General features: G+C 40.7%; 2 protein-coding genes across 2 annotated transcripts; both read left to right on the top strand.

The window, feature by feature from the left end:
- Positions 1–2293: 2293 nt before the first annotated feature.
- Positions 2294–3121, top strand: LOC147420258 (uncharacterized). Its single transcript, XM_086504134.1, has one exon. It carries the CDS (start codon positions 2363–2365, stop codon positions 2822–2824), a length of 462 nt encoding a protein of 153 aa, XP_086360260.1. The 5' UTR covers positions 2294–2362; the 3' UTR covers positions 2825–3121.
- Positions 3122–48801: 45680 nt separating this feature from the next.
- Positions 48802–53179, top strand: LOC147420257 (pentatricopeptide repeat-containing protein At4g13650-like). The gene is made up of 2 exons (XM_086504133.1): positions 48802–49340; positions 49497–53179. Exons 1-2 carry the CDS (start codon positions 49290–49292, stop codon positions 51567–51569), a joined length of 2124 nt encoding a protein of 707 aa, XP_086360259.1. The 5' UTR covers positions 48802–49289; the 3' UTR covers positions 51570–53179.
- The last annotated feature ends 18910 nt before the right edge of the window (positions 53180–72089 follow it).

The raw sequence follows: 72089 nt of genomic DNA, 5'->3' as shown, positions 1-72089 counted from the left end.
ACTGCAGCACATAAGCCTGCACGGGCATGTGATAAACAGGTTGCAACACAAGGTCACCATAGCTATGCCCCATGAGAGCTCCCATCTCCTCTGCAGTACTTATTCCCCACCAACTACAGCAAGTGTGGGATCTTCAAAAGGCCATGTAGCTAACCCACTTTCACCCTCGGCACACAACCCTCACATCAATTCAAAAACCAACAATTGATTATTTAGGCTTGGCCTCAATTGCTTTGGCTTCCAAGTTCTGCCCAGACATCCTCAATGCTTGCCCATTGAGAAATTCCCACAACAACTGAGTCATTGACTTCCATAAGACATACCTTCTGATCGAATTTGACACCCTTGAGGCTTCAAAATATTTATCTTGTGCTCCAAACATAGCATTGTGACTTCCAAAGAGAGTGCCAACCCTCAGGTCCATCCACAAAAGAAAACAAAGTAGTGGATTTAGCGGCAAGAATATAGTCTTGCTAGAGAAAATCAAAATAAATAAGGCCAAGCCCTTGTCGAAAATTGACTCTTTAATAGTCGAGGGTCATTTAACGAATCAGTTAGTTTACTTAAGTAGTTGCACAGTAAGCAGGTGATTACCACTATCCCCGAGCAGAACCCCAACTGTACAAAATGCTCCTACTAAGTCACATGGCTTGTTCTTTTAGACCTGTCAAGGGTTGCGCCTCTTGATCACTCCCTCCTCACATGGCCCCAAGATTTCTGCATACAACATTCAGAACATCATCTTATTAGCCAAGACGTTTAGTGCTTTTGCGCCATCCTTGTTAACTTTGTGGCCTGACAGGCCGAGACAATGGCGCAGCCTCAGGCCCGGGCAATGTTTGAAAAAAATGTGTCTTAGCGTAATATCATGTTGTTTTCAATTCCAAAAATGCCTATTGAGGGCGAGGGCGGACACTCAACATGGAGAGAGAGAGAGAGAGAGAGAGAGAGAGAGAGAGAGAGAGAGAGAGAGAGAGAGAGAGAGAGAGAGAGAGAGAGAGAGAGAGAGAGAGAGAGAGAGAGATTATATTTAGGTTTGGGATTCATGAGGAGAGCACAGGACGGGGGTGATAGTGGAGCAGTTGCTACGATCGCAAACGACATTGTGGTGTCATCCTCATTAGTGGAGCAGAGCTTGGCCAGCAAGACAATGAGCAGGCACCAACTCCCAACACACACAAGGAATATAATAAGTATATGTGTGTGTAGAGAGAGAGAGAGTTGAGAGAGCCCTTGAGAGGAGAGCCTCACTTTTCTTGATCTGCTTTTATGAGATTTGTGATCAAGAGTAAAGGGCTTGAGGGTAAGAGGGGCCATGCCGCAGCCGAAGCGGCGCCATTTTACTAGTTTGTACTAAAACTTGTAGAATTCTTTTGGTTGCCTTCACGATATTTTACAATTTCAGCTAGCTAAAAATACATTAAACTCAGTTTTTATCTGAATAGTGCTTTTGTAGGGCAAAAAAACTCAAATATTGTCAGTTTTATACCTATATGTTTTCAAGATTCACACAGAGGGCCTTGGCACTAAGTGACACTTAATGGGATCAATGATCAAGGCTGAGGGGTGGGATCTCGAGGCATAAAAAACCTGGCCAACGGGAAAAACAAGGCGTGCCCCCAAAAAAGCGAGGCGTATTAAACATGGCTAGGAGGAAAAACGAGGCACGGCAGGACGATTTGAACCCGAGAACCTGGCCGTTCGAGTTTAGGGTCACATAGACTAACCACCTCACCCGCACATGCATTGTGTACCCACAACCGCTTTTAAAACACTATATTATAAGTTAAATGCCTTACCCAAGCTGTCTAGGTTTAGTACGTATCCAAATTTAGTTTTTGATTTGATTTTTGCGGCTGCGATTTTCTTGACTTTCGCGCGTGAGCTTCTGCGCCTTTAATCCCATTGCCTCCAGGCTCCCTAGTCCCCCTCTTAAATATGGATGTTACTTAGTGCTAAGGGACAAAGGGAGAAGAAAACTCGATGTGATTGATTTGACTTCAATGGTCTCACACACACGCGCCACCCCAAATCAGCGACTGGTCCAGTCGCTCAGGGGAGGGTAACCCTTAGTTGTACTTTAAGCGTAGAAATTTATAGTGCTTACGTGCTTGAAAAAGGGAGGCTAAAATATAAAAATGCAGCAAAAGTCAAGAACTTTCACGCGCGATTATGACATGCTCTATTTGATAAAAAAAACTTGTCGACGAAAGCGTGCCGAAAGACAAATTAAAGGAGCACTGTTAAGGAATCGAGGATGTCAACAAGAACCCAGTTCTTCATATTCTGATCTCTCTCTCTTTCTCTCTCTCTCTCTCTCTCGCTCGCTCTCGTGCACAGCAAGCACGTATGAGCGCCCTTCATGATTGTAGTAAAGGACGTGAAGAGCTCACATGCAGGTGGGCAACTGCAGGATGCATCTACAGAAGAGAAGAAGAAGCTGAGCTTTCGCATAACCCGCGCGGGAACGCAGCTACTTTCTCACTTCGGAATTAGAAAGCACTGCAGCAGGTGGTTCTCGCGATTTTGGGCAGGTGGACATCGTCATCCAGATCAGTCCAAGCAGCAGCCGGCGTCTGGGACGAGATCATGTCCGGACAAGACGACCTCGAAGAGGTCCAGCAACGTCATGAAGCCTCTCCTATCGCCGCCCAATAATACCAGCTACCCATACTCATCCAGCCCCTGCTCCCCCGACCTCATCGTTGAGTGTATTGAGTTCCTTAAGAAATCAAACTCTCTTGAGGGTCAGCCCCAGCTTGCCTCCTACTCTTCTCACCAGCCTTCAACTTCATGCACCCACCCACACACGCGCATTAGTTAGGTAAGACAATCCCGAAAAGGAGGTAATCACTCTCTGTGGGTGTGTGTATATATACATATAAGGCCTGGACGCTTGCAAGAGAAACTTTGAACTCTTACTCTTGTTCCCCTAATAAATTCTAGATAGTTTCTACTGCCTTAAAAACTCTCTCTCTCTCTCTCTCTCTCTCTCTCTCTCTCTCTCGCGTGTGGTCTAACGCTTAGAAGGAGTCTAACGCTTAGCTAGACCGCTCAAACCCAGCAAACTAATTCTTTTGAGCAAGTATAAGCCTTACCCTTGTACTTCTAGTCAAATAATTATTGCTTATATGAGGAAGTGCAGCAAGTCTTTGTTTTGGATTGCCTCATGAGTAGTCTTCAATTCTTTCAAAAAAACACAATTTATAGTCTAGGGCACAAACGTGCATCACATCTGCAATGGAAATTAAAAGTTTGGGGTGCTTGACTAGGTGGAACCATGAGCTCCAAACCTCCCATTCTAGAGGATGGCTAGTTCAATCTTTGAGGACTCTACTTAAGCAACTAAGGGATGGAAAGCTTGTGTCCTTTTAGCTCTCCAGAGATTTTCTACTATAGTATTTCAATGATATGTCTATTATTGCTACTCAAGCTCGTGGAATTACAATCATGAACAAAGATTTCAAAATACTCAAAAGAGTTTGATGGAGGTGTGACGACTTATTGATCCCAAATGAGTTTACTGATACTAGAATGAGAGATATCTTGTTGCTTACCTTTGTAAGTGCTCAGAAAGAAGTAAATATTTTAGAGATCACACATGATGTTAGCACTCAAGCAAAAGTAGAACAAGAGGCTCGTTGCAATACAAAAGCATAATTGTAGAAATAAAGAATAAGTAGAAGCCTAGTACTTTGTTGAGACAAGTGGAAATCTCTTACCACTTAAATAAACACAAATGAAGGAGATTCAATGAAAGAAGCTAGAAATTTTAGTTTCCATGATGCAAGGTATGTATAGTTTCATAGTGTTCGATGATGGTTAAAGCCAGTTAGCCCTAGATGGTGTTGACTATGACTATCTCAAGAATCTATAAGTGCAAATAAGTGATTCTATTGTATATGTTTTCTTGAAGCTAGTAAATCTCTTCGTTAAAGCGTGTTATTATCCTATACTTCTTACCTTTCCGTGAGTTTTAGAATACAACATAATTAAGAGAGAGTTACATAAGAAAAGCCATCAAGATCGAGGTATTTATCTTCAACTCACAAACTACAGTGTAGCAGAGAGATAGAGGTACACATCACTCAGCTCTAGAAAAGTGGTTTGTGCACTACTTACTATGTGCTAGAGGTAACCATATTTTGGTGCCATATAAAAACTAGAACCCCTATAGTTTGATTTGTAAGGCGTCAAATATTGATCTTGACAAACCGGTTGTGTGGACCATGAACTCCATTTGTGGCACCCAAGTAAAACTAAAACTATAAGTGCTCTATCTTGCAACAGGAGGGGTTTTATATTTTTGAACATTTAAGAAATTTAGCAGAGATACATTAACAAGAGGGGTTTCTAAAATCCATTCCAAAGAAAACTCATTAATACATAAAAAAGGAGGGGTCAATCTATTCATGTCAACATTTTAACGTAGGTCACCCTACGAACAAGTTGTGTAGATCATGAACTCCATCTATGGCACCCATGCAAAACTAAAATGATAAGTGCTAAAACTTGCAATCCATGATGCTAAGAACATGGTAATCAAATGATGGTAAAAATATTTTGTAAATGCATCAAGGGATTGATATGCACTATTGGCACTATAAATGGTGAGAATGAGTTGTAAAGAGAAGAAATCAAAGAGGTTGTTGTTCTTCAATAACAAGATTTTTTTTCATGTGGTTTGCAAAGTGTAGGAGCGATAGGTTACACTCGTGCCCAGGGTACTAACAAGACATCCCACCATGCACAATGACATCAGTGTGGGTGGACACAGGTTGCAACAAGACCTCTTTAGTAGTTTGTTTATCCATCTCCATCTTGGACTCCACAACTCTTATTTTCCAAGGGATTTGAAAGAGATTTTTTTGACCCAATTGCACTTTCTTCTTAATTTTGGGTTGTATGAGGTCGCATCTTCCCTTGGATATTACAAATCTCTTACCATTTGTTCTCAAGATGGAGGACAATTGATATGAAAATAGAGCCTATGGTAGTACTTGGTCTTCTTGGTGAAGGCATAGTAGAGGAGCTTATAGTGATTGCATAGCACCTCTTAGACATTTGTGTGTAGAAATTAGAAGAAGACATAGTAATAAGTTGTGTGAGCTTTGAAAGAGGTTTTAATGGAAGTAAGAAAATTCATATAGATGGTTCCTTCTTATAGTGGATTTAAAGAGGGTTTCATAGAAAAGGTACTGGAGGGAATTTCCCTCTATACATCAAAAGTTCCCCCACAATGAAGAGATCCATGATTTGAAAAGAGAGATAACTATTTACAAAAGTCTCCTTTTGAGATCAACTATATCCAATTCAAGCTATTTTTACAGTTTCAAAAAAATATATATGTAACATAACATCTTTGTTCATTAGATGAACCTCTTTTTCTCTCTCTCGCTCTAAAAAGACCTCCAAAATGTCCCTAGCTAACTAAAGCAATAGAAAGAAAGGTAGATAGACAATAGAATATATAGAGAGAAAGAAATAAATTATAGAGATAATAGAGAGTTAAAGAGATAGAGATAAAGGTAGAAGGGACAAGGAAAGAGTAAGAAGAGGAAGATGGGAAAGAGGTAGAAATGTAGAGAGATAGGGGAAGCAAGGTACAGAAAGGTGGATATGTCAAAAGGGAGAGAGGCAGAGGAGAGGTAGACCACTCACAGCAACCTCCTACTAGAAATAGGAGTAAATAGAGAGAAATTAGAATGAGAAGCAAATAAATAGATAGACAAACAGAGATAGACAGACTCAAGGTGAGACGGACACAAAAAGAGACCAAGAAGGGAAGAATCTAGATGCTTAGACCTTTTGTAGTCAATGAGTAAAATTTGATTAGTATTGGGAAAAACTACCACTCATTGCCACACAAGTGACAACAACATAAGAAAAGAAAGAAGAGAAAATGCAAAGGAGATTGAAGGAAAGAAAGAGAAAAGAGTTACTAATCATCATTATATAAATTCATCTTTTCTATCTAGCAATAATTTCATGCAAGTATCCACATGATAAATTATATGTACTTTTGTTTTAAGCACTAAATCCCTTAGGCAGAGACAAACGACAAAGCATATACACCAAGCACACAATGAGATACAACAAATTCATCACTTACTAATACTTGCCTTCTTTTATTTGTAGCACATTTTTGGGCATCTAAGTCCTCATTTTTCAAATCAATTCTCACTCACATGAGAGATTGGAAATGTTTGTGTAAGTAGTCTAGATTGTCCTCTATCATGGCAAGAAAATTGTAAACAACTCCACACGTTGTAAATGTTGAGTCTCAAGCTGTAAATCTAATGCTCAAACACAAATCTCTTTCAGTGTAATACTTCCTCATGGGATTATGCTTTGTGTTGTGCCGGTGAATTTGGTTTTTCCTTTTTGTGAATGTTATATCAACAATATGCTAAATTATATATATTTTCCTAGAATTTAAGAATAAGGATACCATTTTGGGTTGTCCAACTTGTGGGCCATCCAAATGGGCATCCTTTTTTTTTTATAAAGAATATGCATAAAACTATGTACATGACTATTCAGCTCAAATGTTGTAATGTGTGTGTGTGTCTGTGTGTGTGTATATATATGTGTGATATATATATATATATATATATATATATATATATATATATATATATATATATATATATATATATATATATACACACACACACACATAATATATATATGTGTGTGTGTGTGTGTGAGTGTGTGTGTGTGTGTGTGTGTGTGTGTGTGTGTGTGTGTGTGTGTGTTTAAGTATGAAAATTCCCCTCATAATTGAACCATACTTAGACAATTGAGTTAGATAATATATTAAATAACAATATTTTAAAACAAGATGTCATAAATCATTTCATATACACCAATATCTAATGGATAATACAATCATTTAGATCAAAAATTTGGTCACTACAATATAATATATGTATCGTATGTGCCCATCCTTTGGGATGAGCTTCCACTACATCTACATGTAGAAGGATCCAACTGGTACATTTGTTGGTACATTGGACGATCTTCCGTTACTGCTGCAGTTTTTGTTGTAATCCCAAGGAAAGAATCTCTTACCTGCCACCATCCAAGAAACACAAGCCTGTCAGAACTAGCATTACTTGGGAAGACAGGTTGCAACGACTCCCTCTCCTTGTTATTGGTGTCAAAAATTACAACACTAACTACCACCATAACACAGATCTAATATCAAGTTTGAGTCATTTATTTATGCTAATGTTTACATATTTTAATTCTAGAAAAAATTGGAGAGCATCTCCTTTGTAAATTGGATCACTTTTCAAAAGTCCAGTCTACTGCCATCTCTTACGAGACCCCCACTTGAGGATTAAGGCTCTTTTAATTTGAACGAATTTCAAAGTAAAACATTTGTGTTAAAAATTATGTACTTATCAAGAGCATCAAAAAGTACTTTGTAATTGTGAAGTCGCCACTATATACTTACCTTCATCAGAAGTGATTTTCCTGCATACAAAGATAGAAGTACATATCTATAAGGGCATTTTGCTAGGTGGATGTTTAAGTGGGACAGCATATTATTTACATACAGATTGTATTTCAAAAGTTCCAGTCATTACCACTTCCTCGAAGATCTTTACCAGAGGCATAAGCATATTTATATAATTTGATTGAGCTCGAAAGATCGATAATATCTTAAGCTATTAAGTAAAACTCCAAAAATAACCTAATTTGTGTAAACTAGATTTGAGTGTCGAGCTACAATCCATGGAGGTAGCCCAATGGAAGTTGTATGCAACATATACGGCTGATGTTTAATTTCTTCTGTAAAGTCAGCCTATAAAGTCTACAATCATTATTAAAATAGAAGAGGTAGCATCACTCCAGCTTGTGGTAGTAAAGAACTTTAACAGAAAAAATTCGGCAACATCTCCTTTGTAAAACGAACAATATTTCAAGTTTCCAATCAATGCCATCTCTGTTGAGACCCTCACATGAGGTTTAAGGCTCTAGCAACCAATACGTATGTGTTATTTTCAAGTCAAAAAATCTATCATGCAACATTGTCATGCTTTTTGCTAATGTATGTTGTAATTAGCATATTCTCTAGCACTTGATTAACACATTCATCCAATCTGATTGCTTTTTGCTAATGTATGTTGTAAGCATATTCTCTAGCACTTGATTAACACATTCACTCTGACCATACTTTTTAGATTGATCTGCATTACTAATGTTGAGTTGTTTACACAATCGTTTAAATACCACCCTCCAAAAACGTTGATCATGATCACTCACAATATTGTTGGGGAATCCATACAACCTATACAAATAATCAACAAACAACTTAGCTAACTCTAGAGTTTTAATTGTGGACTTGGTTGGAGTAAACTTGCAAACCCTAGTCAACAATCTACATCCACCCATACCAAGTCATGACCTCGTACAGTGGTTGGTAAACCCACAATAAAATCCATAGAGATACTTTCTCATTTACCATTAGGAATCTCCAATGGATGCAAAATACCTCCTGCTTTCAGGGGCTTCGCTTTATTCACTTGATATGTTTGGCAATGCAAGACATATTCTTGAACATACCCATGTAAACATGGCCAGTAAAAATATCATTGTACCAGTGCATAAGTTTTCTTTATGCCTTGGTGCTCTGCACTAGGTCTGTCATGACATGCATAAATAATTTTGCGCCGAATGTTTGTTTATGACTGATGCGGTTTATTCAAGCTGCAGTCTTTGGGTCCAGGAATGAAGAGCTTGAAGTGCTAAAGGAGTAGGTCCAAACGGCTCATCATACCGAGCTAGCGGGAAGTTGTTGCTCGTCAATCAAAGACCCAGACAGAGAGTTATTGCAGGTTAAAGTTGATGACAAAAGGCGGCAGTGTAGTGCCGAGTAGTTTGTTGCACAGTTTCCATCCCACTCGGAGCGCAATGCTCGTCGTCCCTACTTGTGAGAACATACCTATAGCATACGTACCTGGAGTGGACGCAAAGACCATTAAATACAATGATGCAATGATGCATGATATAGACAAAAATGGACAAAAAGCCACGTGAATACAATATACATTATAAAACAGAGCTAGATTGTTCAAATACAATATTTATGGCTTTAAGAGGTCTCTCTCATCCTTGCAAAGCTCAACATAACTTCCAATATCTATATAGAGCTCTCCATTTAAACAGATGTCCTCCGTTTCATTTTGTAGATCCTCTGCATGGACCCCATAGAGAGTAGCAGCTTGATGCTCGTCTGGCACCACCTCAGCGGCTTCTGACTGAGCATCTTCTCCAATCTCCTCCATTGATGCCGTTGTCATTGGCACATGGTAGCCTTCATACGTCCGTGCACTACAAGGGGCTACCTCTATGACGTACCACCAGTTTGATGCAGACTTTGTAAGAATGAAATATCACCTGCCAGAGCCACATAACTTACATGAGAGCTTCCTAGCACATAACTTCTAAAATTGGATATTAACTATTTACATACTTACTTGTTCACAATGCTCGGGTAGTACGAAAGTGTCTCTTAGGTCAGTCCATTTCTTAGTTGAATCCACCTCAAGAAAACCAGACTCTCCTCTATGCACAGTAGCGTTGCAACCCTCCATGATTATCTTGAACCATTGCACGTCGAACAAGTCAACAAAAAATCCTCTATAATCGATCCTCAAAATCTCTTATAGCGTGCCAAAGTAAGTGAGTTCTACCACCATAGGATCTGTATCGAAGGACCGTCGTTGACTAGACTATTCAAATTTTGCCATGATTCCACAATCTTGAGTAAAACACTTTTTGTCAATCCGTTCCACCCTAAAATGTTGACCTTTACACCATGCTGCTGTGTATGACTTATACTACAACCAAAAATATTATGAGTGGCCGTTCAAAGTAAACTAATTGTAAACTAGTTAAAGTAAACTTATTGTAATAGATCACCTAAAAAGCGCTGTGATGCTAGTGTCACTACATCCAACTTTGTCTGCATGTTGAGAAGAGCCAAGAGCACCTTCAATCTAGACACACGTGCTCCATCATACAATGGCGTATCGGCTTCACTTTTCATATCATCATAGATAAGCCTTTCTGAATCCATTATCGTCTCAATCATTTCATCACTCTTGGGCTCAAACATTGCCTCGTTGGGAATGTGGTCTCCATGATCATCCCCCGAGCTGTCAGAGGCTACATCTTGTGGCCTCACATATGCTACTTGACCAAAGCGCCTGCGAACACGTCTATTGGGTTGCAAGATTGCTGCTTGTTGGCCAGCGTTAGAGTCCGACGAGTTATAATTGGAAACAACTCGATCTATAATAGATGGATCGAACTCGCCAAATTCGCAAACGTGCTGCAAAGAAACGCGTCTTGTCCGTCGCACAGCATGCTTGCATTGATTACAAGGACATAAGATCCTCGTTGAGAGATAGGTGTTTTGGTTGGACGGCCCCACATCCTCGTCACTACTCATAATGAGGGTAAAAATCTGATAACCTAGACAACAAATTTAACCTTCTATTGGCATTCTTCATCTTTTATCTCTCTCTCTCTCTCTCTCTCTCTCTCTCTCTCTCTCTCTCTCTCTCTCTCTCTCTCTCTCTCTCTCTCTCTCTCTCTCTCTCTCTTTGTTCACACTGTAAACTACCTCACATTCTCTAGTCATGTCCAATCCCCACACACCTCGGTCTAGAGGTGCACGCAGATCAGAACCACCAGGTTATAATCTCGTCTTTATTGGTCAATGCCTATATTTGTGGGTAAAAGAAATCTACACACCCACGTCTACATGATAGTGCATGTAGTGGAAAAAACCCCTTTGCCTCTTCTCTAGCTATAGCATTTCATAGCATCTTAACATCTTTTCACAGTAGATCTTTTCACCGTTCGTCTAACTCTAATTTTTTTACTGTAATCTCGAAGGTAGACTCTAATATAAAAACTCAATCCAAAATCTAATCTTAAATCTAACCTAATTGAACATGTGGTGATTCGCTCCATTCAAGGGTAAAAGACATACCAATGGGGCTACTAGTTGCGTAGATGTGAATGGGCCTCACATATACAAATACTTCAATGCAAGAGTTTAATAATCTCACCTCTCCAGCCCGTCGATCCATGACCCGCTCCTCTCTTTCCAAGCCAGTCAGGTCTGGTATTTGTGTATTTGACCTCCGATGCCTCATGTAGTCGCGCATGCGTCTCCTCATCCAAGCATCGTCAAATGTATTCTCCAAAGAGGGAACTGGAAACTCCTGATGCAGCGTAGCAATAAGATAATCCTTGGAGGTTTTATCCTGAGCCCTCCAAGAGACCATGATAGACTACAGTGTGTCAAAAAACCTGTCTACACAACTGTCGTATGCGGCCCATCACCTGCTTCCCCCAGGGGTCATAATGATCTCATCAGACATACGATTGATGAGGTAGGTGTATCCCTTTAGCATGTCCCTCCCGTGAACTATAGCAACCCTATCCAGTGAATGCTCATCGTCTAGGCCTCTACGCGACCCCGATGTGTTCGTGTCACTCCTCAACATCTCCGACGCATGCAGTGGCCAGGACACCACTCTCAAATGCGTAGGCAGTATAATCCTTCGGTGTAGTATGAGCAGTCTCACAAGCAGGGACACTCCTCCGTGTGTCCTCGGGACTCTGCAACACATGATCTCTAGAAACGACGTGCTCCTTGTCACAACAACCACCACTGCTAGACTGTCGTGGAATTGCTGGTCTGCATGGTCCATCGAACATAAATCTAGATCTAATTTAATCTTAAACTCAAAATAAACCTAAATTTAATCTAATCTAACGTAAATCTAAATCTAACGCACGCAAATAAACCTAAACTAATCTAATGTAAATCTAACTCAAAATAAACCTAAATCTAATCTAATCTAACTTAAATAAACCTAAATCTAATCTAACGTAAATCTAAATCTAACCTAATCTTAAACGATAAAAAGAGGAAAGTGGTATAACCTTTCTATCACCCAAGTGTGGTAGATTGGTTATGCCATTTCCCTCTTGAATAATAGGTCTTGAGTTCAACTCCTCGTGAGCTAGATCTTTAAGGTCTCTTGGGATAGTTTCCTACGACATTAAAACTTTCTTCTTCTCGGGTGTGTGTGTGTGGGTGTGTGTGTGTGTGCCAATAAAAAGAGGAAAATGGTATAACGTTTCTATCACCCAAGTGTGGTAGATTGGTTATGCCATTTCCCTCTTGAATAACAGGTCTTGAGTTCAACTCCTCGTCGGCTAGATCTTTAAGGTCTCTTGGGATAGTTTCCTACGACGTTAAAACTCTCTTCTTCTCGGGTGTGTGTGTGTGGGTGTGTGTGCGCGCCAATAAAAAGAGGAAAATGGTATAACCTTTCTATCACCCAAGTGTGGTAGATTGGTTATGCCATTTCCCTCTTGAATAACAGGTCTTGAGTTCAACTCCTCGTCGACTAGATCTTTAAGGTCTCTTGGGATAGTTCCTACGATGTTAAAACTCTCTTCTTCTTCTTTTTCTTCTTCTCTCTCTCTCTCTCTCTCTTCCTCTCTCAATGTGTGTGTGTATGTATTCTTTGTTTATGCATGTGTGTGTGTGTGTTTTGTTTATGCATGTGCTCTCTCTCTCTCTCTCTCTCTCTCTCTCTCTCTCTCTCTCTCTCTCTCTCTCTCACACACACACACACACACACACACACACACACACACACACACACAAAAACACAATGTGTGTGTGTGAGAGAGAGAGAGAGGGAGAGAGAGAGAGAGAAAGAGGGGAAGGGAACATGAGAGAGAGGAGAGGGAAGGAGCATACCTGGCTCTCCTTCCTCTCCTCATGTGTATGTGTGTGTGTGTGTGTGTGTGTGTGTGTGTGTGTGTGTGTGTGTAGAAGAAAGAGAAAGAGAGAGGGAAAGCGTGGGTTACCTTTGCTTGCTTGAGCGCCGAAAACTCAGATCTGAGATCTGAATTTTGGGACGCTCTTGGTTTTTTTTTTACCCCTGTTGGCATCGCTATAGGCGTCGCTATGAGCGTCGCTAGTTTGCTTGTAACTTAGCGACGACCATAGCGAGGCCGTGGGTTTTCACTTTTGAGCATCGCACTGCGAGCGTCGCTAATATGAAGCACCTCTTGTAGTGGATGTTTCCTTAGAGTGACTCATTCTATAGGGTGGTTTGATTGCAAGTTTACTACCTATAACCATGTCTATGCCATGTTGCACAACATGCATCAGCGCAGTAACCCTGGTGGAAAATCATCTGAGAGCACATCTTTGCATTCCATTAATAAATATTTTAATGCATTAGCAAAATTTTCTTGTTCTAGGGAGAGAGAAACAGCCATAGTTGGAAGAGAAGATAGAAAATCATGTGGCATTAAGGAATTGTCATTTAGAGCATTATCAATATTTGAGAAAAAATGACACAATGAGTGCCGCAAAAAGAGTTCTTCTATTTCATCTTGAGAAGAGAATTTCATAAGATCAATTGTACCAAAATAATGTGCGAATAGCTACATTTTAATGATGACCTAAACCATATAACCACTCTCGACTAAGGACAACATCTTCCCAATCCATGTTCATGACTTAAAATTCAAGGATGTGTGATATCCTAGAATCGTCAGCAATACATCACTGCATGAAAATCACAAAAAACTATGTATTTATTTTGTACATAGATATAATTCTAACACATTTGGATCTTGAAAATAAAGAGAGGTAGGAACAAACCCTATGAAAAAAAAAAAAATCACTGGATATTGATTCTACCCAACGGTCACTACTTGACGGTTATGCATTATGAAGTTTGAGTCACCAAAATATTATCAAATGTAAGCATAATTCACTTGTGGACACAAGGCTTGCACTTGGAGTGAAGAGGGACCACCTGGAAGACTTTTCAAAGGGAAAAGAAAGACACATATTCTCTTGCAATGAATAGCTCCAACGGTTTTCCTAGACAACTTAAGGACCGCTCTTCTTAAGCAAGAAAAGAGAAACCTATAGCTCTGATACCAATGTAACAAAATTTAGCTAATAACCTTGGATATAGCTAAAAATAATTGAACATATAGAGAATTAACTAGTGAAGATAGAGAGAGACTAGAGTGCTTGGTTGGAGATATCAATAGTTTACAAATTCCTAATTAACATGGCATGAACAATAACTTGTAAAAGAGAGAGAAATAGAGAAATTGATAACAGTTGAGGACCAGATTTACTTGGAGCCGGTCCCCCCCTTCTAAAGGAATTTGTCTCATAGGTTCTCCCATAAAGAGAGACTTGGTACAATACAATCTCTGTGTTCCTAGGGATCTCACTTGAGTATCCCACACCTTGATGCCATCGCCGCTAATCATATCTACCTTGTAATGGTGGGAATTTAGAGTCACATGACAAATTGAGCCTTTTCACTAGCTTATAGAAAATAAAATTGTGCAGATCACCATCATCTGCCAAGATTTTCACCTTGTGGCCTTGGATAAATCCATGCATATGCACTAATTGATGTGGACCAAAGGTATGTTGCCACATTGAGGCTATGATACAACCCTCGTGCACCATTTTGGTGTGTTTACTTCCACATTGGAAAAATGAGAGGAGGACTCGAGAGATAGCAATTGCACCATGTACACCGCTTTCTCTTTACTTCGGGTAGCATATTTTTCCTTGGGACAATAATTTTTTGCCATGTTCACTCCCTAAACATGTAAAATATAATTTTTTCTTCTTAGCCTTCTCAATCTCTTCACTAGACAGATGGCCCCTAGGCCCCTTGGGCTTTTTGGATGCATTAGATTCAATGCTTTTTCATCGGGATCGTCATGTATATGTGCTTGCACTATAGCCTCCTCAAGCCTCGATCTCTTGGGGTCTTGGGTTTTAACATTCTTCTTAAACTCTTGTGTTAACCCACGGATGAACCCACACACTTACTGTGAAAGGTATCTAGACCCTCCGACTTGAGAATCAAATAACGATAGTGTGAGATATACTCCAACAATGTCATATGTTCATGCATAGAGCACTTGTCCCATACCAACCAATTTTGGTCCTCTTCATTTGTGGGAACAAATCCCTTTCTAAACGTATTAACGACCATGATGCCATCATGTGGGATACTCAAGTGAAACATGTACCGCTAGAGTCTCAAATGTATCATACATCCTTGAATGTTCAAGTCATGAATATGGAGCGGGAAGATGTGGTCCTTAGTTGGGAGTGGTTACGTAGTCTAGGATCATCACTTTAACATAGCTATGAGCACAGTAGTTTGATGTTCAATCTAGTGGCATGCTCTTGCTATTGTTGGAGGAGAAAGATTTTCCTTCCTTGCCACTCATTTGTACATTTGAATTTATGAATCTTGCTAAGTATGGAGCTTGAATCACCCCCTTGTAATTTTTTTTACTAAAAAACACACATTTGCAATGCCCTCTTTATGAGGAGAATCCATCGTGCATGAGAAAAATCGCTCTCCAAAAAACAAAAACTCATGCCCCTTTGCCAAAATATTCATTTTTGATGAAATATTATGTGGCCAAACGACAGCCAAAAAGTGACCAAAAAATGGCCGATTTGGTGGTCGCTTTGTCGGTGGCCGGTTGGCCAATGGATGAGTTTCAGGCAGAATTTTCTAACGCACACATGGGTGCATGGATGAATTTTAGGCAGACATTTCTACCTAAGGATGGCCACACATGGGTGCATGGGAGAGTTCTACTCGAACTTATCTACACATGGGTGTCTCTCATGAGAGAGGGCAGCCCTTTTGGCCTATGCAAGGAGGTTTCTTCTACACACAAAACAGATTGAAGTGGTGAAGATAATAAGGTGAGGTGAAGATGCATGAGTCGGTGGTGTGAAGTGGACATAGCCCACATATGGGAGAACCATGTTTCTCTCTCTCTCTCTCTCTCTCTCTCTCTCTCTCTCTCTCTCTCTCTCTCATGTGTGTGTGAAAATTATCTCTCTCCATTAAGTAAACCACTCTAATCTCTATTTAGCTATGCCTTTATTCCTAACCACTGGTGTTAGAGTGGGGTTTGCTCATAGCTAAAATATCTTAAGGAAATGATTCCTTGAATTGAGTGCGAGTGATGGCGAAGGAAGGTAAGCTCAAGGTCAATAAATTCAATGACAAAAACTACCAGCATTAGAAGATGTAGATTGAAGACTATCTCTACCACGAGGATCTTTATTTGTGACTAGGTGGTCTTGCAAAGAATCCTGTGCACAAAAAAGGCAGATAAATCTTGAAATTTCCTTGACCAAAAGACGTTGGGAAAAATTTGTCTATGCTTGGAATCAATGGTAGCCTTCGAGGTTTTAGAGATAAAGACCGCGGAGGACTTGATGAAGACGATTGACGGCCTCTACGAGAAACCATCAACATCCAATAAGGTATTTCTCATGAGATGATTGTTCAATCTAAAAATGACAGAGAGTGGTTCGGATTCAAAACACCTAAATGACTTCAACACCAACATAATTCAACTTTGATTGATGAAGGTCGGCTTCAATCATGAAGTGCAAGCTCTCCTAATACTATCATCTTTGTTGGATAGTTGGAACAACCTTCTGATGGCTATAAGTAACTCTGTCTTTGGTAAAAATAATCTCATGTTAGATGATGTTGTGGGTGTTATCTTTAGCAAGGAGATGCAAAGGAAAAGAACACGTGAATCATCAAGTGTTTCACTATCAATGGAAACAAGAGGAACACCGAAGGAGAGGTTTAAAAACCAAAGAAGTTGTGATCTCTTTAGGCGGAGCAAGTCACACACAAAGTCAATTCTTGAGTGTTGGAAGTGTGGCAAGAAGGGCCACGTCAAGAATGATTTTTGGTCCAAGAATAAAAAGGAGTCACAGTCTTAAGACAACAAGCCAACATCGGAGGCCAATGTTGCATGTTAAGTAGACCAAGATGCTCTAATTCTATCATTAGACAATGTGTCTCATTCTTGGATATTAGACTTCAATATTCCATGCTACACCCCACAAGCAGGATTTCCAAGATTACACCAAAGGTGATTTTGAATATGTATACTTGGGAGATGATGAAGCTCGTGAAATTGTTAGCAAAGGTAGAGTTTGTGTCAAAACGGGAAATGGAAATGAATGGAAGCTTAAAGATGATGGGCATGTTTTCTCTCTTGATCTCTATAGGTCAATTGGATGATGAAGACCACAATATTGCATTTGAAAGCAAACGTTGCAAATCTCAAAAGGATCTTTGGTGGTTACAAAAGGAGAAAATATGGGTACACTCTACTTGTGCACGGTGAGTGCACAGTCTTCAATTTGTTCAATAGCTACAGAAGTTGACGATGTGGTATGGAACTATCGACTTGGGCATATGAGTGCCAAAGAATTCCAAATCCTTTAGTCAAAGAAGCTTCTACCAGGTTTGAAAGAAATGGACTTAGAATTTTGTGAAGATTGTGTTTACAACGGTAAACAAAAGAGGGTGAAACTTCTTAAACTAGGGAATGAAAGAAAAAGCTAAAAACTTGAATTAGTTCATCTTGATGTATGAGCTGTTGCGAGTACATCCCTTGGTGGTTCATTGTACTATGTAACATTCATAGACGATGCAACTAGGAAAACATGGGTTTATGTGATGAAAAATAAATCTAATGTGTTTTTTATATTTCAAAGGTAAAAAGCCTTTGCGGGAAATGAAGCAGGTACCAAGCCTAAATGCCTTAGATCTGACAATGGAGGCTAGTATTGCAGCCAAGGTTTTGAAAGCTTTTGTGCTAGCAATGGCATTTGGAGGCAAAACACAACCCCAAGGAAACCTCAACAAAATGGAGTTTCATAAAGGATGAACATGAGAATCATGAAGCGATCACGAAGCATGAGCCTACATGTGGGCCTCCGCTTGAGCTTTGGGTGAAAGCAACAAGTACATTGTGTACTTGATTATCCAATCACCCTCAACGGCACTAGATGGAGGAATTCCAGAAGAGGCATGGACAAATAAACCTGTGAATTATGCATTTCTCAAAGTGTTTGGATGCGAGGCTTTTATGCGCATATATAGAAGTCTAAGGTCAAAGCTAGATGCAAAGTCCAAAAAACAATTCTTCATTGGCTATAGAGAAGCGGACTTTGGGTATCGCCTATGGGATCCTGGAGATGGTAAAATCGTTAGGATTAGGGATGTAATTTTCAGAAAAAAACTATGTTAAAAAAATTACTTGGAAAGAAAACAAACAAAAAGTATAGGTGGAGTACATGGAGCTTGATGACAATAAAGATGCAAGGAGTGTAAGTGGTAACAACTTACAACAACATCAACCAGATGATGAACCTCAACTTATGCCCCAAAGATCTACGAGAGTAGGTAGACCTCTAGAAAGGTTGGTTCCTTTCTTCAATCGTCTCTTGGTCTCAAATTCTAGAGAGCTAGAGTTTTACGTAGAATCCATGCAACATGAATCCAAAGAAGAATGATCGAAGAGCATTCAAGCAGAGATGGACACATTACATCAAAACCAAACATGGGAGTTGGTTGATTTACCTAAAGGTAAGCAGGCACTGCAAAGCAAATGGGTGTACAAGTTGAAGGAAGAAGAAGGCGGGAAGAAGAGGTACGTCAAGGCTTGTGGTATCTACGCATTGATGTAAAGAAAGAAATTTCCAAAGTTATGGAAGACGTTCCATAGTAGCATTCAGCACTCGCAAGGGTTCTTCTTCCTCAACAAGGTCCACAACCATTGTAGAAAATGATCCAAAATCTCCAAAGTGTGAAGATGGAAACAGAACCACTCAACCAACGACATCGGAATCCATGATCATGGTATGTTTAGTATACTAGCAAGAGACTGTAAACAAATAGGGTGAAGACTTATGGGCACTTGAAATGGAGAATGGCACTCTAAGGTTTCTTGTGGTTGAGAAAAAGAATCTCAAGAGGACACTTGAGATGCAAACAGCATGTTTGATGAAACTTGAAGAGGAAGTCAAGGAATGTAAACGCTCTCTTGTGGACTTGAATGCTTTAAAGGAGTGCATGAGCAAAGTAGAGCATGACCATGTATTGAAAGAGAAAAAATTTGACACCATGAGCCAGGATGTATGTGACATGAAAAATGTATTCACAAACAAGTCTTGGGCTGATGTATGTGGTAAAAATGCCGTTCCTAATTCCTCCCTCATGCAAGCTATAGCTCAAACAAATAATGTTGAGAATGTGGATGTGGAGGAGTTGAAGGAATGAGAGCGATGTTCCAAGAACATTATTATTCATGGAATTCCCAAAGAGAAGTTAGAGGCGGCTCCTTCTCTTGCCATTGTTATCGAAGATTTCTTCAAAACTCACATTGGCATGTCCGAAGTTATGGTCTATGGAGCACATATAGTGGGTAAGCAAGGAGCTCCTCGCTTGGGAGAACGGTCAATTGTATGCACCATGCCCGATAAGACCAAACAAAAGATTATCCTTGATAATAGCTAGATTTATTTGAGGGATAAAAAATGTTTTGTATGTGAAGACTGCACTATTAAGAAACAAAACATGTGTCGCAAGACATATGAGGAAAAGAATTAAAAAAACAAGGAGATCTCTCATGAAGAAAATGTGCCCAAGGAGGAGGCAAGTCCCTCAAGAAAATAGGGATATGCGACCAATGAGGACAAGTTATAATTGAAAATATGCTTTTGGAATTGCAATGGATACCCATGGAATGCGGGGGTTGGCATTGATGAACTAAGAAGCAAAGCCGATGTTGTACTTCTTGTTGAAACTTGGGAGCATGATACACAAAGGATTGATGGCTTTAAGAATTACAATGTACATTCATTGATGTGGTCAAAGGATCTCAAGCAACAAAGAGGGAAAGGAAGGATAGCATGTATGGTTAAGAAAGGATTGGAAAATTCAGTATCAATTGTGAAAGATGACAAGTACAGACGTTATGTATGATTGAAAATTATGACACCAAAAAGAGCACCCATTTTTGTAGTTGGTTGCTACATTCCTCATCATGATTTCCCCTTTTATGCTTGCATGGATAGAGATTAGCCATTTTTTGATTTAGAAGAGGATATTGCTTATTTCAAAGGCAAAGGTGATGTTATTGTATTTGGGGATATGAGTGCTTGCACAAAAACATTGAAATATGATACTCAACAATTTGATATGCTTTACATTTCAAGGGAGTTGGAGGAAGTTCACTTGTATGATCGTACTTCAATGGATGAGAAAGATCTGAATCACTATGGGCAGTTACTTTCACACACGTGTAATAGCATGGGTATGCTCATTGCCAATGGTGTATCTTCGTGGAGTGGAACCAATGGATTTACATGATGGGGATAGTGTGATTGACTATATGCTACTCTCCAAAGTCATTATGTATCACATAAAGAGTTTTATGTCTGTCCAATGGACCTTGGAATCAGACAATCAAACTTTATGTATTGACCTTGCATGTGGAGAAGCAGCTAAGAATGATAATCTCAACCAAAGGGAAAAGAAATTATCACTATGTACGGATTTCACATGGGCACAATGTACATTGAAATGGTTGAGCAAAAGCTATGAATGACAAAGCTTCAATATGATGCACCATTGGAAACTAAATGGAAAGCTTTCAAGAAATTTATTTGTTCTTGTGCGGAAGAATGCTTTTCCATAAATCATCTCCATGGTATCAAGAAATATAGATCACGCAAAAGGTGGTTTGATAAAGAATGTCGAGATGCTATGGACAAAGACAATAATCAGAGTCATGTGTATACATACAAGGCATTGATTCAAGAAAAGAGAAGAAGATGGGGAGTAAAGCAACAACTTTTTCAAGTCCAAGAAAAGGCACATGCATGTGGAAGATTTTGAAGAAACTTGAGGGGCGAGCAGGTTGAGAATTTTGGTAACTTGAGTCTTATGGATATGTATACACATTGTAGGCAATTATATGAGTGACCAAATGATGAAAAAATATCATTTTATGGTTCACTCCCATGTATGCCCTCTTTTTTTACTATTGAGGATGTATGCTGTGGGCTTGGAAATTTAGCCACTTGCAAAGCAGGAGATCTTCAAGGTATCAAGCCGGAGATGATCACATGGACGAGAGATTTTACCCATGAGGGGATGTGTGATATCTTCAACCTTGCACTCCAACATGGTATGCCTTATGATTGGAGTACTAATTTGATCAAGCCTTTGCATAAAGGAGGGGATGTAAAGAATGTAAACAACTACCGAACTATAATGATTGGGTCTCTTCTAGAAAAGTTGTTTATGTGTATAAAGGAGATGAGATTGAGTGATTGGGCTGAGGAGAATGACAAGCGTACAAAAGGACAAGCGGGTTTTCATCGATGCCATAGCACCATTGATCATCTTGTCACTCTTCATGTTCTCATGGAGGAAAGTCGGTTGAAAGGCAAGCGATTCTATTGATGTTTTGTGGACTTTAAGAAAGCCTTTGATATGATTCCATGTAACAATTTATGGAGAAGGATGGAATAAATCCAAGTGCCAGTGAGTTTATGCTTGAGGTTTCTCGAATCTATGAGAAGGCGATGTGTCAATTGCGGGAAGAGGAATTTCAGAAATTTTTGTAAGCACTATTGAGGTTAAACACGGATGTGTGTTTCCATGGATTGTGTACAACAATGAGACACTTGAAGTTGTTGAGAGCTTTAAGGACCTTGGCCTTGAGGTTCCATCCTATTACAAGTGGCATGAATGTGCTATGCATCGTTTGGAAGCGGGCAAGAGCCTTATCATGCATTTGAGAACATGTGTAATTCGGGAAACATCAAGTGTTGGGTTCTCAAGAGTACCTTTTTGATGCATTGGTGACCCTAGTTCTTCTTTATGGAGTTGAAGTGTGGGGCGGGAGCATCTCAGAGTCTACTTGGAAAGAGTTTGAGAATGTCCAAAAGCGTTTTCTTACAAACTTTCTCCAAGTTAAGACACAAACACCATATATGCTCCTACTTCTTGAGTCAGGATCTCTTTCAATTGAGGTTATGAGCATGGGAAGGGTTGTGGAGTACATGATAAATATGTGTCAAAACCCCCTCACATTGACTTCCTACAATTGCATGAGAAGCAAGCAAAAAATTTCAAAAGACTCATAAAAGCAAGGTCTTGAGCACGATATGGATGCAAGACATAAAGAAGTGGTTTGGGAGAACACTTGCTACATAATGCTTCAATTGACTCCCAAGTAAATGAAGCTTTTCTACAACGCCAATGTATTATGGCTTGGGAGAAATCTGGTGGGTCATGCATGCTTCATACATTACACCACCCATATTGCCCCCAACTACAAAACCATGTTCTTTTTGTTGAAAGACGAAACCATACTCACACTTACATGCTTGAGCCTATCCCCTTGTCGACTATATGTATCATCACAACCATTTGGCTTAGCTCCCATTCCCTTTGATGCGAGATAGGGTGCTGGGACAATGGAGAAGAGTCAAATTGACTGTGCACATTATGCTCACTGCAAGTTCGAGAGTCTAAGTACCGCACACTACGAGAGTTCTCAGCTTTTGGTCACATCCGAACTTGCACATTTTCAGCCATGAGTTAGACCTACACACTTTCCTCTCCCAATCACAATGTGGGATCTCCATTGTGACTCTCATCACCACAATTTTGGAGCATAGAGAGTCACTCATCAGCCATACACATACTACATCACATGTATCTTTGGTTCCATAGGTTATATTTGTGCTAGTCCATGTGTCATTTTTTTTCAAATGTTGATAATGTTTTAAATGACAATTCCTCAACACTGCATGCTTCTATCTCTTCTCTTCCACCTATAACTACTTCTCTCTCTCTCTCTCTCTCTCTCTCTCTCTCTCTCTCTCTCTCTCTCTCTCTCTCTCTCTCTCTCTCTCTCTCTCTCTCTCTTCTGCATAGGAAAATGTTGCTAATAAGTTAAAAGATTTATTAATGGAGTACAAAGATGTAATTCCAGGTAATTTTCCACCAAGGTTATCTTGCCAACATGTGTTGTGCAGCATGGCATAGGCGTGGTTACAAACAGTAATCCCGTAAGTATACCACCCTAGAAAATGAGTCATTCTCTGAGGTTAATGAGGTAGAACATTAGCTTTCTAACTATCTCAGTAGAAGGTTTATATACAACCTAGTTCTTCACCATGGGCCTCTCCCATCTTGTTGGTGAAGAAAAAACATGGTAGTATGTGCATGTACATATATTACCGTGGTTTGAATGCAGTTACTATTAAGAACAAGTATCCATTGCCAAGGATGGATGAGTTACTTGATAAACTCACCCATGCTTGTATCTTTACGAAGATTGACGTGCGGTCAGGGTATCATCAAGTATGCATTAGGCTTGGTGACATACCCAAAACTGCATTCCAAACAAGGTCTGGACACATTGCATCTTTTGTTATGCCTTGTAGGTTGACCAATGCGCCTACAACTCTCATGGTGCTTATGGACAGTGTCTTGAAACCATATTTGGACAAGTATGTTATCATTTTTCTCGATGACATTCTAGTGTATAGGTCCTACGGGGAAGAGTGCTCACAACATCTAAAGTAGGTGTTTGAATTGTTATGTGAAAATAAGTTATATGCCAAAGAATCAAAGTGTGATTTTATCAAGGAGAAAATTCACTACTTAGGGCATGCTATTTTGGTTGATGGGCTACATATGAATCAATAAAAAGTGGATGTCATTCGGAGATGGCCTTCTCCCAAAAATCTAAAAGGGTAAAAGATCTTCCTGGGATTTGTAGCTTTTTATTGAAGGTTCATTAAAAAGTATGCTCATATTGTAGTTTCGACGATAGCGGACTAACTGAAAGCCAAGGGAAAAACTTTACAATGGCAAAGCTCAACAACAAAGTTTTGATGCTCTCAAGGACGCATTAGCTTACAACTTTTATTTTGGCTATTGCGGATCCTTTGAATTCATTTGTTTTAGAAACAAATGCTAGTAACATTGTCGTGCCGCTTTGTGGGCACAGAGTGAAAGACGAGGATATGCTTGCCTTTCATGGTTTTGCCAAACTAATGATTTAGTCCAGATTCTACCATGATATCAGGAGATGATACGAATGTATGCATTATGTGGGTTTTGTAGACCAAAACTGCCTTAAAATGAACTAATTGGGATGACATTGAAGATTGAATGAAGGGTTGGTTTTTTTCTTAAAAAGGTAGACCTTGAAGTGTTGAGTAAACTAGTCCACACGGCTCGTCAAAAGAGCCCTGATGAGAAATTTATTGCAATTTAAAGCTAGAAGTAGTTGTTGCAGATCTGAGACGGACAGGGCAGATGGGAAAAAGTGGTCAAAGGTGATTTGAAGTGTTAGATGCATAAAGCTTATATTATGGATCCTGCTGGTCTTTTCAGATTGTTAATCTAAGTCCTGGACGCCGAGTTAAGGTTTGTAGGGGGCCAGGTTTGGGCCAGTTTGACTGCTTGGAAAGTCATGTCATCTGGTGTTTTTTGGGCTTTCTTGAGCTCAAGAAGGTATAAAGTGATGTATGGAGTCAGCACAAATTGACGGCTCGTTCATCAGATCTCCGGTGAGCAAGATATGGATGGTTGAAGTTTGTTGCAGTTGACCAAGAGATGGTTGCAGATGGTTTTCTTGTGTTTTGGTGGCCTCAATGAGCAGGCATGATAGGGTGCAATTGTGGAAAATTTTGCATGACCTACATTCGGCGAGGTGAATTTCATTCATCTTTTACAGCTCAGGTACCCGATCATCGAGCAGAACGTAAAGTGATTCAGAAGGTGGCCAAGCAAAATGGGATTTTCCTTAAAACAAAGAGGGTGTTCCAAGGCTTTGAAGTGTTGGAATGGTCAACACGCCATGTGGCGGGACAAGAACCCACATGTGTAAAACTGGGGCCGCAGCAAAGGCTTTATTTCCTAAAGCATAGCCACATTGAGAGTATACGAGGGAGAGAGAGAGAGAGAGAGAAAGAGCTCTCACTCATTGACGGTGTACGTGCGGCGCTCCAGCTCTGTACAGGTGGAGAGGGGCGGTGCTGGGTCAATTTTGGCGACGACGGCTGGCGGCCACGAGTGACGATGGGCAAGGACGGTGGCAATATGCCTACTGATGTGGTAGCCTCAAGAGACTAGTCCCACGCTCGCTATGGCCCAAATTTTTGAAGGTTAAAGTGTGACCCCCCCCCCAACCCCAAAAAAAGAAAAAACTAGCCACCTCACTAGTGTTGAGGATGAGGGTGGCTTCATGTGGTAGAGAAAGAGAGAACCCAAAGGGTAAAGTGGGCAGCCAAGCCGGGCAACCAAGAGGGCAAGCCAAGAGGACAAAGCAAAGGGGAGGTGTCACATAAGCTAAGTGAGAGAGTGGAAATTGTCGACGTGTCGGCAACGTGCAATGGTTGCTATAAGGGGAAATGCCAATTGTATGCAATAAAACATGGATGCTATATGGAGCTCAAGTGGATTATATGAGCAGATTAAAAACCCAACTTTTCCTTTTTGGGTTGGGCCACTCCTATAAACAAAGAGGCACACAAATTTGTAGGTTTCTTCTTTGTTCTTTTTGGGCCATTTTTGGACGGTTATTGGGAGTGCTTTTTGGGGAACCAACAGGCGAAAGGGAATTCTGGAGCTTGAGAGCAGTTGGAGAAGACAAGGGAAGGGCGAGAAAAGCATCGAACACGAAACAACTGATGGCAATGCAACTTGGGGAAGTTTTCTGATCCGAGGGTTTCAATTCGAAGGGCATACCAAAGCGGGCATATGCAACAGAATTGTAAAAGAATAATAAAAAATATTCAGATGTATCTGCTGTCAGTTGGCAGCATCTCTTAAGTCTGGAATCTCTGTTTCTTTTATCATATCAATTACTAGCGTTCTCATTTTCTCTCTTTAACCATCAGTATTACGTGTACTAAGCCATTAATTAAGTCTATCTGCACTATTTTATCCGAGTTTGAGCATCTACTAAGCTCTTGTCTATAGCCAAAGGCCCGATGCTTTCATGGTCGACTCTAGAGAACCGCGCACTCTGACAAATTTGGTGAACCTGATGCAATATTGACCGGTGTAGATGGAGCCAGCCATGGTGACAAACTAAGAAGAAAGAGATGTAGCAAATTAAAGGGCTAATGGCTGCTGTTTTTTAGCAACAATATTCAAATCAAGTGCAGTTTATAAACCAAAATTTGGGTACCGGTTTGAAAATCGAGAAATGGGAATTACAACAGTTTGCAAAAGTTGAACTAGGTGGATTCCAAGAGCAGAACAACGCATAAATTTTTCAAGTATCAAAATCAACAATAACAAATAGGGAATTTAATGAGGAAGAAAGCTCGAAGAGGGAGATGGTGGAGCGATTGGCACTTAAATATGCCAAACGCTCAGTTTTTGGACAGCAGGGTATTTTTTATGGTTATGATCCAATATGATACTTGAATTTCTATGAAGAGGAGCTGGGGAGTGCCAAAAGAGAAATGGATTTTAAAGTTTGATAGGTTTGTGATCCCAGATTTCATTGAGCGATTTTAGGAGCTTCAACAACAAAATCTTCATAGCTAGAGCGAGTTTAGAGTTGCTTTCATCCGAGAACAATAGGATCCAAGCTTGTATGAAGATGATGAGGATTGTGGTTATGTGCCTACTTATGTGGAGGTTTGCAATCAGATTCAGGCTAATCTCAACGCTGCTATTTATGAGTGTTTGCTTTAGGATTGAAGGCTATTATAGGATAAAGATGATGTAGAATTTGTGCGGGCAATCTATGCAAAGCTTGGGATTGCAAATTTCATGAGATGAAGGTTGAAGCTAAAGACTTACAAGGTCAAGAAAGGCATGAGGGTTCACAGGGTGTGGATGTGGATGAGCATCTACAGGGTTTGGATACACTAGATTTTTAGGGCATGAATGTGCAAGAGAATGTGCTTGAAGATCCGCAAGGTGATGATTTAGAGGGGGTGCAAGCTCCTCCTTCATCAAGATTTGGTGATGAAGGGGTCACAATGTGGCAGATTAATCCTCAATTTGATGGTGTGGTGCAGGATCAAGTGCAATCTCTTGGTGTTGCCTATGATTGGGATCATTATCCTGATCATATGGATAGGGAGGTGGATGTTATTTTTCATAAGCTTGCTGGGCTTTGTGCTACAGAATTTCAAAGATATTTGGATGAGGAAGAGGAAATTCAAGATCATTCTATAGCAGGTATGGCTAGTATTGTGCGTGCATATGTGAAAATCCTAGTTTTTTGCCTAAGATGTGCATGGTAGAGAAATCTTCTAAAGCGGTGGACTCAGAGATTATGGGTTTATTGGACAAATATTTGGAAGGATTCTCAGCTATGGATGCTAAGGGTACTGAGCAATTTGATTTCATGCATAAGCAAGTTTGTCTAGATGCAGCTGATGAGGACCTTATGCAATTGCCGGATGAGGTTCTATTAGACTTTGGGTATGTACCAAAAAGGAAAACTTTTCTTGATGATTCTTGAGTACCACATGAAGAGAGGTTTTCCACGGCACTCATGGACCCTAATGAGTAGGACCAAAATTCTACTGGTCAAGGGGATCAAGCTACATTACCAATGCTCTTACCCATACTTGATGATCAAAAATTGGTGGAGCAGGTTGCACAAGGGATATGAAGTATCTAATGATGCCTAATGATTCATGGGATTTGGTGTTACCCTATGATATAGGGGAATTTTTTCTAGCTTTTGATCCAGACGGAGAGGGTTGTATGCATGGTCCAAGTGAATTGATGGATATGCCATTTGATTCAGGTGGAGTTGGATATGTTCGTGGTCTGGAGCTGCTGACTTCTATGCCATATGATCAAGGAGGTGTTCATTATGGTTTATGGGTCAATTCATACTTATGTTCTACTATTGGGAAATCCTTATATTTTCCCTATGATCTTGGAGGAGGGCATATTCTAATGAAGCCACAGGTTGGAATTTTTTTCAAAGCATGCATGCAGTGGGGTAGTAGCTATGTGTTTATAGGTTTTTGCTTCACAGTTTAAATAAAGATTGGCACATACTAGAGGATGTGCAGATTTAGAGGGGGTGGATGTCGTGTTGCTTTGTGGGCACGAAGTGAAAGAAGAGGATATGCTTGCCTTTTCATAATTTTGCCAAACTAATGATTTAGACCATATTCTACAATGATATTAGGAGATGATTGGAATGCATGCATTATGTGGGTTTTGTAGATCAAAAATGCCTCAAAGTGAACCAATTGGGCTGACAGTGAAGATTGAATGAAGGGTTGGTTTTCTACTTAAAAAGGTAGAGCTTGAAGTGCTGAGTAAATTGGTCCAGACGCCTCATCAAACAAAGCCCTGGTGAGAAAGTTATTGCAGTTTAAAGCTGGAAGTAGTTTTAGATCTGAGACGGACAGGGCAGATGGGAATAGGTGGTCGAAGTTGATTTGAAGTGTTAGATGCATAAAGCTTAAGTTATGGAGCCTGTCGGTCTTTTCGGATCGTCAATCTCAATCCTGGATGCCGAGATATGGAGCCTTCAAGGTTTTTCGGGGGGCAAGTTTGGGCCAATTTGATTGCTTGGAAAGTCGTGTCATCTTGTGTTTTTTGGGCTTGCCTGAGCTCAAGAAGGTATAAAGTGATGTATGGAGTCAGCACAAATGGACGGCTCGTTCATCGGCAAGATATGGATGATCGAAGTTTGTTGCAATTGCCCAAGGGATGGTTTTCTTGTGTTTTGACGGCCTCGATGAGCAGGAACAACAACATCCAATTGTGGCAAGGTTTGTATAACCTACATTCAACAAGGTGAAAATTCATTCATCTTTTATAGCTCAGGTGCCCAATCATCGAGTAGAAAGTAAAGTGCGTCAAAAGGTGGCCAAGAATGGGATTTTTCTTAAAATAAAGAGGGTGTTCCAAGGCTTTGAAGGGTTGGAATGGTGAGTGCACGCCACGTGGTGGGACAAGAACCCACATGCGTAAAACTGGGGCCGGAGCAAGGCTTTATAGCCTAAGGCATAGCCACATTGAGAGTATACGAGGGAGAGAGAGAGAGAGAGAGAAAGAGAGATCTCAGTTGTCGATGATGGTGGTCTTGAGGTTGCGCTCTGTGCGTGGCGCTCCAGCTATGTACAGGCAGAAAGGGGCGATGTTGGGCTCGTTTTTGCGACAAAGACTAGCGTTCAGGTGTGAGACAGACGGGGATGGTGGCAATATGCGTGCTGATGTGGAAACATCAAGAGATCGGTCCCATGCTCGTGATGGCCCAAATTTTTGAAGGTTAAAGTGGCGGACGTGGTAGCATCAAGAGACCGGTCCCACACTCGTTATGGCCCAAATTTTTGAAGGTTAAAGTGTAACCCCCACTCCCCCCCCCCCCCACCAACCTCGCTAGTGCTCGGGGTGAGGGTGGGTTCATGTGGTAGAGAGAAAGAGAACCCAAAGGGTAAAGTGGGTGGCTGAGCCGGGCTGCCAAGAGGACAAAGCAAAGGGGAGGTATCACATGAGCTAAGTGAGAGAGTGGAAATTGTCGACGTGTCGGCAACGTACAATGGTTGTTATAAGGGATAATGCCAATTGAATGCAATAAAAAATGGATGCTATATGGAGCTCAATTGGATTGTACGAGCAGATAAAAAACCCATTTTTTCCTTTTTGGGTTGGGCCACTCCTATAAAAGGAGAGGCACACAAATTTGGAGGCTTCTTCTTCATTCTTTTTGGGCCATTTTTGGAGGGTTATTGGGAGGTCTTTTGGGGGAATCGACAGCGGAAGGGAATTCTGGAGCTTGAGAGCAGTTGTTGGAGAAGACAAGGAAAGGGGGGGAAAAGCATCAAGAGCACAAAACGACTGGATGGCGGTGCAATTTGGGGAAATTTTTTGATTCGAAGATTGCAATTTGAAGGGCATACCGAAGCAACCATATGCAACAAAATTGTAAAAGAGCAATAAAAAATCTTCGGATGTATCTGATGTCATTTGTCAGCATCTCTTGATTTTGGAATCTCTATTTCTTTTTGTCGTATCAATTACTAGCGTTCTTATTTGAAGTCTTCTCTCTCTTAAGCCATTAATTAAGTCTATCTACACTCTTTTATCCATGTTTGAGCGCCTGCTAAGCTACAGCCAGAGGCCCGATGCTTTATTGCTTGACCCTGGAGAACCGCGCACTCCGACAACGTGCATTTGCGTTTGAAAGCAAGAACCTTGATTCAACACAATAGAATTATTCTACTTACGAAAGAGAACTATATGCAATAGTGTCTGCTTTGAAGACACGGCGACATCATTTGTATCAAGCTCAATTTGAGATTGTGTTTGACCAAGAAAGCATAAAATGGTTTACATAGGAAATAAATTTGAAGGGTTGAAAGGCCAAGTGGGCTAGACTCTTAAGAATTATGATGAAAGGCTCCGATATTGTAAATGTGATAGTTGATGCTCTTAGTCGTATGCCTGAGATTCAACTCTCTCCTCTTTACCAAGCTTCAAAGTGAGTGTTTTCAATCCCTTAAGGGCAAATTTGAGCATGACAATGCATACTCCAAAGTGTGGAGCCATGTGAAGATGAGGGATCCTTTTCACTCCAATGTTGGTACTGTTTCTTTAACCTCCACACCTAGTTGTCCTCTTTTGAATGACAAGCTACAGAGTTGGAAAACATTTTTCCTAGATAATGGGTACCTACTCCATTAGGGGAGAGTTTGTGTACCGATGAACGCGGACATTCAGTGCCAAAATATTTATGAATGTCATGACAGGCCAAGTGTAGGGCACCAGGCACAAAGAAAACTTTTACTCTTGTACGACAATAGTGTTACTGATGGCCAAGCTTACATGACCGTGTTCAAGACTATGCCTTTCATTGCCAGAAATGTCAAGTAAATAAAGAAGAGCACCTGAAGGCAGGATGTCTCTTGCATCCATTGGAGATTCCTAATGGTAAATGGGAAAGATCATCTATGGATTTTATTGTAGGTTTACCAACCACTGTATGAGGTGACTGGGTATGGGTGGTTCTAGACTGACTAAACTTTGCAAGTTTATTCCAATCAAATCCATAGTTAAGACTCTAAAGTTAGCTAAGTTATTTATGGAAAATCTGTACAGGTTGTATGGGTTGCCAGGTAACATTGTGAGTGATCGTGATCCCAAATTGAACAGTCATTTTTGGAGGGCTCTGTTTAAACGATTGGGTACGCAACTCAACATAAGTATTGTGGATCATCCTGAAACGGCTGACTAGAATGAACGGATCAACCAAGTGCTATAGGATATACTACAAGCATACATTAGGAAGAGGTAGTCGGATTGGGAAGATTATCTTCCTATTCTTGAGTTTTCTTACAATAATGTTAAGCATGTGACAACTGGTTTTTAGTCATTTCATGCTTATGTATGGTTTTCAACCTAGGTCACCAATTACGGTGGGGTTGGTGACTAAAAAGGGGGGATATTTTTTGGCGTGCCCTTTTTTGGAATTCGATGAGCAGATTCCAAAAAGATTCTTTCTCCATTCTTTTCTCAACTTTGTTCTTTCTCTCTCTTGGGTCAATCTCTCTGTCTCTCTCTCTCTCTCTCTCTCTCTCTCTCTCTCTCTCTCTCTCTCATATTTTTTCCTTGGTAAACACATCTCTATCCCACATTGTCGTCACCATTGCTTTTGCTCCTTTTTTCTCTCCCTTGACCCCCCCCCCCCCCCCCCCCCCCCTCTCTCTCTCTCTCTCTAGTCCCCTCCTATCTCCTTCTTTTCCATCCCCCCTTTTCTTTGTTTCTCTTGCACACCTCTCTCTCTCTCTCTCTCTCTCTCTCTCTCTCTCTCTCTCTCTCTCTCTCTCTCTCTCTCTCTCTAATCCCCCTCCTATCCTTCTTCTCCATCCCCCCTTTCTTTGTTTCTCTTGCACCTCTAGCCCCCCCCCCCCCCCCCCCCCCCCTCTCTCTCTCTCTCTCTCTCTCTCTCTCTCTCTCTCTCTCTCTCTCTCTCTCACTCTCTCTCTCTCTCTCTCTCTCTCTCTCTCTCTCTCCAAGTGGCATGGCCACATGGACTACCCCTACCGGCCACCCGTACCATGCCACTTGGACTACCACTACCGGCCACTCGTAGTACACGTGGCCCAAAAAAAATTTAGAAAATTGTTTTAACTTTTTATTTTTATTTTGCCCACGTGGACTATGGACAACCACCCGTACCATGCCACTTGGACTACCACTATCGGCCACCTATAGTACACGTGGCCCAAAAAAAAAGTTAGAATTTTTTTTAACTTTTTTAAATTTTTTTGTCCATGTGGACTATGGGCGGTCGATAGTCCACGTGGCCATGCCACTTGGACTAAGAGAGAGAGAGAGAGAGAGAGAGAGAGAGAGAGAGAGAGAGAGAGAGAGAGAGAGAGAGAGAGGGGGGGGGGGGGGGGAGAGAAGGGTGGAGGTGGAGGGAGAAGAGAGAGAAAAGGGGGAATGGATGGAGAGAGAGAAAGAGAGAGCGGGGGGGTGGAAGTGCAAGAGAAAGAGAGAAAAGGGGGGATGGAGAGAGAGAGAGAGAGAGAGAGGGATTTCATCGATGTGATCACGATCGTGTGATTATGTTAACAACTCTAGTCATTACACAAGAAAAACATGTGCTCACGTTAATTCTTAACGTGACTTTGATGTGATGACCTACAAAAACCCATAGAGCCAGTTAGCTCGCTGGGTAAAAGAATTTTCCTTATGGGACCCGTCGGGTTTTTTTATTTCTCGTTGGGCCCGCCAAGAAAATAAAAAAACCCGACGGACGTAATTGTATATAGTAAATAGCGTGCTTACCGTTGTGCTTTGACTAGTCAAATCCCTGGGGAGTGTATCTGAGTGCCGGGTATTGTCATCTCCTTGTGAATTGACCTAAGGTTACAGAGTCACAAGTCCTTTTTTTTTTGATAAACGTGATTCTTAATTCGGTAACCACTTTTAAAAATATTTAATTTCTTTACTGAACATAAAGGTACAAAACCAAAACAATTGAAAAATTGGAAAGTCATGCTCATTGCGATGAAGCCATTGGTCCAAATGAGGGTTGTAATTGGTTTTAGAAGATAGTCAAGGGTTGGATGTCATGTACTAGTGTATTAAGCATATAAAGATCCTTGAAGTCTTGCATTTTTTACCATCATAGATTTGAGTTGATATACATTGTCACTGCACAATATAAGAGCTATAATCCTTAATTGGGTGCAAATAGCTTTTCTATATTGCATTGGTTGCATAAGAGGGCTACAATCCTTGACTGGGTACAACTAATTCTCAATTGTATGATTATATTGAGGATTTCTTTACGTTATTTCATGCATTGGGCTTATACAGAGAGTGCATTATGTATTATGAAAGATTATTAGTGTATATATGACATGACCAATCATAGATTTTATTGCTTTCGTGTGTTTTTTTACGAACAAATGACATCATTGAGTTTAAAAGTTGATTATTCTTTGTAGCATTTGAAAATAGATGTTTCTTATTGTTTGCAAATCAAAGAGGACGCATAAATAATCATCATAATAATAATTACATTGACAAATTCATAGCATTGTTGTATTAATTATGTTGTGTAGAGAGTGCACTGCAATGGGGATGTTTCCTCACAACATAGGTGATCGATATGCGGATTGACTAGCATGCATTGCAAATCTCATATCGTGCAGATTTGATTAATTTCCTAGTGACTGAAAAATTCAATATATATTGAAAAGAAAAAAATTGTATTAAAAATTGAACATCTAGTTCTTTTGTCTTCAGTTTTAATTTAAAAGCAATGGAGTAAAATGTCGGCACAAGTTGTACGAAGAAGACAAAGAATAAAAAAGCTCCTAGCAAAGAGTGGGATTATGGTCATAACATATGCGGTCAATATATGGAGTGGCAATGTAAATTTTGTCTCACAACAAAATCAGGCAGTGCATCTCGTATCAGGGACCATTTTCTGGGTAGCGTTAAAAAGAGTTGTAAGAAATGTGAACATCCTCAGGAACCTACAATTGCAAAGCGTTTGAGAGAAGAGCTTGCCAAAAAAGGTGGCAAGAGACAACAGATATATAGCTCTGTTATGGATGCAAGTCAAGAGCAATCAGAGCCAAATATTAATTCTGATGATCCTGTGGTGACACCAACTAACCTTGGAGGACAGCTTGCGCAGGGAGAGGAAATGTCAAGCAGCATTCCTTTTAAGCGTCACAATGAAGGTGGACTTGGGCAAATGCGTAGAAAATTATTACATCAAAGCTTTTGATACAGTCTCTAGAAGAAGCACAAACTACACTCGCAAAAGCAATATTCTTCAATGGAAGTGCTTTGGTCATGGTAGACAGCAATCATTCGAAGGCCGCTTGGAAGAAAATCGATGAATCTGGCCCAAGATTTTTAGTTTCCTTTTATCACACAATACGAAATGTTCTCTTGGACAAATGTTACATCGAAGTCAAAGAGCGTGTTGGCAAAATAATACTTGGAAATATTTCGCTTTCAGGATACACAATTGTGAGTGATGGTTGGTCAAATGTTCAAAGAAGACCACTGATCAATGTAATGTTGGTTTGTCCAAGGGGATGAATGCTCATAAAGGCGATTGAAAATTATGGTGCAATTAAAAGTGGCAAATAAATTTTGTAGGTCTTGATTAATGTAATTAAAGAAATTAGTGTTGAACATGTTATTCAAGTAGTCATGAACAACGCAAAGAATTGTAAAAATGCTAGTAAATTAATAAACAAGTGCTTTCCATACGTTTTTGGCAATGGTTGTAATACGCACATCTTAAACTTGGTGATGAAGGATTGGTACACTACTGAAGAAACCCATGGTTTGCCAAAATAATTGACACAGCGCGTCAGGTTGTGAAATTTATCTTGAAATGACAAAGACATCTCGATTTGTACATAATGCGCATGTCAGTGATGTCGAAACTTCCTATTGAAACTTGTTTTTGCATGCGTTTTTATACATTGGAATTACCTCCGTAATAAGTGCGTTGTGACTGACACTCTCAGTTGCACGGCCTTTGATGAATGGCAGCTTGAGCAGAAAGAAAAAGTGATAGAGAAAATTACATGTCTACGTAGCAATATAAACAAGGATGCTTGGTCGAGGAGTGTGACGGATGAATACCACGTAATGATGCCCAAGTTCAGAGAGAAATTGGAGTATGTACAAGTATGTTCATAGCACTATTCGCAACAGACTATTAGCAGACAGAGCAAAAAAGTTAGTAGATATGTTTTGCAACGAAAAGATATTGTATCACATTGAAAGTGCTTGCTATGAGGATGAAATGCCAACCTGGTTGTATGATTGTCAAAACGAAGAAGAGGAAGAGTTCAATGTTGGTGTATCTCAATGCACTATAGACAAAATAGAATAGAACCTATTAAATAGATACGGAAACAGACTTACAAAGAAACCCACAACACTCAGACTTAGAACCATATAACAATACAGATTCAATATAGCTTGAGAGTAGAATGAAGATTGTGTCAAAAACCATTATGAAAGAGCTTGTATTCAATGTGTTTTGATCATATACAATGCTTCATATTCGCGATTATACATAGTTTGTCGATCTTAACTGTTATGCTCAGAACCAGCATCTTGGTCACCAAACAGATTTCTAATTGTGCTAGGAGTATCTTGGTGGGCTTGCTTGAATTTATACTCATTTTCCATGCCAAACATAACACATATTCCTTGTGGAATATTAGCTGAACAGATGGCACATTGGCTACTATTTTGCATCAAACGATAAGACAGACAAAGTGATAATAATGATCACATGTCAATGTAGCAATCCACTCCATCCATCAAAATTTTTGTATCAAATTGGACATTGGGATGATGAAGATGCATCCAAAGTAGACGAGGGGACCAAATCTGGATGCAGGACAAAGTGACTGATGTGTGTCCCTTGTATAGGCAGAGGATTCACTCGCTGTGTCAGATTCTGAATGTCTTGGCTTAAGCGGCGAATAATTTTCTCCATCTGGAGCTATGAGGGTTGGGGTGTTTGGGTGGCTATAGAAAGCCGTGTTATTTTTGCATCTTTCTCTGCCAGTTGTGTCAGTAAATATCTTTCTCTCTCTTTAATTGTAGGTCGGTGACTTCAACTATCAATGCCAGCTCATCTCCGGTGAAAGTGACACAACTTTCCTTGATATCATGGGTGGCAACAATTGTCTCCTTTGACGAAAAGTCTATTGATAATTGTTACACAAAATGAACATATAACATTTTTGCAAAATATAACGCAAAATATGCATTGAGCAGTGGATGATCGTAAACTTCCAAGTAGATTATTTCAACATTTTCTTTTATCGCTTCGTGGAGGCACTTTGATACCTTCCACCTTCCTTTCTTTATTTATGCATCCTCGCATGGCCATATTGTTTTGATCATGTCTTTGGTCACTGCTTTATTGATCTCTTTTCATTGCATGTGGTTTGGATTTGCCCATTTTGAAAGTCGTCGAGCAGTGCACGTTGCTTGCTGTGCTAATATATCGTGCGCTAGAGACTTCATGCGTTGAAATGCACTAACATTCGCTTGTTTTTGTTGCTGATCATCAAGCATTGATTGGGTGACGCAAACTTGTTCTTCATTGGCTATTTTATCTTAGAGCTGCAATGGACAAATAGAAAAATATTGAATCATTGACAAAAATATATTCTCACGATTCAGCAGTCTCATGTATACACAAAGTAGATCCGCGTCTCGTCCACTACTGATGCAACCAAACAAAATCACAACTGACGAACCCAATTGAATCACAAGACAAATTTGAAACGACTAAAGATAATTGATCCGATTAAAATACGTGACAATTGATCCGATTGAAATACAAGACATGACTCAATGAGGTGAACCACCTCGAACCAGATAATATACATCAATACAAATGAAATACTCCGGACAAGACAAATGTATATCACAAAAATGCTTAGGTCGGGTAAAAAGATGGCGCAAGTTCAACAAGTGGTCGTTGGACATGATTAGGGCCTGTCTTTAAATGTCTTTGAAAAATATCAAAACATCATATGTATTTCTTCTATTTTCTCGCTCTCTTAACTTCATCCAATAGTCTACTTTAATATGAATGGCCTTGATAACATCTTGGTCGGGGTGGTAAAATACTACTTTAGGAAAATAAAATTTCTTGTTTGCACTCCAAAAATCTATCAGCATGCTGAATACATAACCCAATGTATAAATATCACTCAATTTTGTGTATGCATTTGTGCACCGTGGATCGTATAGTTCTGGAGCAATCCACGATCGCTTTGCAATCTCTGCTTTCCATGCTTTCTATGCCTCCAAAATTGCAGGGTCCGACTGTTCGCTTGGATGCAGATAATTAATTGACACGGGCTTAGCTGGAATTCTGAGCATGATTCCCTAGTCAATGATGCCAACACGGGGTTTATTTGTGTGAGTAAAGTCCAACATTATGTTGAATGGGTGTAGGTCTCTGTGCACTATACCAGCTGAGTGAGCGGTCGCAACGCCACCAATTAAGGCGTGATAAATTGCTGGAGTCTGCTCAATCACTGCTTTGATCCACGTTGTCTCTATCTCTGGTAAGCTTTGATTTGCTGGTGGCAATGACCTCCAGTCATGTTGTAGCCTGTGCATGTGTCGTCTGAACGCTCCGTGGGCGAATGGCAAGCGGCACATCATGTCTCCCAAGGTACCCCCATTGTAGTATGGAAATATTGTGATCCAGGGGGCTTTGGTGGTAAAGCCAATGCATCTTACAATGGAGGGGTGAAGTGTTTGCATTCCTTGATCTGTTTGGAAGCTGTCAAATTTTGCCTCACTCTCTCCCTTGTAGCATTTTTCCACGTATGTAATGTGGTCTGGAAAGAAAGAGATGCCTTTGATGGTATACAATGTGCACACACCAAAAGAGCCTACTCCAACCCTTGTACCTTCTACCAAGGTCTCGTAGGGAATGCCAATTAGATGCGGGACATCTGATCGGCCACCCACAGCTACTTGCAATCTTGGGCCATCTTCAATCTCTTGCAGGGATTTTAATTACGCGATGACACATTTTGTTAAATGTTGATTATTGTTGTTATTATCACTATTTTTTTCATGTTAATAACATATCTAATGTCATGACCTACGAAAACTGGTAGAAAATGTAGAACCGGCGGGACAACCAACAATCCCGACAGGCCCGGCGGGCTTATTATGTAGCCCGGCGGGCCCGGTGGGACAAGCAAGAATCCCACCGGGCTCGTTGTGTACCCCCTCCATATTTGGCGGCTCTATATAACCCTGTAGTAGACATCACATCACATCACCTCTTCCTCTAAATTTGGTCATCCTTTAAAATTTAGAAGAAAAACTAAAGGTAAAAAAGTGAATAGTCTTTAAAAAAAATCAAAACTTAATGTAACTCTGATCATGGATCATTAGTTCTTTTTGCGACTAAACTGATTCTTGAAAGGAGGTAGAAAGGTGAATCTTTGGGTCGGTATCTCTACATTTGGGATGGACTAATCTCATGTTTGGTTCACCGTTATTTTTGCTAAATTGATTGCTATATTGATTAGAACTTCTATCATGGGTCATTAGTTATTTTTTGGACTGAACTGATTCTTGAAAAGAGATAGAAAGGTGAATCTTTGGGTCAATATCTCTACTTTTGGGATGGACTGATCACATGTTTGATTCACCGTTGTATTTGCTTGCTATTCCAATTAGAGCTCCAATCATGGGTCATTAGTTCTTTTTTGGACTGGACTGATTGATGAAAGGAGGTAGAAAGGTGAATCTTTGGGTCGATATCTCTACTTTTGGGATAGACTGATCACATGTTTGATTCACCGCCGTATTTGCTTGCTATTCCGATTAGAGCTCCAATCATGGGTCATTAGTTCTTTTTTGGATTGGACTGATTCATGAAAGGAGGTAGGAAGGTGAATCTTTGGGTCGATATCTCTACTTTTGGGATGGACTGATCACATGTTTGATTCACCGCTGTATTTGCTTGCTATTTCGATTAGAGCTCCAATCATGGATCATTAGTTCTTTTTTGGACTGGACTGATTCATGAAAGGGGTAGGAAGGTGAATCTTTGGGTCGATATCTCTACTTTTGGGATGGATTGATCACATATTTGATTCACCATTGTATTTGCTTGCTCATGTTTGAGTAGATTGAGGTTTATTCCCTTCAGGCTTCACTACTACGCTTGTGTGTGATATTGATTATAACACTAATGTTTGGTTTGAATAATACTTGAAAGAAGAGATAGCATAGTGCTCTATGTTTATTGGTATTGCAGGCATCCAATAAGTATGTCTTCCACCGAGAATATGAGCGGTGATGTTGGTGTCTCAAGCCTGGCTTCCTTCAGGAGACCTCCTACCTCGATGCCAGGTCCGTCGCAGCAAGCGACGGTGGTTTAATTAATAGATTATCGAATCCATTGAGTGACTTCTGTTTAAGTTTAGAAACTGTTTATCTTATAAGCTTTTTTTTATATTTAGTTTAAGGTTTAGACATTTGCTTAATAATAAACGAATCCCTTAAAAACCTTTACGAGGCCACAAATCACTATTAAAGCTTCATAATATACAAAGCCCTAACAAATCTTTGCATTATCACATATCATAATTGAAGCTGAAGTGAAGACAATTCACAATTCACTAATAAATTCTCGCAAGACAACGAGTAAATGTTTTCAAATGTTACAAAAACTATCCAAGTGATAGTGAAATATTTGTGAGAATATCTTCATTCTCCTGTTCACGCTGACCTTTAAGCTTATTATAGTCTTCAGACATTTTGAACATTGCATATAGCTTTTTGGATATCTCATACTCACATATAGCACAATGAAAGTTATTCATCATGCTTTGCATCAAGCATGATATATGGTACATATGTCCACATGGCAAGCTGAAGTGACCACACCACTCATGAAAGAATGATCTACATATGGGGAAAGGACCACCGTGCTCACCAGAAGCTGGAGGGGCCTCAATAGATGTTGGGTGCTCAATCAATGTGGTAGCATTTTGTTTTTTTATAGTCGCCTCTAACTCTTTTACATGGCGAGATAGCACCTTCACCTCCCTTTGTAAGTCTCTATTTAGGGTTTCTTCTGCATGAGAGCCTTGTGTAGCTTGTGATGCTTGCCTGAGTTGAGTTTGAAGCTCCTCCTTAACTTGGTGCACTTCCATTGATGCACCTTCTAGTGCCAATGACGTCTCTTGCCGTGTGACGGTGATTGCACTACTGCGAATGTCCTCAACCGTCATGTGAGGTGTCCTTGAGCTGAAGTCCACTGCTTCACCCAAGACATAATGCATGTATAACATCCTGGCAAACCACATGCAATGGACAATCCATATGATGCATAGGATGACCCATAACATCGAGATATATGTTGTCTCCATTGTCTCCTATGTCTGCATTAATGCATTGTGATAGCTTGAGTCGGCCTTTCTTGATGTTGTCATTTGCAACGCCTGGCCATATGGATTTGACCATTTCTCGGTCAATCCTAGTGTTCACCTCTTTCCATTGTGTACCCACTGGGAGCAACGAGCTGCAATTTGAGCGGTGTCGTTCACTCCACCGCCTTGACACATGGATCTGAGACGCTCAAAAGCACGCTTAGCCCTTTGATTATCATTATCCATATCCTGATTAAACACTATACTTCAGTTACGGCATACAAACTTAATGATAATCAATTGCTATAAGAGTAACCACCATTTTACGACAATCAATTGCTATAATTTTAACCACCATTTTACGACAATCAATTGATATTAGAATAACCACCATCTTACGACAATCAATTGATATAAGAGTAACCACCATTTTTTAAATCAATGAATGACAATCATTGATTCCACGTGGCTTATTGCTTGAAACTTAAGAGAAAAAACAAAACTCATAGAAAATTTGTTGTCTATTGAGATATAACAAAGTGTTTTTATTACTCAAACATCATCCATGGCACATAAAACCCAATTTTTAAAAGTGCTTTTATAAGTCAAAAGTCTCAGAAAACCCTGCTTCATAAAGTACATCATATATCCATCAAAAAAAGTCTACACTCATTTCAGAGGGAGGGCGTAAGCATCGTTTTGGTTGGGCTTCAAATCTTTCTAATTCTTCATCCGAAAGTGTGAAGGTCTTTTTGTCTGTGGATTTCTTCCTCACCCAACCTTCCACAACAATCCTAGATATGGCTTGTACCTCCACTGAAACCTTATGTTTGAACCAATCTGTGCTATAGTAGTCAGAGAACTCTCCACAAAACTTACAAAATTGCCATATCACCCATCCTATGGTGTACACATATGTGGCCTTGGTCCATGGGCACGGTGATTGCCATCTAGTAACTCAGGAGCTCGCCAAGGATGAAGCTTTTGCCAGTTTTCATCGGTATTGTTGGTCTTTTGTGTCTCTAATCCAACACGCAAAGCCAATCCCCAATCAATTATTCCAATACGGGGAGTGAGATCCTTCGTAAAGTCCAACATGATGTTCCATGGATGGAGATCATTGTGGATCACTCCCTCGTCATGTGCGAATCGCAATGCCTTCACCAAGGCATGGATCAACGAGGGAGCATGATTGCACAGGCTCTTGATACGTGTTTTCTGGTCTTCAGAGGGCTGCTCCCATTTAAAGTCTTCAGGGATCTTTCCTTTCCCCTCTTGATGCGCTACAAGCGTCGTGAAAGAGCCATGTGGAAGGGGCACTGTCTCCATAAGATCACCTAAAGTTCCCCCATTGAAGTAGGGGAATATTAGAAACCATGGCAACGTTACAGAGTGGGAAATACTCCTCACAATCCCTCTATGGTTGAGATCTACCCCACTTTCTGATGCAAAGCTTTTCCATTGATGCTTGGCCTGTCCTTTGAACTCCTTGGCACAATAAGTATTTGTTGCAGGAAGTAAACTGATCCCTTTGATTTGAACTTGCCACCCTGTGCCATAAGCCCCTGACCCAAGTTTCTTGATCTTCTTAATGGACTTATTTGGAATGCCCAGAGTCATACTACATTCAGAATTGTATATACTGCTCTCCAGGTGACTGGCAGAAGCAGTAGAACCCGATGTTCCCTCAATGGCAGCCTCCTCAATAAAGGGTTCTCCAACTTGGCTGCTCCCCATAACTCTGGTGATAGCCGTTCGCATTTTCTTGCTTAGGCCAAACTGTGTGTCTATGTGGGATGCTCGCCTTGACCTCTCCTTTTCAGCTCTCCATCTAGTGTTCCAATGCTCTAGCTTACCCTTGTCTACTTCTTGAGGGCATTCCTCTTTCAAATCAGAGGCCACCTTGGGCAAATTGCCCACCCAACTGCTCAGTAATGAGATTATTGATTCGGTTGTTTTGTATGGATATAACAACAACATTTTGCGGGCAATCTCACTGTATAATGATTGCAATCTAGACTCATCTGCAACAATCTGCTCTATATCCTCGGGATCTAGTGCACTGACGATTGTAAAAAAAAATTGTCTAATTTTCTTTTTGAACTCTATCATTGAAGTAGCAGAAGGAGCCATTTTGCCTACAATGGTATTATTGCAAACAACACATTGTGAAATATAACTATGTGCCACTACATTTGGATCTTTTCTACGTGAAAGAAAAAGTACAGTGTAGACCATAGATCTCGTACGCTTTTGCAGTGACACACCTAATCGCAATTTCAACCATGTGCCAATGCCTCACCGTACGACAACTTACAAACAGATGCTCCTGTCATTCTAGCAGCAACACACCTAGTCGCAATTGCAACCATGTGCTGAAGCATGAATGACTGGGAGCAACATAAAACATAGTCACCCTACGCTTTTGCAATGACACACCTATCCGCAATTGCAACCATGTGCCAGTGCATCCACGCACGTTGACTTCTTTCAAATAGATGCTCCTGTCATTCTAGTAGCAACACACCTAGTCGCAATTGCAACCATGTGCCGAAGCATGCATGATTGGGAGCAACATAAAACATAGTCACCCTACGCTTTTGCAATGACACACCTAGCCGCAATTGCAACCATGTGCCAGTGCATCCACTCACGGTGACTTCTTTCAAACAGATGCTCCTGTCATTCTAGCAGCAACACACCTAGTCGCAATTGCAACCATGTGCCCAAGCATGAATGACTGGGAGCAACATAAAACATAGTCACCCTATGCTTTTGCAATGACACACCTAGCCGCAATTGCAACCATGTGCCAGTGCATCCACGCACGGTGACTTCTTTCAAACAGATGCTCCTGTCATTCTAGTAGCAACACACCTAGTCGCAATTGCAACCATGTGCCGAAGCATGAATGACTGGGAGCAACATAAAACATAGTCATCCTATGCTTTTGCAATGACACACCTAGTCGCAATTGCAACCATGTGCTAGTGCATCCACACACGATGTCTTCTTTCAAGATTCAAGCTTATGAAGCATTATGAAATTATTTGAGCACACATTCATGCATTAGATGCTACCGTCAATCTAGCAGCAACACACCTAGTCGCAATTGCAACCATGTGCCGAAGCATGAATGACGGGAAGCAACATAAAACATTGTCATCTTGCGTTTTTGCAATGACACACATAGCCGCAATTGTAACCATGTGCCAGTGCATCCACGCACGTTGACTTCTTTCAAATAGATGCTCTTGTCATTCTAGCAGCAACGCACCTAGTCGCAATTGCAACCATGTGTCGAAGCATGAATGACTGGGAGCAACATAAAACATAATCACCCTACGCTTTTGCAATGACACACCTAGCCACAATTGCAAACATGTGCCAGTGCATTCACGCACGGTTACTTCTTTAAAACAAATGCTCCTGTCATTCTAACAGCAACACACCTAGTCGCAATTGCAACCATGTGCCGAAGCATGAATGACTGGGAGCAATATAAAACATAATCATCGTACGCTTTTGCAATGACACACCTAGCCGCAATTGCAACCATGTGCCAGTGCATCCACGTAGGATGATTTGATAAAAGAAATTTTATACCTTTAAGTTTTAACGCAAAAAACTCAAAAAAACATCAATAAAATAAGGAAGGGTTTAAAAAATTACTGCTACACTGCTTTGAGAATGTGGAAAGCTGCCAAAAAGTTTGGTGAAGACTTTTTAATGTACCTCTTTTGTGAAAAAGACAAGCACCGGCGTCGCCTTTATATAGCCACGGCGGGCCCGACGGGGAAATAGCTTTACCCGGTGGGCCCGGCGGGCCAACTAACTTGCCTGGCGGGCTACGAGCCGGTCTCCAGGTCTCCCTGGAGGTCAAAAAAGATGAATGTCAATTAACATAATATTTGTTATTTTGCATTTCTATTGTTATTAACCTGAAATTATAGTGTGATCACGTCATTTTGAAATCCCTGATCTCTTGGATAATCAGGCTTGGTCCTGATCTTTCACATGCTTCATCTTGACCTTCTGTTCCTCCCATAATTTGTCCCAGAGCTCTAATTTTGTCATATCGCAGGCAGGAGGGATATCTTCCTTTAAGTCTCTAGAAGAGACTTTCATATTGCCCAATACTGTCCTAACCTTGTGGTGGGGGTAAAATTCTCGAATCCCTGTTGGAATAAACAATTCATATTGGCCTTCACCTCGTAGCCTCCGCTCTGTGTTCTCCCATATAGTGCTATTGAGGTATTTGATGAAGACGTCTCTTTCACTAATCTGCTGTAGCGACCATTTGCACATGATGATATTGCCAAAATACATTCTTTTCAAATGGCATGCATAATAATTTTCTTCTGATCTGGCATCATTTTAGCACTGAACAATAAAAAACAACATATCAAATACAAATTCATGGGTGCACATTGCACTAATAGTCTCACACTAGATCACACAAACCATAACCATGACTTGAAGACTTTAGAAATGTGCACAAATATATTGATAAACATTGGAAATAATTTTCACTTTAAAATGCAATGTTTACACGTGTAAAATGCAGAGCAAACAAGTAGTTTATAAGAACTTCATCCAGATCACTCCCATTGTGTGGTAGTACCTTATAACTGCCGTGCAATATGACAAAAGGCACGCTACCACACAACACATACACACTCACACAACACAAACCCGGGTCGTGTGGTTAGGTACTCCGCTACTACCGTGCACTGCGACACAGAGCACGCTCTCACACGACCCCCTCTCTCCCTCTCTCCTCTTGACGTACCTACAAAGGCGGTCTCTCTCTCTCTCTCTCTCTCTCTCTCTCTCTCTCTCTCTCTCTCTCTCTCTCAAAAAACGACGGCTCAAGAAAAAACACCCAGTGGGCCCGATCGGGGACCTATACATATAATTTTGCAGCCCCGCCGAGCTTCTTGGTTTTCCCGGTGGGCCCGTAGGAAAAACTTAAAAACCCGGCGGGCCCGCAAGGAAAACCAGAAAGCCCGACGGGTTTTTTGTGGGGTTTCCAAGTTACCCTAAACCGGCTTCTTTGTGATCATGTTAAGTATGATTATGTAAATGTGTCAATAAGACCTTGTGATTACACAAAATTTGTGGTAATTACGTAAATATTAAATCCGTGGAGAGAGAGAGAGAGAGAGAGAGAGAGAGAGAGAGAGAGAGAGAGAGAGAGAGAGAGAGAGAGAGAGAGAGAGAGAGAGATGGAGAGGCTTGTAGAGAGGGGAGAGAGAGAAAATGGAGTATACATGTCCTTATGTGTGTGTGTGTGTGTGTGTGTGTGTGTGTGTGAGAGAGAGAGAGAGAGAGAGAGAGAGAGAGAGAGAGAGAGAGAGAGAACTTTGCAAGAGATAGAGGGAGAGAGACCTTTCTTGCTCAAGGATCACAATTATTGATCGATGGAGAAGAAGAAGCTTGGGTGGTAGAGAGAGAGAGAACAAAGTTCAGAAGGGAGAGAATCTTTTTGGAATCTGCTCGTCGGATTCCAAAAAGTGCTCGCTGAAAAATGCTCGTCAAAAAATTACGTCCACTAAAAAGCTTCAATAGCTCAAGGGTTTCCTCCAACACCACATGTAAATGCTAAGACTAGCATGTCAAAATGTGTGGACAAGCACACAATAGGTATACAAATTATTTTGATGAGGAATGTCAGCAAGTTACCTTCATGAAAGGGGAAGATGTATTTTTGTGTGCGCCAGAGCATTCAGAAAGTGTGAAGATTGGGCCAAAACCTAAATTATCTTTGAGCTATTGTGGGCCTTTAAAGATACTCAAGCGAGTTGGTGATATGGACTACAAACTCTCACTACGTGCGCACTTTGACATTCATATGGTATTCCATGTAAGTCATTTATGTAGATGCTTACATAAGGATGACAATGTTATGGATCAACAAATTTTGGTCGATTCCATTGAACTGCCTACTCAACCACATGAACTTAAGCATATTCTCGACTATCATCATCTACGCATGCATCATCGTATACGTCAACAAGCATTTGTCAAGTGGAAAGATAGACCTGAGGAAGGTACCACTTGGCAAAACATTAGCGTTCTCAAGAAGAAATTTCCCACTTTTGTTTTTGAGGACAAAAATGCTTTTTCAAAGGGTGTGTAAGGTCAAGTCAAAGGCCTAGAGGCTAGTGGCCCAATATGAACTCAGCTCGAGGGTATGACAAGAGGATGGGAGGAGAGTAGGAGTTCAAATCCCCTTACCTCATATGCTAGATGTAACAAGATAGAAACTTACAATCTAGCTGTCAACGCATAATAGAAAAACACCATGAAAATTGGTACCACAAGTCCACTTTCCCCATCACACTCACTTATGCTTAGAGTAGACACAAGTCCCAAGGGGCCACAATCAATAGAAACGTCCTGTTCATTGTAAAGAAAATTTTTGGTCTAGGTATTTTGTATACGATGCTATTGCACGTCATTGAGTGGAGACATCTATATCTACTATAGCTTCCCACCCTAGATGTGCGATAGCATCATATACAAAATACCTTCATTGACTCAAGTATGAGAAATGAAATAATCAACTTTATCTACAAGCTGCTATCTACAAGAATGGATGACAATACAATATGTTCAACAAACTTTCTATGCATGTGTTCATGCATACACACACACACACACTATGCATGTGTGTGTGTGCGTGTGCATGTATGTATATATGTAGCTCTTCAAGAAATTCACAAGCAATCAAAAAAAAAAAGAGCCTCTTCTTAGTCTGTGCTAACACACAAGTATGAGTAATGAAATAATCAACTTTATCTACAAGCTGCTATCTACAAGAATGGATGACAATACAATATGTTCAACAAACTTTCTATGCATGTGTTCATGCATACACACACACACTATGCATGTGTGTGTGTGTGTGTGTGTGCATGTATGTATATATGTAGCTCTTCAAGAAATTCACAAGCAATAAAAAAAAAGAGAGCCTCTTCTTAGTCTGTGCTAACACACAAGAGATTCTTCCTCACGACAAAGAAAATGAGAGTGACCAATGCATCAGGTGAGAAGCCATAAACATATACTAAAAAATTGCAAAGTTTCCAAGAGCGACAAGAATTTACAAGGAAGTGGTACAAAGATATAAGAATCTAATCCAAACAATGAATACACCATCCTAGATATAATGGCAATAGGTAATGTTATAGCACAAGGAATTAAGTGCTATTTTATTATCTAAAATAGACTTCTAGGTATAAGTGCTTCCCATGTTTACCTTGTAGGTTGTATGAAACAAAACCTTGGAAGAAACTAGACATTGAGTAGGAAGACGACGAGGACATGATATGCACGTGAAGCACAGCTACTAGACACACATAATGAAGGCATAACATTGTGTGCAATGAAGAAAGTATGATACGGATACAACATTGATGTAGATAAGCACACAAAGCTAGCCAAGAAAAACCTACCACTAAAATTTCATGACTGTGGTGCAAATGAAATGCACGATGCGTCCAACCCATCTATCACAATACAAAATGGCATGGCACTACATCAAACACAAAGGTACCCAACTATGGACAAGAGGGCTCATCCTACCGTCTACGTGCCAGTGCTTGATCAAACCAAGCAAGTATGTGTTGATATATATAATCTTTGACGTTGTGTATGTGTGAATGCACACCAAGAGTGCATAAAGTGAAACTTGACTAGACAAGTGGAGATAAGTGAGAGACATAGGTAGAAACATGCAAAGTGTTTGGTATATGGCCCTAGATAAAGAGAGCGCAACCTATTGTAAAGAGAAGGATATGGAACAGAGACCAAGTGTTAAGTGTGCAACAGTCTCTCTCTCTCTCTCTCTCTCTCTACTTTAGCTATGGAGTATCTTGTGTCCCACAGCCCAACTTGATTATGCTTAATCATACTGTGTGTGCACAATGGCTAATCCCACAATTAGCAATCTTTGAACATGGTATTCAAACCGGTGTGGGTTCTTAGCATGGTGCTAGCTATGTACATCAGATTATGTGTGTTTGTTTGATTAAGCATCTTATTATATTCATGTTTTTGGATTAGGAAAAAAAATTAGAACACTCTATTATGATTAGAATTGCACTCTACGAGATATTAAAAGCCACCATAATAGAGATTAAATGGAGATTCGTAATAAGAAGATTACAAGCATCCTACCTTTTAGCGAATATGGAGATTTGCATCTAGGGAGGATGCAATAGAGTTACCATCATGGAAGAGAAAATGTTCTATGCACTAGCTCCTACACATTGATTGCCACCCACTAACGTTAATGAAGCACTCTAGTTACAAACTTTCAATTTGCATAGAGATTTTGGATAAAAATGACCAGGTATGTAGTACACCCTTTAGCTAGAAACTTTTGAAGCTGCCCGATAGGAGATAAGAGTGAGCAAAGGTGCACAAGGACAATTGCAACCAGCCGAGAGCAGACGGGCTGCACTAGGCTGAGACGTTCATGATCGACAACACCATCGCCATGCCAAGATGGCTGTGTGCGTCTTTGGGGGCGTTGGGAAGGGGCGAGGGGGGGGCGGGGGACGGCACATAAAGGTATGTTTTTTAAGAACTGCTATCACTTCGCACATTCGCCGGAGTGGTTGGCTTGGGGTTGATTGAGTCATGCCCGATCCCCTTGAGTTCAACCCTACCCTGATCCTCAAAATTTTGGGTACCATAGTGAGAATTGAGAATAGGAATCTCGTGAGGTTCCAACGATGAAATCTGAAGATGGGCCCCCATGTACGATAATATGACCATTGATTGTATGATCATCGTTTACATGGTGCAAGTTCACAACAGCATGAAATCTGAGCAATGCCACAGAACTTGACAGAAGGCTGTTGTGAGCTCTCTTCCCTGCAGTTGACAAGGTCCGCTCTCCATCATGCAGTGCGTAGCGAGCAAGACGAGCGTCGCAACCCATCTCATTAAAAAGGTTAATGCAAACGATTTTCTTAAAGTAGCGATCCTCGTGTGTGTGTGTGTGTGTGTGAGAGAGAGAGAGAGAGAGAGAGAGAGAGAGAGAGAGAGATCAAAACATTTCATCTGTGGTACATGCATTTTTAACACAATTGCTTCCAACTTCTTGCAGCAAGATGAGCTGGAAAAACGTAAGGTGGAGGGTCTTCCTGTGCAAACACAGTGGAAAGACAATACATCCGTTCCAAGCCATGGAAAACATCACACTAATCTGTCAGTCAAGTGCATCACTTTGTTGAAGGATTGCTCAAAAAGGAAAGATTTACTCCGAGGCCGCAAACTACATGATGATATTGTCAGTAAAGGGCTGCTAGCCAATGATCCATACATTGCTAGTGCTTTAATCAGTATGTATGCAAAATGTGGGGCACTTGAGAATGCAAAAGAGGTCCTTGATGGGCTCCCTGTTCGAAATGTAGTTCTGTGGAATGCATTAATTTCGGGTTACGCTCAGCATGGTCATGATGAGGAAGCATTTGACTGTTTCAGACGCATGCAGCGAGAGGGTGTCTCACCTGATGTTATCACTTTTACTTGCATTTTGAAATCGTGTGCTAATTCAGGCACTTCTGAGAAGGGCCGAGAGATACATACGCAAGTTGTGAGGGAGCGGTTGTTGGAGAAAGATACCATGCTTGCAAATTCACTTATAGATATGTATGCCAAGTGTGGCGTGCTCGACAAAGCAGAAGAAGTATTTAATGAGCTTCATTGTCGAGATTTAGTCTCATGGAATGCGCTGATTACAGGCTATGCTCAACATGGGCATGGTAAGAAAGCGCTACAAGTATATGAACGAATGCAATCCGAGGGTTTCTCCCCAAATGTAATCACGTATACTTGTGTCTTGAAAGCATGTGGTATTGTAGGGGCTTCAGATGTGGGGGAAGAAGTGCATGCTGAAATTGAGAAGCTTCGTTTGCTAGAAAAGGACATTATGGTTGCAAATGCGTTGATAGATATGTATGCGAAGTGTGGTGCACTCCATAGAGCACAAGAGGTGTTTGAGGACCTTCCATCACGTAATGTGATTTCATGGACTACCTTGATCACAGGATATGTTCAACATGGACATGGTAACCGAGCACTAGAATGTTTCAAGGAAATGCGGTCATGCTCCTTCCGTCCAAATGCAGTCACCGTGTCTTCTGTTTTGAAAGCATGTGGCAGCTTGGGGTCTTTAGATAAGGGGCAGGAGATACATGCTGAGATCGTGAGAGAGCCCTTATTAGGAAAGGATGTCATGGTTGGCACCACCTTGGTTGACATGTACGCCAAATGTGGTGAATTAGAGAGAGCACAAAAAGCATTTGAAGAACTTCTAAGCTGGGATGTTGTTGCTTGGAATGCACTAGTTGCGGGATATGTTCAGTATGAATGCAATGAGGAAGCTCTGAGTTTCTTTGAACGCATGCGGCAGGAGGGATTCCTCCCTGATGAAGTCACATATGCATGCATTTTGAAAGCTTGTGGTGGCACAGGATCAGTGCACAAAGGTCAAAATTTGCATGCTGAGATTGTGAGGCAAGGAGTGTTTGAAGAGCACAAAGATGTCAGTGTTGCGTTGGTAGTCATGTACGCCAATTGTGGCATGCTAACTGATGCACACAAGATGTTTGACAAGCTGAAAGTTCGTGATATGGTTGCATGGACCGTTCTCATGGCAGGGTATTCCCAAATCGGAGAGGATGAGACAGTGCTTGATCTTTTTGAGGAGATGATAGAAGAAGGCGTGGAGCCGAATTTAGTCAGTTTTACAATAGTTTTACATACATGCAGTCACAGAGGCCTGCTGGAAAAGGGGCAAACCTACTATGAGATGATAAGTAAGAGTTATGGCTTTTCCCCAACCTTAGAGCACCATACTTGCATGGTTGATCTTTTTTGTCGTGCAGGTGACCTTGACAGAGCAGTAGCAGTCATCAAAGGAATGGAGTTGGCTCCCAATCTCACTCTATGGCATACTTTGTTGAGTGCTTGTGTGACTTGGAAGAATGTGAAGTATGGGAGATGGGCTTTTGAGAATGCGGTGCAATTGGATGAGAATGATGGTTCAGCGTATATTTGCATGAGCAACATATACATGGCTGCAGGCAGGCTGGATGATGCAAACAAAATCGAAGCTTTGAGATCGGAAAAGCAAGCTGGGAAAAGTGTAACTACTACATTGATGCCCGCCAGTTGATTGCCGTCACATTAACTGCCTTTAATAGCTATACAAACTTGCAATGCTTTCTCGTAAGCAAGCATGCCAAGTCTGTTAATCCAGCCCTCTTTGTGATGAGATAAAGCAGGGAGACATTTTTCCTGCGTATTGTACTATGCTTGCATATTATTTTACAGAGTCTTTTCTTTGGTCCCTATAGGACATTCTATCAACTGAGCCGCAGCGGCTGTAAATTAAAATTACTCACTGGCAGCATCACTGCGAAACGTCTCAAGGCCGCAGCATTTCACTATTGAAAGCGGTGTTTCACCTCAAAACGTTTCAGTCTAATGTGGAATGCGGACGGGCACTTATGGATTTGGAAAGGCTCTAAAAACTTAAACTATGGAACTATGGCGTGTGTTTCAATTGATCAGTGACACATTTCACCTGTTCGGATCTGCCGAAACGCGTTTCATGGTGACAAATTTTGGTGCTGTTTACAGTAAAGAAGGCCAGACAATTTTGAGATGGATTGTTTACATTTACTTGCATGTGGATGCTGCTTGCCGTGGCAGTGGAGTAAGTTGATATTGGAGTTGAGTATCTCCCTTATGGAGCTTTAACACACAAAACGGACTGTTAACCCGCTCAATTAGAGCACAAAGGGATATTGAAAGATTAATTGCATCACAAGCTGAGATGCATATTTGCAAGGATGTCAAGGTTATTAGAAAATGAGGTTATTAGACCTTACACTTCTAAGATGCAAGCTGTCAAGCTAGCAAAGATTTTCAAAGCTACAAAACAACCACCCCGGTTTACCCCAAGGGCATGCTTATAGCTTATAGCTTATGCTCATGCTTATAGCTTTTTCATACGTCAGACTCGGACGGGTACATAAGCATGGAATGAGTACGGATCAGACCCCCTTGAGGATTCCATACGCCAGATTCCATACGGCACACTAAAAACAGTCTACATATGACACTTACAGAGGAGCACAGAACCATACAATGCAGTGAAACACCATAGAAACTTGAGAATCTAGCTCAATCTAAGATCATTTAGAATAGTACATACCAATGACGATCACGACTGAGTCTGATAGTAAATATTGGTGTTTTAAAATCGTTGGTGAGGTCCCAAAAGCCAAATCATACTTCAATGAGACTTGCGCGGGCTTGGTATTATGGTTCCCCAATCGGATGGGTCAGGAAAAAACTATGCTCACTGTTTGTGTGTGGTGAATGTGGCTGAGCAATCATAAGGTCAGTTGAGATTTTAAGATGTATGAAAATTCTGCTCCCGACTGCTATGATCATGTGAAGTGCATTAAGTGAGATGGTGGCAGTATGAATGCAGATTTTTTTTCAGACTTAGTCCTTATATGACAAGTATTAGAGGGACTCTTTAAGCCTTATTCCTTTGCAATGAAATGAACAATTCCATTCCTTTAAACCAAATATGCAAACAGACATACCGCAGGTGGAAGAAGGTAAGCTAGCTTAGGATTTGACAGAGGAAGAAAAGCGAGCCTATTAGTACGAATACAATGATGCCCTTGTTATTTGTCACAAATCACCAGACGTTTCAGCTTAATGAAGCCTTTGTTATTTGTCACAAATAACACTAGACATTTCAGCTTATGTGGGGCAGTGTTTGGGTAAAATCAATTTTGCAACTAGAAAATACTTTTTTATGGATTTTCAAAGAGGAGATTCCGAAATTTTGAGCTATTTTCTACTGATTTAACACTATTTTTCATAAAATCTATGCGGGATTTTTCCTTTTCTTGTTCCTCTCAATCGGGTGTTTTCGAACTTCAAAGTGGCACGATTGTAAGCTGAGACTCCAAACATTGATGTGGGGTAATTGCTTGAATAGATATGCTGGGCTAGATCTATTGCAAGCTTATTTTTTAGTTTGAGACATGTCTCGTATGGAAAACACAAATTTTGTCACTTGCTTTTAGTAAGAATGGTAGTCAAGGTGGGTGATTGTCGTTTGGCTTGTATCTACTTTTTTGGCAAATTGATTTATGGCATTGCACCCACGCACCCACACCTGCATGTCGTAGGGGTTGAACCATAGCGGACGCAAAGAAAGCCCTTCTCCTTTGCCGCTAGGCCAACTACCCTTTGCTTGTGTCTTGAGAGAAGGAAGTCAAAGTCTTAACAAAAAACTAGTATGAATGCTCGTTTTTAGTTTTGCAGTGTATTTGCACCCATTGGGAAACCAGCGTCAATCAAACTATTTCATTTTCTAAAGGTTTAGATCTATCTCTTAGAGAAACAAGTGTTTTGCTTGGATAAAAACAAGCTCGAGAAATGTTAAAGGTATTTATGATGGCCTGCTTTTAAGAAAAGTCTCGTTTAATGAATAGCAGATAGTATATTTCTAAACTGTGGAAGTGTAATGTGTGTATGTGTGTGTAAGAGAGAGAAATGAAATGATATACGAACGTCTACAAATGTCCAAAATGACCTATGAGACCAACAAGTTACAAATTGGTGAATCTAATACAAAGTGTGTGTGTGTGTGCTGAAAGAAAGACTAACAACCTAAACAAAATGTTGTAGTGCAAGTGAAAGTGAAAGTGAAAGTGGGGGAAAGACTAGAGACTCTCTAGTCTTGACTAAAGATTCTCTAGTCAATAGTTAATACAAAGGAATCTCTAGTCAATACAAAGGGACAAACTAATGAGGGGTGCAAGAAACTTAAGTTACTAAAAAGGAGATAATCCACTAGCTCAAAGTAAATCTAACATGGGTCGGTGTCGGATCTCCTCGATGTCCTCCATGGTCAAAAACTTGATTGGGCATCGTGCGTGCCATGCCAAGGTAATCTAAATCCTCCTCTGTGATCTCCGTCTATGTTGGAATGCCCTCCTTTGTAATCGTGGACAGCGGGATCTCCCTAGGTCCATCGCACAGTCAATCAGTGTGCCTCTAGTGGAGGTAGGATCCGAACTCTACTGTAGAACCTATTTGTCTAGCTTTCTAGCGGTAATGATTGGCCTGAAATAGTCCATAACTTGTCGTTGAGTTTGTCTCTTCGGTCGCTTCAACAAGCACTCTCTATGTCTCCTCAACTCAAGCAAGAACACATCCAACCATCTCTGATCATGGTATTCCATAGCTCTGGAAAGTGGTCCAAAACCCTCCCTAAATAAGCAATTGAACCGTCCGCAAATCTCATAGTATGCGGAGCAATGACATATGTAATGCAGCTCTGTCTCTAGCTCCCTATGGCATACATGACATACCCTAGCGTCAATCAGAACTCCTCTATATCTTCCACTCTCAAGCTCAAGATGGTGTGAGGATGTGCGTATCTGGCCAATAGCACACTACACCCCAAATGATAAATGTGTATCCATATAGTTGGGTCTGACAACAAAGCCATCTGCCGTGAGTTCAAGAAAATGTTCTCTGTAAAAGGCCATCTTCATGCCCAACTCCTGAGTAGGCTCTATCCAGTCCTCCTGGTATCCATCCGAATCAAGTCCCGGACAGTAAGTCTAGTAATCTCTGTCTGTGTCACAATGAGAGAGGGGGCCTCCAAAGAGTACCGGAAGGGAGGCAGTCCATGCTAAAACGATGCATATGGAATCAAGAAGTCATATGTCTGTATCAGTAGGTAGATGTCTCCCTGTAAGACCACCTGCCGGGAAGACGCAAGAGCCAGCCGTGCATATCTATTTCTGGCAAGGTCCCACAAGCTATGTATGAAAGAGGTTGATCTAGTAAGTGCCTCAATCACCACCGGAGTGGTAGCTAGCTCTGCTCCAATAATCTCAAGAGGTACTGAGGCAACATCCAAACTCATGACCTGACCTATGGGATAACGACGCGTCAACAACAACTGAAGTAAACCAAGCATGCAACCGTTGGTGTATGCCTTTTGGAGCTCCCACAACTTGATTTATTGGGGGTCGGAGGAACCTTATTCAAGGACCCATCCACTTATTGGGGCTCTGGTTAAATATCGGCCTGCTAGGCCGCGTGTAGGTGAGCGTGACTGGCCCAGCCGGTCACATCACTTTTTGGGGGGGCAGCAAACATTTTGAAGATATCTACAGAATGCACCACATTCTAGGCACATGCACGCACGTAGTGTAGTGGTTAAGGCAATGCTCCTAGGACGCGAGGTCGGGGTTTCGAGACTACGTGTGAGCTCCGCGTGTTGACCTTTTGGTCAACGGTCACCTAACGGCTAGATTTGACCGGCAACCGGCATGCGCTGCTTTGCCACGAGGCCTAGCAGGCCGAAATATAACCAAAACCCTAGATTAATAAGCTCCAGATTGGATAGTTGAGGAGTTGTGTCATCTATATGTAAAATTTTTGTAAGGCGCGATTAAGCACTACAGACAGTGAGAGTAATGTTTAGAGGAATAATGCCCTCCCCCTGAAGCCACTATCGTGGCTTCAGAGAGAGGCGGATTGCGTTCACACGAGCAACGACGCAAGTGACGTTTCCATTCATAAAAACCAGTCAATACAGTAGTGTCTGTACAAATGTGCATATGTACAAAGGTTCCCACAACGGGCATGCGTGCAGTGCGGTAGAGTGGTGACCACGTTCACACGACGGCCACACCGTCGACGCAAGGAGAGTCAGGGCACTAAGGGAGGCTGTCGAACGGCGGAGAGTGCTGAGAGGGCGTCGGCTCATGCGTATGCGACAGCAACGGTGCCATGCCACGCACCCATGGGGAAGCGCCACGGCGGGTGGCAATGGGGATAATGTCCCGAGAGGGAGTTCGGGGCCCATCAGCGTCTGCCTCAGTGGAGGTGTCGTCGGCGCTAATGTCGATGGGACGTCGACAAGTCCCAGGGAGGTCCTCGCTGCTGCCAGAATCCTCGAAACGCCGTCGAAATAGTGGACGTGCCGGCGGGATGGTCGCCTCGTAGTACCTCGCCGCGTCGCTGTCACGGAAGAAGATCCCCTGCAAGACACGAAGCTATCAGTGGCTCCTACACGTGGAGCGCAGTCGGAGTTGACTAGGGCAAAGCAAGGTACCTTATGTCATCAAGTGTCACACTGGTAGGCTCCTTCATGCTCTGCCAAATGGCCATGGCCCGCCCCAACTCCATTCTCGAGCCAGACTTTGGCACAACCCACGTGGCGGATGGGTAGTACCGCCCGGTTGCCAGCATGCGCAACAGGGTGTGAGGAAGGCTCATGCCCTCTCGGTCCGCGACAAAGTTCTCCATATACACGTACGCGCGGTCGAACATGTTGACGGGCGTGAGAGCTACACGGTGCTTCAGCTCGCCTTGGCCGTACTGGGCGTGTAGTGCTCGGACCTCGGCTATCTCCTCTGCTTCGACACCCTTCGCGAACCAACGAAGGTGAGGCTTCTGTAGGTCTTTCATGCAGTACCCAACCATGCCTGTGAAGGTGTGCATCCTGACTTGCCCCATTGATCTACACATGACCACGCCTCCCTGGGGCTTCATGATATGCCAACCCAAGTACGCTTTCAACAAATTGCCAACAGCCTTGATGGAGGTTGAGAAGATAATGACAACCATCTGGAAGTGCAGGTGATTGAGCATTCCTCCCTTCTCCAGTGCGAACAAGCCCCTCACACACTCCCTGTCAACAAACTCAGACACGTTTGTGAAAAGGTTGCAGTCGATGTCGCCGTTGCCAATCCCCACTGTGATTGACAGCTACTGTAGCTCTGTTGCTCTGGTAATGGAGGGGGCTACTTCGTCGGCGTGAGCCTTACGACAACGCCTAGGCCTTGACCCTTCCCTGTCCACCACTGCATCGGTGGAGGCATTGACGCGCAGCCGCTTGCAAGCCCGACTATCACCTGTTTCAGCATTGCTGCTCTTCAAGTGTGCTTTTTGCTTCATTTCCCTTACGGATGTTGGCTGAGGTGATGAGGACCCTGCAGGAGGCCTCGTAGCAGGCATTTCTGAGACCCCCCCTTCCGTCGCAAACTTCCAGGTAGCCTTGAATTTTGCCATCCCTCGGGCGAACAGAACCCCTGCCTTGAACGTGCTGTACCATCACTCTCTGAAGCAGAGAGGGTATGAGGAGCGAACAGAAGAAGAGCTACTGACTGTGTCTGGGAGCTATTGACTGTGGGTGCCTTATTGACTGTGTGGGTGCTCTATTGACTGTGTGCAGGAAGGAGTATGCACAAGCGGCAACAACACACAAAACACAGAAAGAAGGCAGCGTCTGGAAATAGCTTCTCAGCACCGCTCTACAGCAGCCTGCAAGTGGGAGCTACCCGATGGTCATCGAAGCTCCTGCTTCCTGCAAGTTGTAGCGTTGATTATCCACCTCATCGCCGACTTCCTCGCACATGATTGAAGGAAACCCACTTAATATGTCTATAATCTATAAAGGGTTGAGACAGTAAATACTTGATACTTTGTTGATCAATTTTGATGATTAAATCCACCCATTAAATAGTGTTTCCAAATTTTCAAGGCATGTACAACAACAATCAACTCTTTGTCATGTGTACTAAATTTGCTTCAGACGGTTTAAATTTACAACTTTCAAATGCAAGTGGATAATGTTATCTTGCATAAGGACTGCATTGATACCTTTTCCACTAGCACCAGTGACTACGACAAAGAATGGTCTATCAAAATTAGGTAATTGCAGTAGTGGTGCATTTATCAAAGAATTCTTAAGTGCATTAAAGGAGCTTTCTTGCAAATCACACCATACATAAGGAGAATTTTTCTTTAATAGGAGAGTGAGGTAATGAGATTTGTAAGCAAAGTTATGTACAAACTTTCAGTAAATAACTGCATAGACCAATAAAAGAACGAAATTCACACAAATGTTTGGGTCTAAGCCATGACTGAATGGATTCAACTTTCTTAGGGTCTACATGTATTCCCTTACCCGAAAAAATATGTTCTAAATATTCAATTTCAGATTGAAAAAATGAACTCTTTTTAGGATTCAGATACAAGTGGTTGTCTTCAAGCAGATGAAAGACACGTGTTAAGTGCTCTTTATGTTCTTGTTATGATTCATTAAAATACAAGAATGTCGTCAAAGAATACAATCATAAAATCTTGATAATCAATGAAAATTCTGTTCATCATGCGTGTGAATGTGGCTGGTATATTTGTTAGACCAAATTGCATGACAAGAAATTCATAATGTTTAGTTCGTGTTCTGAAAGCAGTTTTGTAGACATCTTGGTCAAACATTTTGACTTGGTGATACCTTGATTTGAGGTCAATTTTGCTAAAGATGTTTGCCCCTTTTAGTTTGTCTAACAAACCATCCACTCTAGGAATAGGGAACCTATTCTTGATGGTGATCTTGTTTAAAGCCCTCTAATCAATACACATATGAAAAGTTCTATTTTTCTTCTTAACACGAAGTACTGGAGCTCCGTCTGGTGAACTACTAGGTTTTATAAGTCCTCGATCAAGCAAGTCAGTGATTTGAGTTCGTATGTCCCTACGTGCAATTGGATTTACATGATAAGATTCTCAAGGACGCTCACTACCCAATATAATATCTATTTTGTGGTCTTCTGGGCGTGAAGGTGGAATTCTAGGTGACAGATCATGCATGAAAAATTGCTTAAATTGTGAAAGAAATTCATCATGTGAGGTTTTAGTTTTAGCAGAGATTTGATTTACCAGCACCAAATATGTTTTCCCTTGTTTTCAAATTGCTCTTTTGGCTTGAGTGTGAGAGAGAAGTGGAAACTTTTGATGTGATAGTGTTGCTTGAATGGTGAAATTTTGATTATTATGAGTGAGAGACATGGTACTTGTTTTATAATTAGTCAACAGATCGAATTCATGACATAATGGCATTCCCAAAATCATATTAAGACCATGCAATGGTGCTACAAAAAATGTACCTGATTGTGTAAATTCACCAATGCAAACTTCAACAGTGACTTGGGTTTTGCAATTAAAACGTTGATTATTAAAACACTTTTGACTTTATGAGATGAAGAAATTTTAGAGAGAGAGAGAGAGAGAGAGAGAGAGAGAGAGAGAGAGAGAGAGAGAGAGAGAGAGAGAGAGAGAGAGAGTTGTATCAATCGTGTAGAAATAAAATCATGGCTACTACCATTATCTAAAAGAATGGTGACACTTTCACCCTTGACTGTGCCTTGCACTTTAAACAAAGTGTGAGGAGATATAGGAGTATCTGAAGATGGGTTGTCATTGTGATCATACTCAGGATCATATACCTTACCCTAATTAGCTTCCACTTCATTGCCGTTGAGATTAGCATCTTTGGTGAGGTTAACAGTAGCACCGTTGGGGCGGTTGTTGCTGAAAGGTCCTTGGTTTGGATTTTGGGTGACTCCATTAGATCCGCCATTGCTCTTAGCAGGACCTTTTGGCATTATCTGCATAGTGACCATATTGGAAACATTTAAAACACTGCACCTTTTTGTTACCATTAGAGTTTTGAGCAGGAATTTGGTTGGAAGAATTTTGACTGCTTCGCTGCTATGTGTTGCTGTGGTTACTGCCATAAGGTTGAGAAGTTGTAGTAGAATTGTCAAAACTGCGTCTCTTGAAAAAGATACGTCTTTGATGCTTGTTCCTATCAAAGTTAGGAGAGAGAGAAGCTCTCTTTCTATGGTTAGTGTTAGCAGTTTATTAAGTGTGAGAGGGTTGTCCACCTTTCTTCTTCTCTGCATTTAAGGGCCAAATTAATCCCGGGGTTGAAATGGTTCGATAAGTATCATGGATGTTGAAGTTAAAAAAAATAGAGCAAGTGAAACAAATTATGAGTAGACGACTGAGGATTTTTGAAGGTTGGTGTCCCAAGAGTTCTTAATGAAGGGCGACCAAGGTGATCTTTGCTTTTGAGATTGTGTTTGCAGCGGTGCCGGCCAAGGGGTTGAAGTCTTACTAATTGTGTCCAAGGCCACAATGTTGAGGATCTTTAAAGGGTATTTGGATTCTTTAAAGGTTATTGGTCTTGAAGATTAGATGGATGGCCGACCACTGAAATAACTTCTTTGAAGTTAACTCAAAGCTTAACTTTACGTTTTTGAAGATAACTTTACATTTTAAGTTTGCATGGGATTGTGTGGATGGTAGCGAGTAGCAATTGAAACAACAACTCCAGTAAGAGAAAAGGTAGAGATGTCGACTTGCCGAAGTTTTCCAAGCTATGAGGAAAAAGCAAGAAATGATGCATAAACTGAGGCACTACTTTTGATGCTATTTTTTGCAAATTTTGATGAGGTTGACATTTAGATTTCCTTGTGTGCAGGAGGGTGTTCCCATGGACTGTGGTCGAGCTCAAGGAATTTACTCAAGACGTAATTGATTTGGGGGTTCAAGTGCGACAAGAGATAGCTTCGGGGGTTCTCAAAGGAGTTCCCAAGGGTTTTGATGCACAGTAGTTGAAAACCTTTGAGCTTCAAAAACCCTTAAAATTATTTGGAGCTTGTTATCTAAATCGAGGAGTTGCCATAGTGTTAATCCCAATTTAATAGCTTCCTCACCAGTCAATTTTTTAAAAAAATTGCCCTTCTTCTTGCTCTTCGTAAGCCAGAATCGGCCTTGCCAAACTTCTTAGAAGTCGCATCTTTCCTTCACTTGTCTGCATAGATTCACATATCCATTAAAAATTTAGAATTTATCTCAAAGTAAATGCTGCGCATACTCGTTTTTGAATGTTGTTAAGCCAAAATTTGATGGTCGATTGCCAATTAATCTGTGGTTTGATAATTCGATGTTGCCGATTTGAAAATCTTTTGAAAATTTGAAATCCTGTGCCGATTAACTCAAACAAAAGCTCTAATACCATTATTGAGAGTTGGGGAGACCGATTGCTTAGAAAAATTAACAATTCCTCATAGATTTCACCATCAACATGTCACCTTATCTTCCAAATTCAAGTACACATGCATACAAAAGAATAGATTGACAAGGAAAGAGTGTAAGAGGGATTGTAAGAGATGTAGACATAATCATGGAGTACAAAGAGTAACACATCATAGTATATGAGAGAGGGATGAAAAAATTTAGGGCATCTACACAAGAAAAGCCTAAAGATTGCAGCCCCAAACTCCACTGAAACCTCTTGTGGAGTTTGGTATCTAATATTTGATATTACTTGTTGGTCCCAAAATTTGGAGGCCCCTCTTTTACACTTAGTTCCACTTTAGTTATGAGTGGAACACATTACTTACTGCATGACCCTCTTAGGGTGAGTTCTCACCATCCTGCTTACAAAGCATTCATAGTGGCTTATTGATAAAAGATCTAAAACACTATGCAAAAGTAAAATGACCGAGAGGATTATTATTTGCCGGTGCCTCCTTCTCAACTCCCAGAATTCCAATCTACAAATAATCATGCTCTCACTATTAGTAAAATCAAATAGACAACACATAATTAGCCATTAAGCCACCTATCACAATTGCATTTAACCACATGCAACAGGAGGGTGCCCACTCTCGTAACAAACCAAGATTACATAGGGCCTTGAATTGATTCCCAAATGGACTACAACTTCACAATCAAAGTAGAAAAACACTGATCTCTCCTCCTTAGTGGGGGCACCAGTTTATGTGAAGGATTGGGGGGTTGGCCTCTACAACAGCTTAAACCAACACCAAGAAAAGAGGATGAAGAGATTATCTCTCTAAAGATAATATGGACTGAACCTTGCTCACAAATTTTGATAGCCTCACTCACACTCAGCCTTGTCTAGCTTCGACTAGCTTCCCTCTACACTGCTACAACTCCCACTACACTTGGATGCATTAAAGGAAGCAAAGGAATAAAGAAAACCAAAAGGAAAAACAATGGAAATTTTTGCACTTTTTCTTCTAAACCAATGGCTTCACTTCTTTTCAAACGTCCTTCCATGTGTCAGTAGACACTCCATAGGCACTCCCATATATATACATAGTCTGGCCAAAACCCATCCAAATCAAGCCCAATTTGAAAACCCACAAATTTTAGCAAAAAACTCAAAGAAAGTGATGGAAATCTTGGGAAAAAACTTGCCCTTTTGCATATGTACAAGCAAAGAATTGCAACACATAGTATATCCTCGACTAGCTGCACCACATGGAACTGCACACAACATAGCTACCATACCCCAAACCAAGATGAAGAGAGGTCAATATGTAGAGCTAAGAACCCACTGTCATCAACCCATTGAGGAGAGAAACACTCTCAACTTACCACACCAGGCTCTTGCAAGGCAAGAAGGACATCAAAGTAAGAACCCTTAGAGTTAAGAGGAGATTCTAATTAAAAGAGTTCACAACATGAGCATCAATACGATAGCATATGCTTCTACAACCTCACTTTCCATAGCATCATCATCAAACAAACAACATGTAGAAACATAGTCTCTATCCATTTGCATATCATTCTTATGCGAGGACTCCAAGTCAACCTCAGTATTATCCACATCATCATGTACATATTAAAGAGGATAAGTCAAAGAAGCGCTTGCTCTTTCATCACACATATCAGCCACATGTATGGCATCATCTTCCACATGATTGCATGCTACCTCATTCTCATTCTTCACTTCAACTTTGCAAGAACCCGTATTAAGTTTCCATAGTGTATACTCCACCATAGTCTTATCCACATGAGCTTCTTCATATTGAAAGTTCCAATTCACAAATTGCATAGCCTCATGCCTCTTGCTTGTGCTATAAAAAACAATGTCTTGCTTATCCCACAAATATGCATACTTGTTATCAACATACTCTTCATTGCCATGTGAAAGGCCTTTGCTAAACTCCACAAGTACATCCTTTATCTTTGTCCAACTATCACATGATTCATACATAGAATCCTCCATGAAATACTTTTAAAGTACCTGGAAGAACTCAAACTATAATGGAATTGGCCTATTACTTGAGAGTAGAGGAAATTAGAGAGAGTACTTTTGTGAGATTACTTTGTGAGCATAGCTGGTAAACATAACTGATGGTAGCAACATAAACATAACATTAGTTAACTTGGCATGAACAATACTTTTGCAAAAGAGAGAATTTAGAGAACATGACAATAGTTGAGGACCAGATTTATGTGGAGCCGGTAGTCCCCCTCCGATAGTCATTTGTATTATGATTTCTCCCATCAAGAGAGACTTGTTACAATAAAATCTTTGTGTTCCTTATGACCGAGGTGATACAATGAAGATGGAAAGATTCATGCATCACGAGCATAACATAAACTTTGTGGAAAGAATTAACTATCCCAAGCCTCAGCTCCAAGACCTCAAACACCTTCGAAGGTGGAGAGAGCTAGCAGGGAATGAGGGTAGGGAAGAGGAAGCAGAAACATTTCATAAGAGAAAGAATTAGTTCCTCACTTATCATCACTTTTCTTGCTAGCATACATAATAGCATAGTAATGAAGATGGAGAAGATGACAAGCTTAAGTATTGAAGCATGGCTCTTGGTTGGATTTGCATTCCATAGCCAAGATTGTTCTATAGGCTCTCAGCCTCTACTTGCTTGGAGGAGGAGAGGGAGCTCTTGAACTTTGCACTTCACACAATGAGAGTGTGTGTGAGTGTGTGTGGGAGAGTATACCCCCTAAGCAGTCCCCTTACTTGCTTTGGTCGAGCCCTCCTTGTAGCTCATGCTTGAAGCTCATTGGACCCCTCCAGGCCTAGCCAATCACAAGCAAGACTCATACCAAGCAACAAGGGTAGCCTTGGGACAAGTGTCCCCCTTTTCCCTTTGAGAGAGAGGGCTTGATAAATGCTAAAACAATTAAATAAATCTACTAAATTATCATTGGACCCCTTGGAAGGCCAACCAATAGGCTTTAGGCACACCATGAGGGTAACCTAGCTAGGGGCTTGACATGTGTCCTACTTGCCTCTTGGGCAAGGGGTGCCATTTGGGAGAGAGAGTGGGCAAGCAACCACTCCCCCTTCTTGCATGGCTCGCTCCCTTCTTGTAGGGATCTAGTTTGACTTTCGTGCCACCTCAAGCCCCTCGACCTTGGGCCTAGTTCTCACCACAAGCTTGGCCCTTAAGCCCCTTAAGCTTGGGCTGGGTTCTCACCTCAAGTACAACCCTAGTATCTCAAGCATGACAAGCACCTCAAGCATCTCAAGCACCTCAGTCATCAGGCATGACAAGCACCTCAAGCTTGACCCGGGTTCCCACCTCAAGCACAACCCTAGCTTACCTAAGGTAAAAGGACTTTTAACACTAACTATTGGAGGTCTTCAATAAAGCTAACCCTAAGGTCTTTATGCTCCATTGGTTAGCCTTGCTCTTTGATAGACCATCTCTCATTTGGGGCCCCTTTACCATTGGCCTAGTGTTGAGATAAATCTATTAAGCACATGTCTATATCCTAACCCTTGTTCTCGTTTATTCTCCCACATTAAATGATCAATTTAATATGAGAAAATCATCTGGGTTGGTTAGATATTAGATTTTATGACACAAACTACCTATATTGGTAAGCCAACATAAAGAGAAAACCTTGTTTATGGTCATCTTTCTATCCACAAGTCTCAAATACATTATCACAAGCTTCCAAGTACGTCTTCAAGTGATGAAAATCCCACAAAATCATCTTACAACCAAGATGACACAAGGTCTTGAGCTGATTCCCAAATGGACTCCAACTTGACAATCAAAGCAACAAAACACTACTCTTTCCTCCTTACTGGGGGCACCAGTTTATGTGAAGGATTGCGGGGCTGGCCTCTACAACACATCAAACCAACACCAAGAAAAGATTATAAAGAGAATAGCTCTCTAAAGATAATATGGGCTGATCCTTGTTCACAAAGTTTGACAACCTCACTCACACTCAACCTTGTCTAGCCTCAACTAGCTTCCCTCTACACCGCTACAACTCCCACTACACTTGGATTCATTAAAGGAAGCAAAGGGATCAAGAAAAACAATAGGAAAAAGTAAGAAAAACAATGGAAATATCTGCACTTTTTCTTATAAAACCAAGGGCTTCACTTCATTTCAAAGAGACTCCAAAGGCGCTCCCATATATACACATAGTCTGACCAAAACCCATCCAAATAAAGCCCAATTTGAAAACCCACAAATTTTACCAAAAAATCTCAAAAAAAGTGATGGAAAGCTTGGGAAAAAACTTGACCTTTTGCATAGAATGTACGAGCAAGGAATTGTAGGGCATAGTCTATCCTTGACTAGCTGCACCACAAGGAACTGCACACAACATAGTTGCCATACCTCAAACCAAGATGAAGAGAGGACAATATGCAGAGCTAAGCACCCACTTTCATTAGCCCATAGAGTAGAGACACACTCTGAACTCACCACACCAGGCTCTTGAAAGGAAAGAGGGGCACCCTTACATCAAAACCCCCACCCTTCATCGCAAGATACAGCAACATAGAGTTTCTTGTTCACAAATGGATACTCCTCTTCACTCACGACCCCAACCTGATAAAAGTTCAATTTTTCTTCATATTTTTAAAGAAATTATTCACTCTTTGAAGTCTTGACACTTCTATGTACAAAAACAACAAAACTATGTACCCCACATAATCGACCCGTATATGCGTAGAGACAACTGGCACACACCACCTTTGTACACTTCGTACAAGCATGATTTATTTACATTCAAGAGGTCTAAAGGAACTAAAAAACATCTCTCAAAGTATTTGGAGTGGCCCGCCACAACGTATATAAATAAAGATACACATAAATTAACACACTACCCACGCACGCATGCATACACACACATATAATTTAAAAATATATACTAAATAAAAAAAACTAAAATCTAAAAATAAAAAAATGATATTAAATCTATTATTTTCAAATTTTGATAAAACATTATAATTCAAACTACAAAAAGTTTAAAATTTGGTAATAAGAATAAGTTTGAAAAAGAATCATTCAGTTATTTCATTTAAATTTAAATCAATTTATATTTCAAAAAAAATTTGTTACTCTGTTCATGTTTAAATTAAAACTTAGTTTATAGACCTAAACGCTTAGGTTATAGTGTCAGGGTCTGGCCATTTTGATTAGGTTAGAACTTGCCACTTAGGATTGGCTAGCTGCATGTTTTACTTGGCTTAAGCTTAGCATTTGGCCATTTCAATCCATTGATAGCCATTTTTTGGCTATCCAAATTGCCATAGTGAGCTACTTCACCCTACCAAAATCACCCAAACACTATGGCCATCCCTACCATTTTGTTGTACATAGGCGTGTGTGAGTTAGGAGACTTTTCCCATATCCCCTTAAAATCCTTATTAGCTAGTCATTGGGCTAGTTGAGCCAAAAAGTAAAAAATTAAAAACTGCATACTATGGCCTCTTTGTGTATAAATATTTCATTGTATATAGGGTCTAAATATAAGGATTTTTCATAATTATTTTGATATTTATTTAAATATTTCTACCTGGGTGTGAATTATTTGCCTATGTATGCTATGTATATCGACTCACCATTACCATAATTTTTCTTACCATTTTGCATACTCTTTATTCCATAAAAGTATTTTCATACAAACTTCTCTTATTTTTGGTGTAACTCCACCCCAACAAAAATTTAAAAAAACTAGTTTTATGTATGTGTATAATTTTTCACTATTGTGATTTTTCCCTTCTTACATCTATTCTCTTTTACTCTCATAAATTAGAACAAAAAAAATAATCATCTTTTTATGGTAGCCTCATAATGAGAGATATTTATTTTTAAGTTGACCCCTTTATATTTTTTCCACCTATATTATTTATATTTGATATGTACATATTTTTTAGACCTCTCAATATTTGATTTCTTAGTTGTATTATTCAGTTATATCATGAGCTCAACAATATCTTCAATTATAGACCCACAAAATAAGCTCAAGGATATATGACATGCATGCATGCATTATGGAGGGCTCACTCTTGGAGGCATTCAAAAGAATCATCCAAAGAGGGATCCCACAAGGAATTTGTGCAGTGAAAAAAGACAGTCGGTTTTACAAAATTTTTAAAGATCACTTGTTTTCCAAATTTGAAAAGGTGATGAAGACAAGAAATGTAGCTCGTGAGCTGAACTTTTTCCTCAATTTGTTTCATCTTTTTTGAGCTATGATTTTATTGGTGGACCCTAGTTTGCCTATGCCATGCAGCCACACTCCCTCTTCCACTTTATCATTTTTCTCTTTCACACACACTTCTCCACTCATCATCCCCATCTCTCTCACCTCTCCTCTCTACACCCTACTCACCTTCTCGTCAATCTTGAAGAATAAGAGAAACCATGGTGATCTCATGCCTTCTACACACACTTCCATTCCAAAATTGACCACCTAGTCTCATTTTTTCTCCTCCAAATTACCCATATCTATCAAAAACCACAAAATTCAGCCTCTTCTCTTGAAGAACACTATCATGGTGATTGATTACTCATCTTTAATTACCTTGGCTTCCAAGGAAGGCCAAGAGTGGATAAAAAACGTATCATCAAAGCTAGTGGACCGTCAACAAGCGTCAAAATTGGCCCTACTCAAGACACTTGGAGCATCAACATTGTAATAAATCCATCTTTTCTTACCTCTTAATTCACTCCTGGCCTTAAGATAGTGATTGGGGTGGCTTTTCTTGTGATCTGTTGCAATGTAATTTACTCAAGCTATATAACAAATGCTAATCTCACTTTGATTGGTCATGACCAATTTGTAAGAAGGTATTAGTGCAACAAGCATCCCCTTCCCCCTTCTCTCTATTTCTTACATATATATTTGTATTTGCTTGATCACTGTCGATACGTTTCAAAGTAGCCCGATCACTCTCTCTCTCTCTCTCTCTCTCTCTCTACGCGTCCTAGTTCGCATCCAAAACTAGTTGGTGCTCCAATTTTCTGTAGGGTTAGGTTGTGTGTTTGTGTGTGTGTATGTTGTTTTTTTCCAACCCCAACCTAATTGAGCAGGATGGGAGCCTAGAAGGGTGCTTAGAGGCCACTCTTCTTGTTGCCCGCCCGGACCGTCCCAAATTGATGCCCCCATTGAGGAGAAACTTGTGTATGTTTTTGTGTAGGATCAACATTTAGAATAGTCGAGTGAGTTTCATAAATCACGAGGATTTGTATGATCCTTTCATTCCCATTGCAAGGAAAAAGATACACATAATTGTTAGTACTAAGTTGCAATTTCATCGTGTAATTCGTAGAATTTTAGGTTCTCTTAAGTTAGCCGAGATAAATGCTTCTGTAAATCTTTTTATTTTTGTCTCTCGTTAGGTACGACCTTAGTTTGGACGTATATATTTTTGTTTTGTTTTAAGCATTATGTCATGCATAAATTATGGATAATGGCCCAGGAATAGAGGTTTTTCTCTTTCATTTCACTCCACACATTAGAATAAACATTGCAATTAGTAGAAAGATTCATTTTTAGCAGCGTATGGTGTTCATGTGCGGTGCTCAAAGAGTAGGAGAAATTCTAGCGTCACCAAACCTTGTCATCTTGCCTTTTGTTGACTATCATAGATCATTTGATGTGCATATTTTTATTTTGTTGTAGAATAAATTGCAATTTAGAAAACATTATTGTGTAAATTTTCTAAGAAAGAAAAAAATGTGCTGTCACTTGAAATCGATTCAATGGAGACCCAACGCCAGATTTCAACATATCCTCTTTTTTTTGGAGAGCCTGGAGAGGATGCAAAATTATTTTTAGCAAATTTCAAGATGTCTCGCCGTATCAAAAGGATAGTAACTGGTCAAGAACGTGTAGAAATGTTTGAAGTGGTCCTTAGGAAAGATGCTAGCACTTGGTTTGACCCTTTGCCTGAGGAGGTTAAGAGGGATTACACGGAAGTTTGAATCGTTTAAGTGATACTTCTTTGATTCCCAATACACTCAAAAAATATGGCAAGACATGGTTTCTCATAAGAAAAAAGACTTAGATGACTACTACTTGTACAAGCGAGAGTTTCTACGTCTTTGGTCTCTATGGATACAAAATGTTTCTAACCCCGGTGATGGTGCATAATTTCTAAAGAAGGAGAGGTTCATAGCCGGACTCTTTTTTGATCTTTAGGTAAAGGTGGAGGCGGATGCACCTACCACCTATGATGAAACTGAAATTAGAGCTTCCAAGAAGTATAGGAAACTCAAGTGTGTAAGGGGAGAGGTTTCAATAGAAGGTCTTAGACCCAAAGGTAAGTCACAAGCATCAACATCTAGGGAGATTCCTGAGGTAACATCATAAGTGATTGAGAAGTTAAATGAATCTTTAAGTAGCCTCTTGATTCACCTTGCAGAAACTGTAGGTCCAAAGGGACAAGCAAAGAAGTCTGAAGAGCGAGATCCACGACCTATTGGTCAACAACAAAGGCTTCTACAAAGGCCAAATGGAGCAAGACCACCTCCACAAGGGGTAGAAGGAGTTCCATCTTTTCCAGATCCAAATGTGTATGTGGTAGAGGTGAAAAATTCAAATGAGGTTGACATGGAAGCAAATGGCATTAAGCGTGGCTGAGGAAAAGGTAAATAGAAAGAAGGAGTCACGTCAAAGAGTCACCAGGGACGAGGCAAGAAGGAAAAAGAGACCAAGGAAGCCAAGAGGACTCGATGTCGTATCAACCTTCGAGACTTCCCTCTTGGACATGGTATGGCTCTATACAACCTGTTGGAAGACATGAGAGGTAAGGGCCCTGGTATCTCATGGCCTCAATTTCTTGCATATGTCCACAATTTAGAAGGGATTTAACGAAGGCAGTTAGCACTAAGAGAAATGTAAAAGTGAGTGTGCATGTTGTAAAAATAACACAAGCTGAAATGAATGAGGATATTACACCTGTGCTAGATTGTTATATCAAACAGAGGTTGGTTAGGAAAGGTCTAGTGGATGGGGGTGCACAAATTTGTATCATGACAAAGGGTCTCATGCAAGGACTAGGCATGCACATCCATGAGACACCTAAAATTAAAGTGAAGATAAAAAACAATACCAAGGATAGGTGTATAGGCATTTGTAATTTTTTTTTTGTGGAGGCTTTTGGCATTAAGAAGGTAGTGGATTTCTATGTCATGTCTACAAAATAAAATGGTTACCCATTTATCCTGGGAAGACCATGGCTAATGAAAATGAGAGCTTTGCAAGATTGGGAGAGTAGAAAGCTAATTTGCAAGAATGAAAATCATAATAAGGTTGTCTTTGACATGAAGGAGCAATGCCAAGAGGAGCTCTATGATGAATCATCACAAAGTGAGATAGAAGAAGACTGGACGGATAGCACCTTAAAAGAAGAAAGTAGCACCAGCATTACTAAAGAGGAGTCTTCCATTGAAGTCATGGGAGTAAAGTTTAAGCCAAGAAACCAAGAGACCTCTTGTCAAGTCTTGGAAGGTATGTTGTCTACAACACTTATCCCGATGACTTTGATGGAAGGTATGTTGTCTACAACACTTATCCCCATGGCTTTGATGTTGTTCAACACAAGATTGAGTTAAAGCCTGAGGCCACACCTAAAGCTCAGAAGCTACGAAGGCTAGGAGTTATAAAGGAGAAAGCTCTACTCAAGGAGGTAAGAGAGCTTCTAGCAACAGGTTTTGTTTATCCATTGGAGAATTCAAAGTGGGTCTCTCTTATTGTTGTCACTCCCAAGAAGAACGGTAAGTGGAGAGTGTGTGTGAATTACCATCCACTAAATGAGGCAACAAAAAGAGATCACTTTTTCCTCCCATTTCAGGATGAGATACTAAATGAGGTAGCTGGTCATGAGAAGTACACGAGGTGCGATGGCTACTCAGGTTACTTTCAAATAGGTATCACATTGGAGGATCGGTTAGAAATAACCTTCATCACTCCGTGGGATTGTTATGCTTTCAAAGTCATGTCATTTGGCCTAACAAACGCTCCTGCAACTTTCCGATGCTTCATGAAAATGGTGTTTCAAGCATTCTTTGGAAAGTCCATTAGGGTTTTTATTGATGATTTTCACATTTATAGCTCAAAATCATTGCACCTACAAAAGGTAGAAGAAGGTTTGAAAAAACTTTATGACATGGGAGGTCAGCTCAACCCCGACAAGTGCCACATAGGTGAGGATGAAGTGATATTGATTGGTCACAAAGTTTCTTACAAAGGCATCGAGGTTGATCCTTCAAAGGCAAAGGCTCTTATTGAGTTACCATCACCCAAGAGTCTTAAGGAGGTCATCTCATTCATTCAAAAGGTGAAGTATATGTCACGCTTCATTCACTTAGCTTCGGAGCTTCTTCACCCTTTGCAAAAGTTGACACAACAAGTAGAATTTGCATGGTTTGACGAGCTTGAAGAGTACTTTTGTAACACTAAAGTCATTTTGTCAGAGCTACCAACACTCATGCCTCCTTGTTGGGAGTACACATTCTTTGTTAGCTCTAGTGTTGGGAAGGAAACAATTGGCGCTGCTTTATTACAACAAGATCCCCACAGTACCAGGATGTGGCCCATCTACTTTGCTAGTAGGGTCATGAGTGCTAGAGGCTACACGGAGGCACAACTCATCATGCTTTCTCTCATGTTTGCGGTAAGGAAGTTTAGATCCTACTTGCTACCAAAACCTTTTGTAATTCTCACTACAAAAGATTTGTTCCCTTGGGTGTCA

The sequence above is a fragment of the Adiantum capillus-veneris genome, chromosome 28 (genome assembly GCF_014529385.1).
Source record: "Adiantum capillus-veneris isolate H3 chromosome 28, ASM1452938v2, whole genome shotgun sequence".
In the NCBI taxonomy this organism is placed as follows: Eukaryota; Viridiplantae; Streptophyta; class Polypodiopsida; order Polypodiales; family Pteridaceae; genus Adiantum; species Adiantum capillus-veneris.
The sequence above is the reverse complement of the archived record's forward strand: the minus strand, read 5'-3'. Positions and strand labels throughout refer to the sequence as shown.

Bases quoted from the DNA above. Each gene is read 5' to 3' on its own strand.
- LOC147420258 (XM_086504134.1), top strand. From the start codon at position 2,363: ATGATTGTAGTAAAGGACGTGAAGAGCTCACATGCAGGTGGGCAACTG.
- LOC147420257 (XM_086504133.1), top strand. From the start codon at position 49,290: ATGCAGTGCGTAGCGAGCAAGACGAGCGTCGCAACCCATCTCATTAAA. The intron at 49,341-49,496 runs GTTAATGCAAAC...AACTTCTTGCAG, and splicing joins CAACCCATCTCATTAAAAAG to CAAGATGAGCTGGAAAAACG.